This window comes from Amphiura filiformis, chromosome 19 (genome assembly GCF_039555335.1).
Source record: "Amphiura filiformis chromosome 19, Afil_fr2py, whole genome shotgun sequence".
Taxonomy (NCBI): Eukaryota; Metazoa; Echinodermata; class Ophiuroidea; order Amphilepidida; family Amphiuridae; genus Amphiura; species Amphiura filiformis.
In genome coordinates this window covers 57,410,150-57,467,749 of record NC_092646.1, presented here as the reverse complement: position 1 = coordinate 57,467,749, position 57,600 = coordinate 57,410,150, and the positions used below count along the sequence as shown (strand labels likewise).

General features: G+C 39.6%; 1 protein-coding gene across 1 annotated transcript; it reads right to left on the bottom strand.

The window, feature by feature from the left end:
- Window positions 1-10,114: 10,114 nt before the first annotated feature.
- LOC140141553 (rho guanine nucleotide exchange factor TIAM1-like) lies at window positions 10,115-42,084 on the bottom strand. Its single transcript, XM_072163461.1, has 12 exons — window positions 42,000-42,084; window positions 40,960-41,025; window positions 39,859-39,987; window positions 38,247-38,636; window positions 37,370-37,495; window positions 36,738-36,956; window positions 35,832-36,008; window positions 34,182-34,220; window positions 33,323-33,443; window positions 13,582-13,749; window positions 11,375-11,462; window positions 10,115-10,460 (listed from the first exon to the last, which is right to left on the bottom strand). Exons 4-12 carry the CDS (start codon window positions 38,568-38,570, stop codon window positions 10,196-10,198), a joined length of 1,527 nt encoding a protein of 508 aa, XP_072019562.1. The 5' UTR covers window positions 38,571-38,636; window positions 39,859-39,987; window positions 40,960-41,025; window positions 42,000-42,084; the 3' UTR covers window positions 10,115-10,195.
- Between the last annotated feature and the right edge of the window lie 15,516 nt (window positions 42,085-57,600).

Below are 57,600 nucleotides of genomic sequence, written 5' to 3'. Positions count from 1 at the left end.
GAAACTTGGGATCAGCTTTACTGCTTACAAACTGAGCTCAAAAAGAAACTTATAATTTTCACAAGATCATATCTTAAAATCCTGTCCATCAAAATGAACCAAATTTACATACAGGATTACTTCAATACTCTACTCTAAACATATGTCAGTAACCAAGCAATTGTACAAAGGGCACAACAGAATATGCACTGACATGGAACAGTTTCCTGGACCACATTCACAGCCCACTAATAGGCACCCAGCACAAGAAATTTGTTGATTAGTGTGGAACAAGACCTGTTTCTTGAAGAAAGTGCATGAAAAGCAGAAAGCAGCCCCGTTTCACAATATTCCTCTTACTCTTTGGAATTATCACCTGTGTAACGATCTAGATTGATGCATTCTCACTGAATTATAGTGCTGGGTGCCAATTATTGCGCTGTGATGTTGGTCCAAGAAGCTGTTCCATGTCAATGCATTTTGCTCTTGTGTCAGTTGGACAACTGCTGAGTGCTTGGTTACTGACTTGTGTTTAGAGTAGAGCATTGACGTAATCCCATGTGTAAGTTTGGTTCATTTTGATGGATATAGGATTTAGAGATATGACCTTGTGAAAAAAAAAGTATCTTTTTGAGCTCAGTTTAGTTTTGAAAGTATTGACTTTGATGATATCAACAATAATGATGAATAAACAAAAAACATAACTGTACCATTACTTATGTATAAAATCAAACAAATTTGTAAAATAATTAAATGCACATTCCTTGTCAAAACGGGTTGATGTAGGTTTTGACCACTTGTTTTAAAATAAAGAAAATAATAGATAATTAATAATTAATAATTAAAAGTCACCTCATCCCTTGTTTTCAACCATGAAACAGGAAACTAAGAATCAATTGTGAAGGGCCTAAACCCTTTTTTTTCAATTTCACGAACACGTTGTTTGAAAAACACCCCTTTTTTTGTGTTTTGCGAATCGCGTTTCTTCATCTGAAAACACCCCTTATTTCGCGAAATTTTCGACGAGCATGAATAGCCGCGGAGGCACAGAGTGCGGGAACCGGGGGGTAGTGTCACTCAGACCTGTGTAGAGCCAGGAAAACATTTTGAATTCAACTTCATCGACTTCATGCATGTTGAACTTGATTGGTATTCTGTCGGTCCGTGCCACGTCACTTCCGGTTGATGATGCGTCGAGTGAAAACAAGTCCCTGATTCGATTTTTGTTGATGATTTCCGTCATTGGTGTTATGTAAATTTCGATCACAAATAGTCAGTGGAATCACACAACCGTTTCTAAGTCTTCAGAGTGGAAGAAACTTACTTGATTTACCGTTTATATACTGACAAACTTAAAATTAAATTCCATGGTCGAGTGTCGTTTTTCTGAAAATGTGAAATTGAATGTCACTCCAACAACATCGCTATGTAGCCTCCTTCACAGCCGGTTTCTGTTGTTCATAACAAACCGTGAGCCACATGCAGTTTGGGCCCGAGACTAGAGATAGCCCAGATGTTGGACCGACAGAATTTGGTAATTTGGTATCGAAACAACTAAACTACTGACTTTATTATAGTGAGTCTGGATTAAAATAACAATAAAACATTACAAGCCCGGATTACAAGCAACTCACGCGTCTTCCTTGTTTGCAGGTTTAGCCGCAGAACTAGAAAATAATCTCGTGTGTGCCGCTGTCACATGAACTTGATTTGACTGCACCAACTTTCGGCCAACTGCTGAGCCGACCACCGTCGTTGTCCTTGTCGAATTCTGTGCCACGGAAGAACCTGATGACTGGCAAATTCGGATTAGACTCGGTAATCTTGAAGTCAGTGTCCTACCAACAGAAGTTGCCATGATGCCAAAGTTGTCTGGAGTATATCAACGAAGGCTTGTGATTCGTGAGAGAAGTTTTGATTAGTAAGCAATGTAGCAATGCTTCAATAACAATAACGTAAAAGTTTGATCAAAATCTTTATAAATCATTCACCCAGGCCGTTGCAACTTCTATACTAGCGCAATACAAAAAGATGGCGTCAGCGTCGGCTTCCCCTGTGTATTACCCTGTGCTGATAGCCTAAAGAAACTGCAGAAAAATGCTGCTGCCACCTACGATAGTACTGCGTAGTGTTGTGGAGACTTACGTTAACATGACGTCACGAATATGCTAATTACAGAAAAATGCTGCTGCCATCTACGTCCACATGTTGTAAGCGTGACGATCGCTGACCTCACATTGACGAACGGAGTTGCAAGTCCATCGCACTTCGTGCTCTATTATACGTCCATGATTCACCCAGCTGACCGGCTTGAGTTTATTAATAGACTGGGTTGCCGTTCTGTTTATAAAGGTAAACAATCCCTTGCACAATGAAAGCAAAATCCATTGACGGGGTAAGTTTGCACGTAGGCCTTCCATGTTGCTGGATTCCATCCAGTCCAGTGCATTTTGATCCCTGGAATTTGATCAATTATCATTTACGCCCAACCAGGTTATCTGGCTATCTGCATGCTACAGGTCATCGAATCAGAGACGAATCTCAGCTTTGAATAATTATCATTTTAAACTTTCACTGTTATGACACTGTGATGGACTTTCGTTTTTAGTTTTGGCCAAGTCAAATACTTTGGCCAGTGCCATAGGAACCGGGGGAGGGCTGGGGTGGTCTCAGCCCCCTGAATAATTTTGGCTGGAATACCTTTCAGCCCCCCCCCCAATTATCCTAGGTGAACTTCAAAAAATTGTGATTGGGAAAATGGGTGTTTGTGACTGGCCCACCAAAATTGTTCACGTTCCAGCCCCCCCATGTTGAAAATCTTCCTAAGCCGATGAGTGCATTGTAAAGAATGTGTCTCAGAGCGCACAGAAATTTTAATTAAATACCGTAGGAGCCTATTCCCATAATAAGATTGTGCATAGGTCTACATTTTGTTTGTTAACAGTTAAAAGAATACACATGTAGTGAGTGAAATGTCCTGAGGTTTTATTTAATTTTGGTGTAAAAATTATGACCCCTAGGCTATTTTTGGTGTAAATATTCTATAACGCCCCATATATTCATCCCCTCCAAATATAATGACAGTCCCTAAATAAATAGCGCAAATTGGGACATATCGCGCCGGGTATCGCGCATAGACCTATATCAGTATCCCGGATCAGTATGCGAAAAAGTTTGAAAGTTCCTATTTCCCGCACGACGAGCGCATCCAAATTGAGAGTTTTCGAACTAAACTAGGCAACACCGTCTCTGGAACAGCACGTCCTTTTAACTTTCGTAATAAATAAATTGACGTGTGGTCTTTGTTGAAAGGTGGACAAACTTTTGACATCCTCAACAGTAATCCCTTTAAAAGGGACGTGTCAGCACAAGGATGAATTACAACCCAGTGCATAATTAATCATATCTTTTATACAAATTATATTAATGTATATGAACTTAAGTTCCAAACATAACCGTATAATTTAAATTCAACCATATATCCCGACCAGCCCAGTGGATCAGTTGCCTGATGAAGTCTGGTGGTTCCAGACGCAGGCTATAAACGTCGCAATAGTTGCAAACTTCGTATATAGTATACAAATATATACTGCCATGAGAGGTTCTGGTTAAAACTATGGGCCCGAGGTGAGATCAATTACTATTTTCCTGAGGGCGCAGCCCCGAAGGAAAATAGTATTAATTGATCTCAACGCGGGACCATAGTTTTAACCAGAACTTCGAATAAAGGCAGTATATATTTGTTTTATATACTTCATTAATATGTTCTTTGTTCATTGATTGGTTGAAAGAAATTTATTTGACTTTATTGAAATGAAATTGTTAGTTTCCCGTCAATTTAATTCATCATTTTTTTAAAACTTTTTTATTATTCTCGAAACATTCACAATTCTTTTACATTATATTATATTCTTCTCCAAAATTTGGACCATTTTTGACCAAAAAAGCGTAAAAAGAGATTTATTTGCTCGCTACGCCCGCAAATTGTCATATTTTGGGACTTTTAATATACTTTTGCACATTTGGGGTGCGGCCACTTCCCCCTGCGTACGGGCCTGGTCAGGGTCTAACATCTGATCACCAGGAACATGATGAGGGAATTCTTAACTTTTCATTATTGACCACATATCCTACAACTGACAACAGGGCATGTCTGACATTTTGGGAGATAAATTGAATGAGTTGATTATTTCCATTTTCCGATAATTTACATTTTCATGAAAATAATGAAAGTTTTGGCCAAAATTAAAAAGTGATGCGGGCAAGTGACGAGAAACTTGGGATCAGCTTTACTGCTTACAAACTGAGCTCAAAAAGAAACTTATAATTTTTCACAAGATCATATCTTAAAATCCTGTCCATCAAAATGAACCAAATTTACATACAGGATTACTTCAATACTCTACTCTAAACATATGTCAGTAACCAAGCAATTGTACAAAGGGCACAACAGAATATGCACTGACATGGAACAGTTTCCTGGACCACATTCACAGCCCACTAATAGGCACCCAGCACAAGAAATTTGTTGATTAGTGTGGAACAAGACCTGTTTCTTGAAGAAAGTGCATGAAAAGCAGAAAGCAGCCCCGTTTCACAATATTCCTCTTACTCTTTGGAATTATCACCTGTGTAACGATCTAGATTGATGCATTCTCACTGAATTATAGTGCTGGGTGCCAATTATTGCGCTGTGATGTTGGTCCAAGAAGCTGTTCCATGTCAATGCATTTTGCTCTTGTGTCAGTTGGACAACTGCTGAGTGCTTGGTTACTGACTTGTGTTTAGAGTAGAGCATTGACGTAATCCCATGTGTAAGTTTGGTTCATTTTGATGGATATAGGATTTAGAGATATGACCTTGTGAAAAAAAAAAGTATCTTTTGAGCTCAGTTTAGTTTTGAAAGTATTGACTGCGTTAGCTTACCTTGGCGGGCGAATTTTAATTTTTTTTTCTCATTTTTTCTCATTTTAATTCTCGGTTAATAATGGATATTTTTGATATTTAACAGTCCTCGAAGTAAACTTTTTAAATCTAATGATATGTACTTAAAAGGGGACTCCGGCAATCATAACATTATGCCTTATATGTTAGAAAAATAATTATCAAGCACGAATCCTATTGTTTTATTTAAAACAAACTCATATTGACCATAAAAACGAATAAAAACAGTCGGCTCTCAACACGCGATATTCAAAATTCCCGCGCCGAAATTGTCTAAGTGCAATGACGTAATGGTTATTTGTGTTCAATTGTCGTCAGCCTTCATTGTATTACTGGGACGTCATTGCACTCGGCGCCCGGGAATTTTGAATATCGCGTGTTGAGAAACGGATGTTTTATTCGTTTTATGGTCACTATGAGTTTGTTTTAAATAAAACCATGTGATTCGTGCTTGATAATTATTTTTCTAACATATAAGGAATAATGTTTTGATTGCCGGAGACTTCCTTTAAAGAGTAGGCCTATGTATAGAGTGTATAGTTGAGATGAAAAGCCGACGATCAATTGAAAATTTTGACCTTTCGATCGTATTCCCAAACACACCCAAAAAATTTTTTGAGACAAAAATGTACTCTCTTAAATGTAAGAGCGAATTTCCACTCTTTCAAGGAGTTGAACGAGGACAACTCGTTTTAGAGTGGAAAACAGTGGCGTAGCCAGGATTTTGGAACCGAGGGGGCACACAACTTGTAAATGTACCGACGGAAATTATTTTTACCGACGGAAGTTTTGATTTGTTGACCCAAATTTGTTTTGCATGGTTTGAAAAAGTGAAGAGCAAAAAAAAAAAAAAAAAAAAAAGGTAATAGGCGCTACTAACATAAAAACACATAATTTTTATGTATAATTCACAATTTTTCATCATTTTTTTACATTTCTACCCTTATTTCTGTCACCCTGCTGGGTGAAAAATAGTCTATTGTTAACCCAATTTGGTTTTTTTCCACCAACGCCTTCCGTCTACCGAAGGCGTCTTACATGAACCGACGGCCATGACGAGCTGGGGGGCGGCCCCCCTGGCCCCCACTGGCTACGCCACTGGTGGAAAAACAATTTGAATTGAAAGGAAGTACATTAGGCAATATTAACTCTTTTGAGAGTATAGGCCTACAGACTATATTTTTTTAAATCCTTTTAAAGTGAATTTTTTTCCACTATTTCCACTTGGTGTACACTTAGAGAGCATATCTTATATGAAAGCCATCAACTTTAAACAAGAAAATGTTAGTCATACCAGCAACTTCATCTGAAATATTTTTATTCTGTTATCATTGTGAAGTCTTTTTTGTAAAGTATATAATTATTCATCATCAAGATCTTCTTGTTTTAATTTACGTACGATTAGAAAGTTTCCTCTTATCAAGTTCATATGAGTTGAGCTACATTGTAATGGGGGGGGGGGGTCTCCCTGGAGGAAGATGATATACAGGGATATGCCACTGTTTTGGGGTAACTTTTCAGCGACTTTGGTGTACGTGTATCGATGGGTGGATTTTCAGTGGAGATTATTGCGCCCATAATAGGCTCTTTTTGGCAAAAGTGCTATTATATAAACTCGCCAAATTTGGGTAAATTGTGAGTGTTTTTTATGTGAAATTGGTATACTGATGAGTTGCAAAAACAGCAAAAAGTAAAGTATATAGAAAATCATTATCCGAACGTATGTGTGGCACATCCCCGTACGTACAAAAAGTTTCGATCGAAGACCCCCATCCCCCGGATCTGAATGTTCCAGTTGAAATCCAAAAATACCCCTACGGAAGTCATGACATTAATCAAACACACAAGGCCAGGGTGTATAATGGATCTTCCATAGGGGGTATAGATTTCAACTAAAATAGCTCATCATACCGAGCGAAACTACCGATCTACCCAGCAGCAAACACAAAACGTTTTCATGACATTGTCATTTTGTGATTTTAATATTCACGGACTCCGTCTTTTGGCGATACTTCGGCCGCATTGGTATATGGATTGCCAAGAGACACAAGACGTACCATGCGCGTATTTTTTTTTTTTTGGGGGGGCTTTGGGGCGCTAGTCCCCCCGGGGGTAAAAAGCAGGGGCAGCCAAAATGAAGGGGCGGCGGAAGAAGAAGGGGCGGCCAAAACGAAGGGGCGGCAAAAAGAATTAGTAAATAAAAAGGGCGGAAAAATTTGATAAAGCATAAAAAATTGTGAAAAAATGGTATACTATACATCAAAATGTGCTGCTTTTAGGGCGCTAGCGCCTTGATTTATTTATTTATTATTTATTTTTTATTTTTTTTTTTTTTGCTCTTCACTTTTTCAAACGCCAGAGAAAAAATTGCGTCAACCTTTTCGGGCTGTTGAGGAAGGGGCGGCAAAATTCAATTTTCTTCAGCCCCCCGGGGTTGGGGCGGCCACGGTACGCCACTGCGTACAGCCAAGATAAAACACCTTTGGACGTCAAAGAATTAGGCGTATAATCTTAGGCGTGTTGTTTGGCTATCCATACTTAATTATAGTTCCGAATGAGCATGGGAACCCGATAAAAATCCAAGACTTCCTTTCCGGCGATTTTGTTTCTTTCATTTTGGTAAAAACTTGTATATTCTGTGATTATTATGGACACACATAGGCCTACTCTTCATCATACTGTCCCCTCCCCCTAAAATACTTGCAATAATTTTATTATCACCCTAACATGCCTAATGACACAGTTCTCTAACCTCAATTAAACAATCACAGTGCAAAATTTGACCTCAAGTTGCAGAGTGTGAGTTTTTGTACCCAAATTTTCAAAGGTCATTCAATGAATGTACAAATGTATTAGGGTTCAAGAACTGCGTCCCTGATAGATGAGCATGTTGTGGATCCTAGTGTATATTGTACGTCCTAATTGCAGTGCAGATGATCGGTACATTGAATTCAATGAAAGAATTTGGAACATGTTTTGTCGTTTGGAGATGGTTTTCTTCATTTCTAGTTAATTAGACCCACTTATCTATTTAAAAAGAAAACGTTTCTTTTTAAACTTTCTATCCGTTCTATCTAACATTAGTGAAGGCATTTGTGTTAGCTTGTTTTGACCAACTGAAATGTGCGTTAACTTTTTGAAATAGATTTCATCACGGGTTTCATCATTACTGGAGAAATGACACGCTTGTGTCAACACACAGTTCCGAGTTTAACCGAGTCTTTTTACCACCCGGTTTGTATACTATAGGTATTGACGTAGAAGTCCACAAAACCCGAAAACGTACGTTTGATCCTGATGGATGTGCGAACAGCGATTCGCAACCAGGGGTCTTTCGGTGAGATTTGACGCCAAAAAGGAAGCCATTGCATGGGTGAGAAGCACCGAAAAATAATGCGGGTCATTCAGTAAGATCGAGGCATTTGGGCCAATAATAGTGTTGCATATAAATATTGTCAAAAAAGGAGTTAAAATTGAGTGAAAAACAATATCTGGGAAAAAATTATGCAATCAGTGACAATTCTGGTCATTTCAGAGGGGTAATTCAGTGAACGCGTATCTAAAATCCGGTAGAACTATTTAAAGCGGGGTCATTGGGTGATAGCGAAACAAAAAATGGAGGTCATTGGGTGAGAGAGTCGGAAAATGGGGTCAAAGTATACAACGAAGGAATTGATAAAAGACGTGAAGTTATCATGGTTATGTAAGAGCCAAAAAACTCGATAGTTAGCATATTTACTTACTATCGAGCGCTTTTAAAACATGCAAACATGAAGAGCCACATCCGACTAAAAAGATAGAATTCAACCCCACAAACATGGCCAATTATTTGACCCTAAACCGTGGTTAAAATTAATGAATATATTATGGATTAAATCTCTTCATTGTTCATTGTCTAGAATAATTGCTAGTATTATGTGTAAAAGACTGGTGTCGAGTAGACCCTTCATTGTCGACAATCGTCAAATTTCAAGATCCAACGTCGGCAAGTTGTCGACATAGCAATACAAAGTCCAAGTTTAGAGACCATGTTGTGCGTCGTTCATTTACATCAAAATAATTACCGTCAACTACACGTAATCAAATCGGTAACTTACTGCAAAATGAAGTTATGCTCAATTATTACTTTTTAAAATTTTATTTCGTGTTAAATAATGCTGTTCTTTAGCTTATCTCTATAATTGTTAACATGGTTAATGACTAGCCCTTGTCGACAATTAGTCCATACTTGTCGTCAATCGGGAAAATTGCTTTGTCGACAATAGCCTTGTCGACAACAGCCTTACCGGGAGTGAGTGTTGAGTGTGTGAGTGAAGTGAAAGTTCAGTAAAACACAATTGCCCTCCTTAGACATAGCAAGAATATCATCTCGGGTCATAAATATAAAATTAAATGAGTGGTTTTACAGGAGGGAGGAGCTTTATTTCCAAATTCACCCCTGGGTAAACCGCTGTGAAGCCTTATAAGTGAAATTCATTCTAGTTTTAGCCCTGCATGCGCATGAGGGTTGGAAGAACCCAATTCTGGGTTATCCTTCATGTAAAAGAACATGGAATTAGTCCAGCACAGAAATCTTATATTGAATGAACGGCTATCCAGCTTCGAAGCTTCATTCCGTAAGCGTATAATTCCTCAATGAAGTCTTTACACTAGTCCAACCCATGAATATCTTGGATACCAAGGATGTTACACCCAGATTCCACGGGATACAACAAGTGGCGGCACCAGGAATTTTTTTTTGGGGGGATAGGGGAAGTGAATTTCGGGGGGGTTCGAAGCTTCATTCCGTAAGCGTATAATTCCTCAATGAAGTCTTTACACTAGTCCAACCCATGAATATCTTGGATACCAAGGATGTTACACCCAGATTCCACGGGATACAACAAGTGGCGGCACCAGGAATTTTTTTTTTGGGGGATAGGGGAAGTGAATTTCGGGGGGGTTCGAAGCTTCATTCCGTAAGCGTATAATTCCTCAATGAAGTCTTTACACTAGTCCAACCCATGAATATCTTGGATACCAAGGATGTTACACCCAGATTCCACGGGATACAACAAGTGGCGGCACCAGGATTTTTTTTTTGGGGGGGGGGATAGGGGAAGTGAATTTCGGGGGGGGGGGGCGGGTCGACAAATTTTGCGCAAAAGTTTTGAGGGTTTTGGCTCAAAAGCGGGCCGGGGGTAGGGGCAAGAAAAATATTAGGGAGGGGGCACATGCCACACCCCTGCCCCCCCCCCTGTAATGCCGCCACTGGGTACAACCCTAGATTGTTTTAGTTCTTGTAGACGCTGTTGGGTTTAACACCTTCACTCTTCTTCAGTTTATGTTTACTGTCTTCAGCCGATGACTGCCATCTTCTCAGAGTACGGACGGGTTTAGATTTGAGATCCTCCAGCCGTTTCCCTCCGTATTTGTACTCTGATATTTTGCGTACAACGTGCGCGGCTTTACCTGCGTCCTTTAAGATACGCTTACGGTGCTCGTTATGGATGGTTTGCTTGATGGTTTTCACGAAGTCATTCTTGAGTTCAGCGGTACTGTTTAAAAAATGAAAAATAAAGATACTTTTACCAGAGCTTTGTTACGTTTGTTAATTCATGTTTGTTTGTTCACTGCACCATGTTGGACCACCTTGAGTGGCGACACCAGAAGGGGTGTTCTTGGGGATGCAAAGTGGGGGTGGGGGGGGCAAACTTCGACCGATTTTGGTTTTGAGGGGGCTCAAATGGGGTGGGTGGGGATGCACGTGTCCCCTCCCGGCCGTAGCGCTACTCAAACAGTCAGAATTTCAGTTAGCCACGAAAAAAATTCCTATTTTGTGCTGATACAAGTTCAGTTTAATCTAAATCCCCGGTCTAAATCCTAAGAAGAAATGAGATATAAATGTAGTCGGGTTTACAACCAGACAATCGTGCAACGGTGCAGGCAAGTAAGAGGCTGTGCAATAATTACGAGTCCTGTTGGGAGGGCGAAATGTGGGGGGGGCAAGATCTTTTGGCGAGCCATAGGGGCAAGAAAATTTTGGCAATCTGAGAGGGGGCCTTTTAAATCAAACGCTCTAAAAAGGCTTAAGAAAACTGTACGGAAACGCTTAAATATGCTAATTTTACTGCTTGCTGTACTCGTAACACAGATTGGAACATGCAGAGATATATTGGCAGGCCGGGGGAGCAAGCGATTTTTGTCACACCATTTGGAAATTTTACCATAATTATTGCACATCCCCTAAGTTGGCAGGACCTGACGTGATTTCGCTAAGTTCTTAAGAAATGAAGATAGAACCACCATGTAGATTTGAAATCAAATTCATGTGTAAATTGCTCTTTTTATGTTCATGAAATCAACATTTTAAAGACAATTATTCGTTTTCATGTGTAACGTGTTCTTTTTATGTTTATGATATAGGCATATCAAATCAACATTTTAAGACAATTATTCGTTTTAATCTTACTTGCAATAGAACCTAAATATTCTCTTGTTATCTTGTAGATCTGCTGATTCCGTGTGTATTAGCTCCCAATGAAAGTAGTCTTCAGAATCTGAAAAGAGAGAAAAAAGTATACCTTATATCCGTATATAGGTAAAGGAGACGATCCTGTATAAACAGTGATCGGAGTGCCCATCTCTCTTTCATTGGCGATTGGGCCAGACTCCTCCATGTAATGTTGCTATAGGGGATCGCTACACTCCTCTACAGCGAGTCTGTTACCTTCCCAGCATTTAAGAATGCCGGTACTCATTTAAACACCTGGGTGGAGAGGAGTAATCGAGATAAAGTGCCTTACTCAAGGGCACAACACGATGGCGTCACCGGGGCTCGAACCCACAACCTTCCGATTATGAGTCAGTGCCCGTTCCGCTAGGCCTCCGTGCTCCCCGTATCCGTATCTTCCATCAACCATAAAAAAATAAATAAATTTAGGAATAGCCTATACCCAAGCAAACACAAAACGTTTTACATAAAACGTTTAAAGTCACATTCAGTGATTTCATCGCAAGTGTAAAAAAATTAAAATTGTTTATAAATTGCTTAAAAGTGAAGGACAAGTCATTCAAATTGTCATTTGATATTTTTGGAATGAAAAATTTGGCAAAAAAACGAAAACAGCAGTATTGACGAAGTTGTTGCCCCATTCAAATGCACGTAGCTAATTTAGATATACTGTCAGTATTTAAATTACAGATTCATGTTAAAATGTCTTATTTTGTCTTAACTACATGACTTAGGCTATGTTAGCACATCTATGACAATGACAAAGATACCAAAATCTGAATTTTGATGAATTTTACGATTTTCCGGATGAGCAAATCACTGAATGAGCCTTTAAATGTCGGATAATAAATGATATAAAACGTTTTTAGGCTTATAACATTTGTAAACATTTGTGAAAACTTGATGCAAAAACACTCTAGCACTCTAGTATAAGTGTTGACAAAAATGTTTGCCAAAAATATTGAAAATAACTTTGACAACGTTTTTAAATTGATGTTGTAATACTATTTCATATCAAACGTTTTAAAAACGCTGTCATGATCTTCATACTCTCTAAATATAAGAGAGTGCAAAACGCACTCCCAAAAAGAGTGATTCACTTATCAAACCACTCAAAAAGGGAGTTGAAATGTGTTTTTTAAACTTTAGAACCACTCAAAAAGAGTGAAAACCACTTTTAAGAGTGAATTTTAACTCTATCAAGGAGTTAAATGAAGGACAACTCTAAACGTGTTGTTCTTCATTTAACTCCTTGAACGAGTTGAAATTCACTCTTTTAGAGTGGTTTTCACTCTTTTTGAGTGATTGTGAAGTTTAAAAAACACATTTCACTCATTTTTGAGTGGTTTGATAAGTGAATCACTCTTTTGGGGAGTGAGTTTTTCACTCTTTTACATTTAGAGAGTAAAACCCAGCCAGCGCACATTAACATTGAAATTTAAAAAAACCACAGTGCATTTGGCTGAATACGAACCGACAACCCTCGTATTACTAGCGCGACGCGACGTTTTATCCAACTGAGCAACAGAGACACGTCGGAGAAAAGAAGATTGATATTTATAGATAAATACACGAAGTCACACGTGAAAAACATGTTTCACGGTTGCAACGTTGTAAAACATTTTTTATGTTTGCTGGGACACACGTACGAAGTTAATGTTAACCCAAAATAAAATTCAATTGTGCAAAATAATGTGACTAGAAAAAATCTAAATGCGCAATGTTTCCCCACGGGTATGATAGCCTTTAGTTTAGCCATTTAATTGAACAAAATAGTAGTGCAATTCTTAATATCAATACATTCATCTTATAGGAAATACGTCAAGGAAGCCAATAATCGCATTTATATTTCCATAGAGTGTTGCGGTTCTTGAGTTAAGGCCAATAATATATCAAAACGTTTTCCCCTTCTGAGAAAAATCATGCACATGGGACAGAAATTACACCCCATGACAAGCTTTGGGACCTCCTTCATAGAACCTATAGGCCCAGGGTCAAGAATTTCGGCGTTCCCGCAAATTTATTCTGCAAGAATCAAGATTGATTCTCGCACTGTGAAACGAAATTCTGACCTTGGAGGCCTATATAGGCTACCATTCATCTTGTGTGTCAGCTTTATTTGTCTCAATATTTGAGTGCAAACACAACTAGATTTAATAACTAACCTTCGTCTTCAGAGTTTTTGACTTCTAGATTTGCAATAGGAATCAGTTTCTTGAAGCATGTTCCGTCGCCATTTTTAGCAGGGGAAGCAGACACCAACTCAACAAAAGATCGCCGCTTTGTACGACGAGCTGCCTCTTTGCAGATCAGGACCACAGCCGTCTTGAATACTGTAAAATGAAATACCAGAAACATTAAAGGCACATTCAGTGATTTGCTCATTCGGACGGTCGTAACGTAAAAATCATCAAAATTCAGATTTTGGTATACATTTGTCATTGTCATGTGCTAACATAGCCTGTGATTGGTTCAGCCGAAAGCTGTGTATTTATGACAAAATAAGACATATTACACGAATCTGTAATTTAGATAGGCCTACTGACAGTATCTAAATTAGCTACATGTATTTGAATGGGCTTCAACTTGGTCAGTACTGCTGTTTTCTTCATTTTTTGTCATTTCAAAAATACCAAATGACAATTTGAATGACTTATCCTTCACTTTTAAGCAATTTATAAACAATTTTAATTTTTTACACTTGCGCTGGGATCACTGAATGGGTCTTTAACTGACGTGATCGCGTTATTGTGACCATTATACCCGCATGCGAAGCATGAACGGGTATATTGTTATCCTTTGGATATACCCGCATGCAATAGCATGCAGGGTATCTTCCCATCCTGTGGTTTCTTCTCCTCCTCCTCCTCCTCCTTTTCCTCCCATCAAACACACCATTCTGTCAAGGCTAGCGCTAAAACTACAAGGGCCCCAGGTCCCATATGTGGTACACTTATGGGCCCTACCCCGTAGAAGTGCCTTTTGCCCATCTTGGCCCCAGAGGTCAAAGGTCACGGGCCCCAGGGGCCCAAATGTGAAAATTCAAAGCACGCCGTTTCTCATCAAATGAAGCAGCCTCAGGGCCCTGAGTTGGTACACTGATAGCCCTAGGGGTACTCTATATTTACAAATATACAAGAGCCCCATATGTTATATATTATTGGCCCCAGGGACCCAAATGTTAAAATATGGTGCAACAGATTGACAAGTCTAGCTCTATAAGTATAAGATGACTAGGGATCATATGTGGCATATGTATGGGCCCTAAGTTGTAGATGTGCCTTTTGCCCATTTTGGCCCCATATGTACAAGGCTAGGGGCCCCAGGGGCCTAAATGTTAAAACAAAGGGCCGGCCGTTTCTCAGCAAATAAAGTAGCTACAGGGTTCAGATTTGGTACACAGATAGGTCTTTAGTATTATATTGTCATATGTATTTATAACCCCCATATGTCACATAATATGGGCCCCAGGGCCCCAAAACCTAAAACATAGGGCCATAGCCGTTACTCAGTAAATAAAGCAGCTACAGTGCCCAGCTTGAGTTTTCTGATAGTACTTAAGAATTATACTTCAACATATGTACATGAGCCCTATAAGTCAAATGTTATGGGCCCCAGGGCCCCAAATGTTAAAACAAAGGGCCGGCCGTTTCTCATCAAATAAAGCAGCTTCAGGGCTCAGAGTTTGTACACAGATTGCACCTGCAATTATATAGTTATATGTACATATGAGCCCCATATGTCACATAATATGGGCCCAGGGCCCCAAACGCTAAAACATAGGGCCGGCCGTTACTCAGTAAATAAAGCAGCTACACTGCCCAGCTTAAGTCTACTGATAGCACTTGAGAATTATACTTCAACGTAATTATGTACATGGACCTCATAAGTCAAATATTATGGGCCCCAGGGCCCCAAATGTTAAAACAAAGGGCGGGCCGTTTCTCATCAAAGAAAGCAGCTTCCGGACTCAGAATTTGTACACAGATAGCACCTGAGAATTATATTGTTACTAACACCCACACACCCATCCACCCCACACACGTAGGACTTAACAGACAGATCGTATTATATCATAATTGGAAATACCAGCGTGAAGCGTTAAGGCTGTTCCAGTTAAATTACATACCCATTGGCTGTTCCATTTAATTTACACTCCCTCTGAAATGTCCCCCAAAAGGCTGTTCCGTTTAATTTACATACTCCCTCTGAAATGGCTGTTCCATTTAATTTACATACTCCCTCTGGAATAGCTTTCTCCTAATCAAATTGCATATTGTGAATTTCAATCTATTAAATTGCATAAGCTATGCCTTAACCGCAAGGCCACGCTCTCCCCTCCCACACTGTGAATTAGAGAGACTGACAACAGCAACCTAAGTCCTCAGCAAATAAGCACTGTAAGTTTGTGTAAACCGATAACATGCGGGTATAGCCGTATTTGTGTACAAATATATAGCCTTCTAGTTATACCCGCATGCGAAGCATGGACGGGTATATTGTTATCCTGTGGTTTCTTATACCCGCATGCGAAGCATGGACGGGTATATTGCCATTCTGTGGTTTCTTCTCCTCCTCCTCCTCCTCCTCCTCCTTCTCCCATCAAACACATCATTCTGTCAAGGCTAGCGCTAAAACTACAAGAGCCCCAGGGCCCATATGTGGTACACTTATGGGCCCTACCCCGTGGAAGTGCCTTTTGCCCATCTTGGCCCCAGAGGTCAAAGGTCACAGGCCCCAGGGGCCCAAATGTAAAAATACAAAGCACGCCGTTTTCTCATCAAATGAAGCAGCCTCAGGGCCCTGAGTTGGTCCAGTGATAGCCCTAGAGGTACTCTATATTTACAAATATCCAAGAGCCCCATATGTTATATATTATGGGCCCCATGGGCCCAAATGTTAAAATATGGTGCAACAGATTGACAAGCCTAGCTCTAAAAGTACAAGATCACTGGGGCTCATATATGGCATATGTATGGGCCCTAAGTTGTAGATGTGCCTTTTGCCCATTTTAGTCCCAGCTTTACAAGGCCAGGGGCCCCAGGGGCCCAAATGTTAAAACAAAGGGCCGGCCGTTTCTCGGCAAATAAAGTAGCTACAGGGTTCAGATTTGGTACACAGATAGGTCTTTATTATTATATTGTCATATGTATATATAACCTCCATATGTCATATAATATGGGCCCCAGGGCCCCAAATGCTAAAACATATAGGGCCGGCCGTTACTCAGTGAATAAAGCAGCTACGATGCCCAGCTTGAGTTTACTGATAGCACTTGAAAATTATACTTCAACATATGTACATGAGCCCCATAAGTCAAATATTATGGGCCCCAGGGCCCCAAATGTTAAAACAAAGGGCCGGCCGTGTCTCATCAAATAAAGCAGCTTCAGGGCTCAGAGTTTGTACACAGATTGCACCTGAGAATTATATTGTTATATGTACATATGAGCCCCATGTGTCACATAATATGGGCCCCAGGGCCCCAAACGCTAAAATATAGGGCCGGCCATTACTCAGTAAATAAACCAGCTACAGTGCCCAGCTTGAGTCTACTGAGAGCACCTGAGAATATACTTCAATATATGTTCATGAGCCTCATAAATCAAATACTATGGGCCCCACCAGGGCCCCAAATGTTAAAACAAAGGGCCGGTTGTTTCTCATCAAATAAAGCAGCTTCAGGGCTCAGAGTTTGTACACAGATTGCACCTGAGAATTATATTGTTACTAACACCCACCCCATACACGTAGGACTAAACAGATCCACAGAGAATAGTGTAATTATAATATAGATGGCATCAACGTTAAGGCTGTTCCAGTTAAATTACATACCCATTGGCTGTTCCATTTAATTTACATACTCCCTCTGAAATGGCCACAAAATAGGCTGTTCCATTTAATTTACATACTCCCTCTGAAATGGTTGTTCCATTTAATTTACATACTCCCTCTGGAATAGCTTTCCCTTAAGAAGTATATTGTTACTAACACCCACACACCCATCCACCCCACACACGTAAAACTAAACAGACAGATCGTATTATATCATAATAGGAAATACCAGCGTGAAGCGTTAAGGCTGTTCCATTTAAATTACATACCCATTGGCTGTTCCATTTAATTTACATGCTCCCTCTGAAATGGCCCCAAAAGGCTGTTCCGTTTAATTTACATACTCCCTCTGAAATGGCTGTTCCATTTAATTAACATACTCCCTCTGGAATAGTTTCCCCTAATCATATTGCATAGCCTCACTGTGAGTAAGAGATACTGACAACAGCAACCTATGGAGAGTAAGAGAGACGACTCCCCTGAGAGGGGACTTTTGCAATTTCTTTATTTTAAGTGCTATGACAGTGCAACCTACTTTCAATTAAAGCTTGTGACTTGGACTTGGACTTTTTACACATTTTCTGCCCAATTGGGCGAATTTTTACAATTTCTTTATTTTAAGTCCTCAGCAAATAAGGACTGTAAGTTTGGGTACACCGATAACATGCGGGTATAGCCGTATTTGTGTACAAATAATATATAGCCTTCTAGTTCTCCTTCTTCTCCTTTTCCTCCTCATGCTTCACATTAACAGGGCTAGCTCCAAAACTACAAGGGCCCCAGGGCTCATACTTGGTACACTTAATGCCCCCACCCCAAAGATGTGCCTTTTAGGGTCAAGGTCATGTCAAGGTCATCTCAGTATATATTGTTGGATTGTCATCATATTTGGTGGATGTGATCACAATCGAATGCCGAAAAGGGTCAAGGTCATGTCAAGGTCATCCGAATATAGTTTGTTGGATTATCATCAAACTTGGTGGATGAGATCACCATCGAGTGCCAATTATTGTCAAGGTCATGTCAAGGTCATCAGAGCAAATATTGTTGGATTGTCATCAAACTTGGTTGATGAGATCACCATCGAGTGCCGAAAATGGTCAAGGTCATATCAAGGTCATACGAGTATAGATTATTGGATTACCACCAAACTTGGTGCATGGGACCATCATCGAATGCCAAAATGGTCAAGGTCATGTCAAGGTCATCAGAGTAAAGATTACTAGATTGTAACCAAACTTGGTGAATGAGATCACCATCGAGCGCCAATATTGGTCAAGGTCATATCAAGGTCATCCGAGTATAGATTGTTGGATTGTCACCAAGTTTGGTGCATGGGATCACCATCGAATGCCAAAAATGGATAAGGTCATGTCAAGGTCATCAGAGTAAAGATTGTTGGATTGTTGGATTGTAACTAAACTTGGTGGATGATATCACCATCGAGTGCCAATAATGGTCAAGGTCATATCAAGGTCATTGGTGGTTAGGGTGGGAATCACAGGCATATATATTCGTGTTTGCTCAAACACAACAGTGCCATCTAGTTCTTCTCCTTCTCATTCTCACACTTCATAATGACAGGGCTATCTCCAAAACTACAAGGGCCCTGGGGCTCATACTTGGCACACTTAATGGCCCCACCCCAAAGATGTGCCTTTTAGGGGTCAAGGTCATGCCAAGGTCATCTTAAGTATATATTGTTGGATTGTCATCATATTTGGTGGATGTGATCACAATCGAGTGCCGAAAAGGGTCAAGGTCATGTCAAGGTCATCGGAGTATAGTTTGTTGGATTACCATCAAACTTGGTGGATGAGATCACCATCGAGTGCCAATTATGGTCAAGGTCATGTCAAGGTCATCAGAGCAAATATTGTTGGATTGTCATCAAACTTGGTTCATGAGATCACCATCGAGTGCCGAAAATGGTCAAGGTCATATCAAGGTCATCCGAGTATAGATTATTGGATTGCCACCAAACTTGGTACATGGGATCACCATCGAATGCCAAAAATGGTCAAGGTCATATCAAGGTCATCAGAGTAAAGATTGTTGGATTGCCATCAAACTTGGTGCATGGGATCATAATGTAATGCCAAAATGGTCAAGGTCATGTCAAGGTCATCAGAGTAAAGATTGTTGGATTGTAACCAAACTTGGTGGATGATATCACCATCGAGTGCCAAAAATGGTCAAGGTCATTGGGGTTAGGGTGGGAATCACAGGCATATATATTCGTGTTTGCTCAAACACAACAGTGCCATCTAGTTCTCCTTCTTCTTCTCCTTCTCCTTCTCACACTTCATAATGACAGGGCTATCTCCAAAACTACAAGGGCCCTGGGGCTCATACTTGGCACACTTAATGGCCCCACCCCAAAGATGTGCCTTTTAGGGGTCAAGGTCATGTCAAGGTCATCTTAAGTATATATTGTTGGATTGTCATCATATTTGGTGGATGTGATCACAATCGAATGCCGAAAAGGGTCAAGGTCATGTCAAGGTCATCGGAGTATAGTTTGTTGGATTACCATCAAACTTTGTGGATGAGATCACCATCGAGTGCCAATTATGGTCAAGGTCATGTCAAGGTCATCAGAGCAAATATTGTTGGATTGCCACCAAACTTGGTACATGGGATCACCATCGAATGCCAAAAATGGTCAAGGTCATATCAAGGTCATCCGAGTATAGTTTCTTGGATTATCATCAAACTTGGTGGATGAGATCTCCATCGAGTGCCAATTATGGTCAAGGTCATGTCAAGGTCATCAGAGCAAAAATTGTTGGATTGTCATCAAACTTGGTGGATGATATCACCATCGAGTGCCAAAAATGGTCAAGGTCATTGGGGTTAGGGTGGGAATCACAGGCATATATATTCGTGTTTGCTCAAACACAACAGTGCCATCTAGTTATACCCGCATGCGAAGCATGGACGGGTATATTGCCATCCTGTGGTTTCCTTTCCTTCTCCTCCTCCTTCTCCTTCCATCAAACACATCATTCTGTCAAGGCTAGCGCTAAAACTACAAGGGCCACAGGACCCATATGTGGTACACTTATGGGCCCTACCCCGTAGAAGTGCCTTTTGCCCATCTTGGCCCCAGAGTCAAAGGTCACGGGCCCCAGGGGCCTAAATGTTGAAAATACAAAGCACGCCATTTCTCATCAAATGAAGCAGCCTCAGGGCCCTGAGTTGGTACACTGATAGCCCTAGGGGTACTCTATATTTACAAATATACAAGAGCCCCATATGTTATATATTATGGGCCCCAGGGGCCCAAATGTTAAAATATGGTGCAACAGATTGACAAGCCTAGCTCTAAAAGTACAAGATCACTAGGGCTCATATGTGGAATATGTATGGGCCCTAAGTTGTAGATGTGCCTTTTGCCCATTTTGGCCCCAGATGTACAAGGCTGGGGCCCCAGGGGCCCCAATTTTAAAACAAAGGGCCGGCCGTTTCTCAACAAATAAAGTAGCTACAGGGTTCAGATTTGGTACACAGATAGGTCTTTAGTATTATATTGTCATATGTATATATAATCCCCATATGTCACATAATATGGGCCCCAGGGCCCCAAACGCTAAAACATAGGGCCGGTCGTTACTCAGTAAATAAAGCAGCTACAATGCCCAGCTTGAGTCTACTAGTAGCACTTGAGAATCATACTTCAACATATGTACATGAGCCCCATAAGTCATATATATTGGGCCCAGGGCCCCAAATGTTAAAACAAAGGGCCGACCGTTTCTCATTATATAAAGCAGCTTTATGGCTCAGAGTTGGTACACAGTTTGCACCTGAGAACTACATTGTTATATGTACATATGAGCCCCATATATCACATAATATTGGCCCCAGGGCCCCAAACGCTAAAACATAGGGCCGGCCGTTACTCAGCAAATAAAGTAGCTACAGTGGCCAGCTTGAGTCTACTGATAGCACTAGGAAATTATACTTCAACAGAATAATGTACATGGGCCTCATAAGTCAAATATTATGGGCCCCAGGGCCCCAAATGTTAAAACAAAGGGCGGGCCGTTTCTCATCAAATAAGGCAGCTTCCGGGCTCAGAATTTGTACAGAGATAGCACCTGAGAATTATATTGCTACTAACACCCACACACCCATCCACCCCACACACGGAGGACTAAACAGACAGATCGTATGATATCATATAATTGGAAATACCAGCGTGATTCGTTAAGGCTGTTCCAGTTAAATTACACACCCATTGGCTGTTCCATTTAATTTACATACTCCCTCTGAAATGGCCCAAAAAAAGGCTGTTCCGTTTAATTTACATACTCCCTCTGTAATGTCTGTTCCATTTAATTTACATACTCCCTCTGGAATAGTTTCCCCTGAATCATATTGCATAGCCTCACTGTGAGTAAGAGAGACTGACAACAGCACCCTATGGAGAATAAGAGAGACGACTCCCCTGGGACTGGGAACTTTTTACAATATATTTATTTTAAGTGCTACGACAGTGCAACCTACATTCAATTAAAGCTTGTGACTTGGACTTTATTTTAAGGCCTCAGCAAATAAGGACTGTAAGTTTGGGTACACCGATAACATGCGGGTATAGCCGTATTTGTGTACAAATATATAGCCTTCTAGTTTGGTTTCTTCTCCTTATACCCGCATGCGAAGCATGGACGGGTATATTGTTATCCTGTGGTTTCTTCTCCTTATACCCGCATGCAATAGCATGCAGGGTATCTTCCCATCCTGTGGTTTCTTCTCCATCTCCTTCTCCTTCTCCTTCTCCTATCAAACACATCATTCTGTCAAGGCTAGCGCTAAAACTGCAAGGGCCCCAGGACCCATATGTGGTACACTTATGGGCCCTACCCCGTAGAAGTGCCTTTTGCCCATCCCGGCCCCAGAGGTCAAAGGTCACGGGCCCCAGGGGCCCAAATGTAAAAACACAAACCATGCCGTTTCTCATCAGATGGAGCAACCTCAGGGCCGTGAGTTGGCACACTGATAGCCCCAGGGGTACTCTATTAATACAAGTATACATGAGCCCCATATGTTATATTATGGGCCCCAGGGGCCCAAATGTTAAAAAAAGGGGCGGCAGATTGACAAGCCTAGCACGAAAGCTACAAGGGCACTAGGGCTCATATGTTGCACATGTATAAGCCCTAAATTGTAGATGTGCCTTTTGCCCATTTTGGCCCCAGATGTACAAGGCTAGAGGCCCCAGGGGCCCAAAGGTTAAAACAAAGGGCCGGCCGTTTCTCAGCAAATAAAGTAGCTACAGGGCTCAGATTTGGTACACAGATAGGTCATCAGGATTATATTGTCATATGTATATATGAACCCCATATGTCACATAATATGGGCCCCTGGGCCCCAAACGCTAAAACATAGGGCCGGCCGTTACTCTGTAAATAAAGCAGCTGTAGGGCTCACAGTTAGTACACATATTGCATCTTACAATCACATTGTTATAATGTACATGTGAGCCCCATATATTACATTATATGGGCCCCAGGGCCCCAAACGCTAAAACATAGGGCCGGCCGTTACTCAGTAAATAAAGCAGCTACAGTGCCCAGCTTGAGTCTACTGATAGCACTAGAGAATTAAACTTCAACATATGTCCATGGACCTCATAAGTCAAATATTATGGGCCCCAGGGCCCCAAATGTTAAAACAAAGGGCCGGCCGTTTCTCATCAAATAAAGCAGCTTCCGGGCTCAGAATTTGTACACAGTAGCACCTGAGAATTATATTGTTACTAACACCCCAATACCCTCCTCACACACGTAGGACTAAACAGACATATCCGTATTATAATTATTAATATAATAATTGGAAATACCAGCGTGAAGCCTTAAGGCTGTTCCAGTTAAATTACTTACCCATTGGCTGTTCCATTTAATTTACATACTCCCTCTGAAATGGTCCCAAAATAGGCTGTTCCGTTTAATTTACATACTCCCTCTGAAATGGCTGTTCCATTTCATTTACATACTCCCTCTGGAATAGTTTTCCCTAATCATATTGTATAGCCTCACTGTGAATAAGAGAGACTGACAACGGCAATCTATGGAGAGACAACTCCCCTGGGAGGGACTTTTTACAAGTTCTTTATTTGCACGAGAGTGCAGCAAATAAGGACTGTAAGTTTGGGTACACCGATAACATGCGGGTATAGCCGTATTTGTGTACAAATATATAGCCTTCTAGTTATACCCGCATGCAATAGCATGCAGGGTATATTGCCATTCTATGGTTTCTTCTCCTTCTCCTCCTCTTCCTTCTCCATCAAACACAACATTCTGTCAAGGCTAGCGCTAAAACTACAAAGTCCACAGGGCCCATATGTGGTACACTTATGGGCCCTACCCCGTAGATTTATCCTTTGCCCATCACTGATAGCCCCAGGGGTACTCTATATATACAAGTATACATGAGCCCCATATGTCATATATTATGGGCCCCAGGGCCCCAAATGTTGAAATAAGGGGCAACAGATTGACAGAGCTAGCGCTAAAACTACACAGGGCCCATATGTGGTACACTTATGGGCCCTACCCCGTAGATTTATCCTTTGCACATCTTGGCCCCAGAGGTCAAAGGTCACGGGCCCCAGAGGCCCAAATGTAAAAATACAAAGCATGCTGTTTCTCATTAAATGAAGCAACCTCAGGGTCCTGAGTTGGTATACTGATAGATCCAGGTGAACTCTAGATATACAAGTATACATGAGCCCCACATGTCATATATTATTATGGGCCCCAGGGCCCCAAATGTTAAAATAAGGGCAACAGATTGACAAGGCTAGCTAAAAAACTACAAGGGCACTAGGGCTCATATGTGGCACATGTATGGGCCCTAAGTTGTAAATGTGCCTTTTGCCCATTTTGGCCCCAGATGGTTTAGGCTAGGGGCCCCAGAGGCCCAAATGTTAAAACAAAGGGCCCGTCGTTTCTCAGCAAATAAAGTAGCTACAGGGTTTAGATTTGGTACACTAATAGGTCTTCAGCATTATATTATTATATGTATACATGAACCCCACGTGTCACATAATATGGGCCCCAGGGCCTCAAACGCTAAAACATAGGGCCGGCCGTTACTCAGTAAATAAAGCAGCTACAATGTCAGCTTGAGTCTGCTGATAGCACTTGAGAATTATATTTCAACATATGCACATGAGCCCCATAAGTCAAATATTATGGGCCCCAGGGCCCCAAATGTTAAAGCAAAGGGCCGGCCGTTTTTCATCAAATAAAGCAGCTCTAAAGCTCAGAGTTTGTACATAGATTGCACCTGAGAAATATAGTTATATGTACATACGAGACCCATATGTCACAAAATATGGGCCCCAGGGCCCCAAACGCTAACACATAGGGCCGGCCGTTACTCAGTAAATAAAGCAGCTACAGTACCCAGCTTAAGTCTACTGATAGCACTTGAGAATTATACTTCAACATGTGTACATGAGCCTCATAAGTCAAATATTATGGGCCCAGGGCCCCAAATGTTAAAAAGGGTCGTCCGTTTATCATCAAATAAAGCAGCTTCAGGGCTCAGAGTTTGTACACAGATTACACCTGAGAATTATATTGTTAATAACACCCACCCCACCCCATTCACAGAGACAATAGCGTAATTATAATAATATAGATGACAGAAACGTTAAGGCTGTTCCAGTTAAATTACATACCCATTGGCTGTTCTATTTAATTTACATACTCCCTCTGAACTGGCCACAAAATAGGCTGTTCCATTTAATTTACATACTCCCTCTGAAATGGCTGCTCCATTTAATTTACATACTACTTCTGGAATAGCTTTCCCTTAATCAAATTGCATTATTATAGATGATGATAATTGGAAATACCACGTGTGACGCGTTAAGGCTGTTCCATTCAAATAACATACCTTTGGCTGTTCCATTTAATTTACATACTCCCTCTGAAATGATTCCAAAATAGCTGTTCCATTTAATTTACATACTCCCTCTGGAATAGCTTTCCCCTAATCAATTGCATATTGTGAATTTCAATCTATCAAATTGCATAGCTTCACTGTGAATTAGAGAGACTGACAACAGCAACCTAAGTCCTCAGCAAATAAGGACTGTAAGTTTGTGTAAACCGATAACATGCGGGTATAGCCGTATTTGTGTACAAATATATAGCCTTCTAGTTCTTCTTCTTCTTCTTCTCCTCCTTCTCACGCTTCATATTAACAGGGCTATCTCCAAAACTACAAGGGCCCCATGGCTCATATTTGGCACACTTAATGGCCCTACCCCATAGATGTGCCTTTTGCCCATTTTGGCCCCACAGGTCAAAGGTCACGGGCCCCAGGGGCCCAAATGTAAAAATACAAACCACGCCGTTTCTCATCAAATAAAGCAGCCTCAGGGCCCTGAGTTGGTGCACTGATAGCCCCAGGAGTACTCTATATTTACATGTATACATGAGCCCCATATGTCATATATTATGGGCCCCAGGGCCCCAAATGTTAAAAAAAAAGGGCAACAGTTTGACAAGGTTAGCTGTGAAACTACAAGGGCACTAGGGCTCATATGTGGCACACATATGGGCCCGAACTTGTAGATATGCATTTTACCAATTATGGCCCCAGATTTTTAAGGCTAGGGGCCCAGAGGCCCAAATGTTAAAACAAAGGGCCGGCCGTTTCTCAGCAAATAAAGTAGCTACAGGGCTCAGATTTGGTACACAGATAGGTTTTCAGTATAGGGTGATGGAACAGCCATTAAAGGACACTCCGTTTTGGGATTAAAGGGGTATTCAGATTTTTGATTTTTTTTTTTTTTGATTTTTTTTTGTATGTAACATGTTTGTTGCATTATTTAAGGAGGAGCGCCTCAAGCGTTTACACAGCAAATGCAATTAAAGGGCTATTATTTGATTTTTAATTAATTAATTTTAATTTTTTTTGTTCGTATACTGATAGCCCTTTTAGAATATGGGGTGTCAGTGGGTGTTAGGGTGATGGAACAGCCATTAAAGGGACACTCCGTTTTGGGATTAAAGGGGTATTCAGATTTTGTTATTTTTTTTTTTTGATTTTTTTGTATGGAACATGTTTGTTGCATTATTTAAGGAGGAGCGCCCTCAAGCGTTTACACAGCAAATGCAATTAAAGGGCTATTATTTGATTTTTAATTAATTAATTTTAATTTTTTTTGTTGGTATACTGATAGCCCTTTTAGAATATGGGGTGTCAGTGGGTGTTTAGGGTGATGGAACAGCCATTAAAGGACACTCCGTTTTGGGATTAAAGGGTATTCAGATTTTTTGATTTTTTTTTTTTTTTTTTGGTATGGAACATGTTTGTTGCATTATTTAAGGAGGAGCGCCCTCAAGCGTTTACACAGCAAATGCAATTAAAGGGCTATTATTTGATTTTTAATTAATTTATTTATTTCAATTTTTTTCGTTGGTATACTGATAGCCCTTTTAGAATATGGGGTGTCATGATGGATTAAGAGTGTCATGGTGGGTTAAGGGGGTTAGGGTGGGAAACACAGGCATAGATATTCGTGTTTGGTCAAACACAACTGTGCCATCTAGTTCTCCTTCTCCTCCTTCTCACCCTTCATATTAACAGGGCTATCTCCAAAACTACAAGGACCCCAGGGCTCATATTTGGCACACTTGATGGCCCTACCCCATAGATGTGCCTTTTACCCATTTTGGCCCCATAGGTCAAAGGTCAGGGGCCCCAGGGGCCCAAATGTAAAAATACAAAGAACGCAGTTTCTCATCAAATAAAGCAGCCTCGGGGCCCTGAGTTGGTGCACTGATAGGCCTAGGGGTACTCTATATTTATAGGTATACATGAGCCCCATATGTCATATAATATGGGCCCCAGGGCCCCAAATGTTATAACAAGGGGCAACCGATTTACAAGGTTAGCTGTTTAACTACAAGGGCACTAGGGCTCATGTGTGGCACACGTATGGGCCCAAACTTGTAGATATGCATTGTGCCCATTTTGGCCACAGATGCTAAGGCTAGGGGCCCAGAGGCCCAAATGTTAAAACAAAGGGCCGGCCGTTTCTCAGCAAATAAAGTAGCTACAGGGCTCAGATTTGGTACACAGATAGGTTTTCAGTATAGGGTGATGGAACAGCCATTAAAGGGACACTCCGTTTTGGGATTAAAGGGGTATTCAGATTTTTTGATTTTTTTTTTTTTGATTTTTTTTGTATGGAACATGTTTGTTGCATTATTTAAAGAGGAGCGCCCTCAAGCGTTTACACAGCAAATGCAATTAAAGGGCTATTATTTGATTTTTAATTAATTAATTAATTTTAATTTTTTTTTTTTTTTATACTGATAGCCCTTTTAGAATATGGGGTGTCAGTGGGTGTTAGGGTGATGGAACAGCCATTAAAGGGACACTCCGTTTTGGGATTAAAGGGGTATTTTTTTTATTGTTTTTTTTTTTTTTTTTTTTTTTTGTATGGAACATGTTTGTTGCATTATTTAAGGAGGAGCGCCCTCAAGCGTTTACACAGCAAATGCAATTAAAGGGGTATTATTTGATCTTTAATTAATTTATTTATTTCAATTTTTTTTTCGTTTTTAGAATATGGGGTGTCATGATGGATTAAGAGTGTCATGGTGGGTTAAGGGGGTTAGGGTGGGAAACACAGGCATAGATATTCGTGTTTGGTCAAACACAACTGTGCCATCTAGTTCTCCTTCTCCTCCATCAAACACATCATTCTGTCAAGGCTAGCGCTAAAACTACAAAGGCCCTGGGGCCCATATGTGGTACACTTATGGGCCCTACCCCGTAGAAGTGCCTTTTGCCCATCTTGGCCCCAGAGGTCAAAGGTCACGGGCCCCAGGGGCCCAAATGTGAAAATACAAAGCACGCCGTTTCTCATCAAATGAAGCAGCCTCAGGGCCCTGAGTTGGTACACTGATAGCCCTTGGGGCACTCTATATTTACAAATATACAAGAGCCCCATATGTTATATATTATGGGCCCCAGGGGCCCAAATGTTAAAATATGGTGCAACAGATTGACAAGCCTAGCTCTATAAGTATAAGATGACTAGGGCTCATATGTGGCATATGTATGGGCACTAAGTTGTAGATGTGCCTTTTGCCCATTTTGGCCCCATATGTATAAGGCTAGGGGCCCCAGGGGCCTAAATGTTAAAACAAAGGGCCGGCCGTTTCTCAGCAAATAAAGTAGCTACAGGGTTCAGATTTGGTACATAGATAGGTCTTTAGTATTATATTGTCATATGTATATATAACCTCCATATGTCTCATAATATGGGCCCCAGGGCCCCAAAAGCTAAAACATAGGGCCGGCCGTTACTCAGTAAATAAAGCAGCTACAATGCCCAGCTTGAGTTTTCTGATAGTACTTGAGAATTATACTTCAACATATGTACATGAGCCCCATAAGTCAAATATTATGGGCCCCAGGGCCCCAAATGTTAAAACAAAGGGCCGGCCGTTTCTTATCAAATAAAGCAGCTTCAGGGTTCAGAGTTTGTACACAGATTGCACCTGAGAATTATGTAGTTATATGTACATATGAGCCCCATATGTCACATAATATGGGTCCAGGGCCCAAAACGCTAAAACAGGGCCGGCAGTAAATAAAGCAGCTACATTATTGGAAATACCAGCGGGAAGCGTTAAGGCTGTTCCAGTTAAATTACATACCCATTGGCTGTTCCATTTAATTTACATACTCCCTCTGAAATGTCCCCCCAAAAGGCTGTTCCGTTTAAATTACATACTCCCTCTGAAATGGCTGTTCCATTTAATTTACATACTCCCTCTGGAATAGTTTCCCCTGAATCGTATTGCATAGCCTCACTGTGAGTAATAGAGACTGACAACAGCAACCTATGGAGAGTAAGAGAGACGACTCCCCTGGGAGGGGACTTTTACAATTTCTTTATTTTAAGTGCTACGACAGTGCAACCTACATTCAATTAAAGCTTGTGACTTGGACTTTCACTTTTTACACGTTTTCTGCCCGATTGGGCGACTTTTTACAATTTCTTTATTTTACGTCCTCAGCAAATAAGGACTTTAAGTTTGGGTAGACCGATAACATGCGGGTATAGCCGTATTTGTGTACAAATATATAGCCTTCTAGTTCTCCTTCTTCTTCTCCTTCTCCATCAAACACATCATTCTGTCAAGGCTAGCGCTAAAACTACAAAGGCCCTGGGGCCCATATGTGGTACACTTATGGGCCCTACCCCGCAGAAGTGCCTTTTGCCCATCTTGGCCCCAGAGGTCAAAGGTCACGGGCCCCAGGGGCCCAAATGTGAAAATACAAAGCACGCCGTTTCTCATCAAATGAAGCAGCCGCCGGGCCCTGAGTTGGTACACTGATAGCCCTAGGGGCACTCTATATTTACAAATATACAAGAGCCCCATATGTTATATATTATGGGCCCCAGGGGCCCAAATGTTACAATATGGTGCAACAGATTGACAAGCCTAGCTCTAAAAGTACAAGATCACTAGGGCTCATACATGGCATATGTAATGGCCCTAAGCTGTAGATGTGCCTTTTGCCCGTTTTGGCCCCAGATGTACAAGGCTAGGGGCCCCAGGGGCCAAAATGTTAAAACAAAGGGCCGGCCGTTTCTCAGCAAATAAAGTAGCTACAGGGTTCAGATTTGGTACACAGATAGGTCTTTAGTATTATATTGTCATATGTATATATAATCCCTATATGTCACATAATATGGGCCCCAGGGCCCCAAACGCTAAAACATAGGGCCAGTCGTTACTCAGTAAATAAAGCAGCTACAATGCCCAGCTTGAGTCTACTGATAGCACTTGAGAATCATACTTCACCATATGTACATGAGCCCCATAAGTCATATATATTGGGCCCCAGGGCCCCAAATGTTAAAACAAAGGGCCAGCCGTTTCTCATTATATAAAGCAGCTTTATGGCTCAGAGTTGGTACACAGTTTGCACCTGAGAACTACATTGTTATATGTACATATGAGCCCCATATATCACATAATATTGGCCCCAGGGCCCCAAACGCTAAAACATAGGGCCGGCCGTTACTCAGTTAATAAAGTAGCTACAGTGGCCAGCTTGAGTCTACTGATAGCACTAGGAAATTATACTTCAACATAATTATGTACATGGGCCTCATAAGTCAAATATTATGGGCCCCAGGGCCCCAAATGTTAAAACAAAGGGCGGGCCGTTTCTCATCAAATAAGGCAGCTTCCGGGCTCAGAATTTGTACACAGATAGCACCTGAGAATTATATTGTTACTAACACCCACACACCCATCCACCCCACACACGGAGGACTAAACAGACAGATCGTATGATATCATAATTGGAAATACCAGCGTGATGCGTTAAGGCTGTTCCAGTTAAATTACATACCCATTGGCTGTTCCATTTAATTTACATACTCCCTCTGAAATGGCCCCAAAAAAGGCTGTTCCGTTTAATTTACATACTCCCTCTGAAATGGCTGTTCCATTTAATTTACATACTCCCTCTGGAATAGTTTCCCCTGAATCATATTGCATAGCCTCACTGTGAGTAAGAGAGACTGACAACAGCACCCTATGGAGAATAAGAGAGACGACTCCCCTGGGACTGGGAACTTTTTACAATATATTTATTTTAAGTGCTACGACAGTGCAACCTACATTCAATTAAAGCTTGTGACTTGGACTTTCACTTTTTACACAATACAATTTCTTTATTTTAAGGCCTCAGCAAATAAGGACTGTAAGTTTGGGTACACCGATAACGTGCGGGTATAGCCGTATTTGTGTACAAATATATAGCCTTCTAGTTTCTTCTCCTTCTTCTCCTTCTCCATCAAACACATCATTCTGTCAAGGCTAGCGCAAAAACTACAAAGGCCCTGGGGCCCATATGTGGTACACTTATGGGCCCTACCCCGTAGAAGTGCCTTTTGCCCATCTTGGCCCCAGGGGTCAAAGGTCACGGGCCTCAGGGGCCCAAATGTGAAAATACAAAGCACGCCGTTTCTCATCAAATGAAGCAGCCTCAGGGCCCTCAGTTGGTACACTGATAGCCCTAGGGGCACTCTATATTTACAAATATACAAGAGCCCCATATGATATATATTATGGGCCCCAGGGGCCCAAATGTTACAATATGGTGCAACAGATTGACAAGCCTAGCTCTAAAAGTACAAGATCACTAGGGCTCATACATGGCATATGTATGGGCCCTAAGTTGTAGATGTGCCTTTTGCCCGTTTTGGCCCCAGATTTACAAGGCTAGGGGCCCCAGGGGCCAAAATGTTAAAACAAAGGGCCGGCCGTTTCTCAGCAAATAAAGTAGCTACAGGGTTCAGATTTGGTACACAGGTAGGTCTTTAGTATTATATTGTCAAATGTATGTATAAACCCCATACGTCACATAATATGGGCCCCAAGGCCCCAAACGCTAAAACATATGGCCGGCCGTTACTCAGTAAATAAAGCAGCTACAATGCCCAGCTTGAGTTTACTGATAGCACTTGAGAATTATACTTCAACATTATGTACATGAGCCTCATAAGTAAAAAAATATGGGCCCCAGGGCCCCACATGTTAAAAACAAAGGGCCGGCCGTTTCTCATCAATTAAAGCAGCTTTAGGGCTCAGAGTTTGTACACAGATTGCACCTGAGAATTACATTGTTATATGTACATATGAGCCACATATACCACATAATATGGGCCCCAGGGCCCCAAATGCTAAAACATAGGGCCAGCCATTACTCAGTAAATAAAGCAGCTACATGGTTCAGATTTGGTACACAGATAGGTCTTTAGTATTATATTGTCATATGTATATATAATCCCCATATGTCACATAATATGGGCCCCAGGGCCCCAAACGCTAAAACATAGGGCCGGCCGTTACTCAGTAAATAAAGCAGCTACAATGCCCAGCTTGAGTCTACTGATAGCACTTGAGAATCATACTTTAACATATGTACATGAGCCCCATAAGTCATATATATTGGGCCCCAGGGCCCCAAATGTTAAAACAAAGGGCCGGCCGTTTCTCATCAAAGAAAGCAGCTTCCGTGCTCAGAATATGTACACAGATAGCACCTGAGAAGTATATTGTTACTAACACCCACACACCCACCCACCCCACACACGTAGGACTAAACAGACAGATCGTATTATCATAATTGGAAATACCAGCGTGAAGCGTTAAGGCTGTTCAGTTAAATTACATACCCATTGGCTGTTCCATTTAATTTACATACTCCCTCTGAAATGGCCCCCAAAAGGCTGTTCCGTATAATTTACATACTCCCTCTGAAATGGCTGTTCCATTTAATTTACATACTCCCTCTGGAATAGTTTCCCCTGAATCATATTGCATAGCCTCACTGTGAGTAAGAGAGACTATTACCAATTGGCTGTTCCATTTAATTTACATACTCCTCTGAAATGTCCCCAAAAAGGCTGTTCCGTTTAATTTACATACTCCCTCTGAAATGGCTGTTCCATCTAATTTACATACTCCCTCTGGAAAAGGGGACTTTTACAATTTCTTTATTTTAAGTGCTACGATAGTGCAACCTACATTCAATTAAAGCTTGTGACTTGGACTTTCACTTTTTACACATTTTCTGCCCAATTGGGCGACTTTTTACAATTTCTTTATTTTAAGTCCTCAGCAAATAAGGACTGTAAGTTTGGGTAGACCGATAACATGCGGGTATAGCCGTATTTGTGTACAAATATATAGCCTTCTAGTTTTCTATTAACCGTTCTCTGCATGATTTTAAGCTATTTTACCAAACGTAGCCAGGGTATTCGTGTCTGTAGGACCCACAGTCCCACACCGTCATACAAATGGAGCGAGTAAACGACATCTGGATGGGGTTAGAGAAATGTAACGTTATCTTGATACGGTATAAATAGGCCTTGGGCCTAACGTTACGCAGGCAGAAGGTAACGTCGTGGTGCAGACAACGTTACATTGGCGTGCAACGTTGTTTTGATGTAGCAACTTGCATGTCACGGTTAAGAATAACAAGGATCGAACTGCAGTCACTCACCTAAAACAGCCATTTCGGGATTTGAACTGCCAGGACGCTTATCTTTGCCGAGGATGTCAGTAGGGTTGGACCAAAACGCCTTTTGATTCATCACTAAATCATCCATGTCTAGTTCTGTCGCCTATAGAAGATGCAAAGTTAAAACAAAAGAATAATAAGAATAATTTTTATGACGATGTCGATGGTGATCTCCACTTTTTGTGGCAATTTTGTGCAAAATTTGTTGATTTTCTCCCCTGAATTTTTACTTTGCCCCCATGGCCCCGTTACATATACATTTTTAGTATCGAACTGAAAGTTCCAAGATAAATCTTTCTGTATCATGGAAAGCTATTAATCAGAAACGTCGTATTGGAAGACAGTTAGTGTGGGAATCAACCCGGCGGCGAGGAGCAGAGATACTATAATAATGAGATAAGACACTTTCTACAAACTGCCTATACCATGCTATACCGCAGTTGAAGACAGGCAATTCGCAAGCGTCGTCGCCGGCCAAGTCTTACTACGAACGTGTAATGAGAAGATACCATAGAGTCCTACATAGAGGTCTGGGGAAGAGACGGTCCGAATTGACCTACCTTGACCTATAATTAATTAGAGAATCACATTTTGTACCGCTCACAAAACAAAGAGTATAAGTCCGCCCACCGCTGTCAATCATTCTAATGAACAAATAAACAAGCTCTGGCAATGACGTAATCCTAATTATAAATGAGAAAATCACATTGTACATGTACTGTCTGCTGTACTAGATGTCTTCCAACAAGTGCCGGAGTGTCGCGGTCCTGCGAGGAGACTAAGACATGAGCGTGATGGGATACAGGAAAATGGCATAGGATATATTACTTATAAAACTAACCCCTTTGGCTCCTTTCTTGCTCTTCGTTGGATGATTATCCTGAAAAAACAAACAAAAACAAAAACAAATGAACAAAAAACACATGAGAATCATAAAAAACACAAAACCCTTTCCCCGTCCCATACTGTTAGCATCCAAACGCGCATTAATCTTATCGATATAAATCATCGACGTAACATAAACCTACCCCTTACTTCAGTAGATGTCCTCAGATTGGTAGGCATGTTAGTCAAATTTTAGTCGCATACATCGCTAGCAAACATATTTAAGTTGAATTTGAATTTGGTTGCATTTTAAAATATGCTTTACATTATATATTTCTGACTGGGTGACGAAGTTGGGTTATTATGTCTGTATACCGTAAAAACCCGTCTACAAGCATATACTTAAGAAACGCCCTCAATAAAATTAGTTGCTTTTGTATTAATGGAGTTTGAGCAACTAGGCCTATATACTGGCACTACATGTTGGTGGCTATACATTCCATCTATAGTATACTGTAACACCAATCAATTGATTTGACATAATAACGACAGTTTCGTATAGCAGGATCAAATAGCTCAATTGATAGAGCGTCAGACTTTGGCACTAAAGAGAGCACGGTCTAGGGACATGACCCGTTTTTTTATTCTCGTTTTTATTAAACGTTTTGACATGTTCTTTTTTTCTATCTTCAAGACGGCGTCAGCATGAATTTCGCTATCATCACAGTCGCTTCTATATGCTTGTAGACGGGTTTTTAAGGTATCGCGAGTCGTCTCTCCAGAAATAAGAGAGTAGCTTACCCCTTACTTCACGCAGGGACCGTGCTTCAGTAGAGGTCCTCGGATTAGTAGGCATGTTAGCCAAATTTTAGTCGCATAGATCGCTAGCAAATATATTTAAGTTGAATTTTAATCTAGTTACATTTTAAGATATGCTTTATATTATATATTTCTGACTGGGTGACGAAGTTGGGTTATATGTCCGTATATCGCGAACACTGGCATGTAGTGCGACCGCTGTCGTATCTCAAGAAACTGAGTATTATCTAACATCACCGCATTTATATATATTATAAGTATATGCGTGTGAGACATATATCATGTATATTATATTCGCATATATCGCTAACAAATAGATACGAGTTGCTTTTGAAACTAGTTGCATTTAAAAAATTTATATTGAATATACTTTTCTGGTTGGGTGACGAAGTTGGCTAAGTTGTGCCCGTATATCCCGAACACGGGCAGCCGGAAGCCGCATTGATTGAGTAGCCTTGGTTAAGGCTTACCATGGCAAAGGGGCCTAACTAACAAATTGATTTTTTCAAGATAATTGATTAAAACCGTACTCAGCCTATATTGACTTGTACATGGTAACCCATCCTAATTGGGATATTTAGTAGTGTTTGTGGGTTAGAATAGAAGTGGTTTATGTTTTTAATAGGTAGATATAGTATCCATTGACCCTCCTGTGATGAAAACTCCATTTCTCAAAAAACTGTTAGTTAGACCCTTTTGCCATGGGAGGGCAGCACGAGTGTGAGAAATAATATAGTCGCATAGATCGCTAGGAAATAGATCTAACTTGACTTTCTATCCATTCTTACGCTTGCATTTGATGAATTTTGTACTGGGTGACGAAGTTGGGTAATGTAAGTTAACTTACCGCGAGTAGTGACTCGAATATATTTCCATATTCTTCATGAACCTTCATCATGTCATTGATACGATTAGCAACTCTCTGCATCTCCTTCAACGATCCACCAAGATGATAGTATGTCTCGCTCTCGGGATCAAACCTCCCCTGCATCTCACGGAGGAGCAACGGATACTTTAAAATCCTCTGAAAAAAACCAAACAAATAAAAACAAGTTATTGTTTGAATAGATTTTTGAATCTTTTTTTTTCTTCAATTTATTTCACAGAATAATAAACAAAATAAACTACTTTTTGGTGTTTTTGTCAACTATTTAATGCCTGTGCAATGTTTTTGCGTCTAACCGATTGATCTTTTGTAATGACGGTGCAGGTGTTGGTCTCAACGAGGGTGTCCAAAAAATGTGTGTCGGGGTGTGTGTCTGTGCGACTTGTGTGACTTTTCTTGTGTGTCTTTTTGACCCGACGGACGCCTGACGGACCTCTTGTGTGTCTTTGTTTTTCATCTTGTGTGTCTTTTTTGTTGTTCAGACTGGTTGTTGCTTGTGTGCCTTTTTCAATACCTTTAAAATGACCTCTACACCCCTCTATACCCCCCTGTATATAAGAGCTTACTTCTGTGCCTAGCCACACAAGAAAAAATCGACACATAAGCTAGTTTTGTACTTAAAAAAATGACACACAAGCATAGCCTCGTGAGAACCGATAGACACAGAGACAGACATACTCACGCAGGTATACTTGAGTATGTGTGGGTGTCTGTATGTCTGTCTGTCTGTCTGTCTGTCTGTCTATCAGCGAACTGGTCAACTGGATACATACAGTTTGGACTCCAAGAACTACTCTATTTGTCTGTTGTTTTTTTGTCTGGAACTCTGAGCTGCGTGTCAACGCATATCCCCGCGCATTAACGTACCTGCATCGGCTTAATTATATATGATGATATACCCAGCATAGGACTATACCCATCCCGGGCTGGTCTGGATTGTAGGAACTCCTGTAGTTGTTTGCTAGCCTTGCCAGTGGGAGGTTTGAGGACTTTCTGTGCTTTGGAATGGATTGCACAGAATTTACTGTAGAGATTGAATGTCTCTTGGTGGAATAAAAAGGCGCTACCGATTGAGAACACTATCCTCTGCAAAAAAGAAAAGACAAATCATGAGATAATATTTCTAAAATGTTCATTATGCAAAATTATAGAGTTAGTTTAACGCTAGCCTCCTCCATCGTTGGTTTGATTCCGTTCACTCCACACAAAGGTGTGTGTGACTCCCCACGAAGGATTGCGTGACTCCACACAAAAGTTTGCGTGAAAGGTGTGTGTGACTCCACAAAAAGGTTTGTGTAACTACACAAAAATGTTTGTGTGCCTCCACACAAAGGTTTGCGTGTCTCCAGACAAAGGTTTGCGTGACGCCACAAAGGTTTGTGTGACGCGGACGGGCCTGGACGGGCCTGGTTAAAATTGAAAATCCACATGAAGATCCACGTTTGCAGTTCTTTACAAGCACCCACACCACACATGCTCAACATTCGATACCAACTTACCCTGAAATCGTTGGGATTCTCGAGCGAATCATATTCAGTAACTAACTGTTGAGCCTCCTCGATACTCTTCTGAAATACTGTTTGAAATTCGCTGATCTCTTCAATGCAGTGTATGAGAGCGTCCAACTATAGGCAGGATTAGTGAGAGAAATTCATATCATCATTATTGTATAAATCGTCATCCTCCTCATCCTCATCATCATCACCATCATCGTCATAGGCATCTTAATCATCATCATCACCATCTTCATCATCATCATCAACATCATATTCGTCATCATCTTCAACATCATCATCATCATCATCGTCGTCGTCGTCGTGATCGGCATCTTAATCATCATTATAACCATCACCATCTTCACCTTCATCGTCAACATTATCATCATCTTCATCTTATTTATCTTCATCATCATCATCATCATCTTCATCATCATTATCGTCGTCGTCTTTGTCATCGTGATTGGCATCTTGATCATCACTATAACCATCATCATCATCATCATCATCAACGTCATCGTCATCATCATCATCATCGTCACCATCACCATCATCATCATCATCATCATCATCATCATCATCATCATCATCATCATCATCGTCACCACCATCATCATCATCATCGTCATCATCATCATTCACCACACTCTCGCTATAAAGAATCTCAAAACATGCTCATCTGTCAGGACAAAGTTCTTTAACCCCAATATCCATGTACACTCAGAGAATGACCTTTGATTGTATTGCGTATTAACCTCATACCCCACAAGTAGAGGTCAGCCATTGAGCTATGATTAGGAAATAGAGGCTTGAATAATGATAGAGCAAAATGAACGCTGGTGATATCACTGAGATCGTTTTACATCCTAATTTCTTTTACCTCTTCATCGGGAATTAAAGCAGCTCTTTTCAGAGGCCTCAAATACGTAGTCATCAATACCACGAGGTCCTTTCCATATGTCCTCTCTGTCTCGATCAACTCGTCAATAACGTGCCTCAATTTATCCGCTGATTTCTTCGTCTTAAGCGCTACTTTCGCAGCATCATCCTCCTCTACGTCGTTCTCCTCATCCGATGTACTACCCGTACTATCATCGGGACTTGTGACTGAGAGAGCGGGAGTGATTTTTCGTAACTTCTGGACTAGGATTGGGCGAGTTGTTATTTTGTAATTGGGCGTATAGTACTGCAGCGGGCTCAGCATATTTTGGTGGACAGGGTGACGGACTTCGTGAACGGGGAATGTCGATATTTGATGCCTTCTTAAATCCTGAAAGAAAGTGTTACATTGATGTTAGTTACTGCAGGAAAGTTGAGAAAGAGTGGATCTCACGATTAGATCCACTGTCAACATGTCCTCTTTTAAGAGCCAGCTCTCTGAGTGGTTTATGAACAAAACTAGAGTAGAATTTTGATCGTTACAACACATGCTCTTGGGTTACATGTTGCCAGTGTTCTGATTGTAGGCTTGTGTAGGATTGTTTTTCTTTTCTCTTTTTTCCACAATTTTTTGGGAGGAGTAGGGGTGTCCTCATTGTTTTGATCTTTGGTGGGACTGTCCTAGAGGTGCTTTGCACCTGTTAGTCCTTGCCTTACACTGGTGCAAAATGTTATCTATTTCCTTTTTTTGTATGTACATGTACTTTTGAATATTCATATTATGCAATATATTTTGATGTTATATAGATTATAATTATTGTATATACCAGTGATATAGTGTAATAAATAAAAACAAAGTTATCCCATGTTGCGGTAACTACTTGGCTTCGTTATGAAACTCTCCTGTCCTTCTCAATCTGATAGTGAACTCGGCAAACACAAAAATGTTCTTCAAACGTTATAAACGTGTTCTAAACACGTTTTGGTTTTATTCAAAACGTTTTAATAACATTTTAATGTCGGCTTATTCGCCAGCGAAGTGTTACGTGTAATCCGATTATCACTATGTCAACTGGATCACGCTTTTGAGTTCTGCACCACGATCGAAATGATCGCAACACAAAGTCTCTGGCATGTACTACAATTCCAAAATTCCATTTTTAAAACGTTTTATATTAAGAAACCCACTACTACAACAACATTTTTAAATAACTGTCAAAAAGTTATTTAACATTTGTTGGTAAACATCTTTGCCAAATATTTTGTCAAATTTTAAATAGCATTATACCCTTTACATTCAGTGGCGTAGCCAGGGGGCAAAGGGGCACCTGTTCCCCTTGTGAAAAGTATTTCCCCCGTTTAGGCCCCCCCTGGCATGATGGCCGACCCCGATATTAAGATTTTTATTTTTTAGGCCTTTTTTGTACTTTTCAGCCCATTTTTTACCATTATCGTAAATGTTTGCCCCCCCCTTAAAATATGTCTTCCCCTCCCCCTTTGCCCACCCTCTGGAAAAGTGCTGGCTACGCCATTATTTATATTAAACCCGACAATAAAACGTTTTCTGCAAAGCAAGTATGAACATGATTAGGTTAAGTCCTCTCAAAACTTACTTGGTACGCGTTTTGGCGTCATTTTACCATCTTCAGGCGTGGTTTGGATGTGTGGTGACGGACTGCGGCTACGAGACTTCATTGATCCTGGTACATCACCTAAATAAACTGTATCATATTTGGTCAACTCTGTGACAAGAATGCAGACAAGATTATGTTAACCCCATGAGAACTACCTGCCGATTGGTCAAAATGAGTATTGTGTCCAATTTTGAACCAATCAAGGAGGGTATTAATGAGATCATCTGCAAAATGCAAGTTTGACCATAAATTGTTTAAAGCCTAGTCATATAATTGGCAATTGAAATGAGCATTTCATGTTATCAACCAATCAGAAATGCTGTTAGATGAATAGTGCCCAGGGGGTACATTAATTTGGATCCCGGGATTTGGATAGAAGCTGATAGACACTGAACGCTACGAAAATCAATGGTTTTTTTTAAAATCTTTCAATAATTGGTGTTTATTAGGGACGATACAAATGTTATTCACTTCGCGGATTTGATCTGCGCCTGTTATCCACCATACAAAGTTTAAGATTAGTAATTATCTTAAACTGTTGCTATTTAGTCGTTCACAGCATCTTGCGAATGGTAGTGAGCTTTGGCAAATATTTGCATTGATCATTTCATAGCGAGCGTGTAGAAGAATTCAAATATCACAGATATACTTTTGTAGGTCATGATGTTCTTGAGTCATGTTGTAAAGAAGGCTGAAACAACATCACCTTTGTAAAACATACATAACTCAACAACAATAAGTCAAGCAAGTTTTCAAAGTATATGATTTGTAGACCTAATTTCTGCAAAACATCGAGGTTTTATATTTCAATATAATTGATTTAGACAATGGAAATTGATCTTTTTGGCTGATTCGACAACAATACTTAGTGAACCCTTAACCGGGGCAAATACTACATCTAGAATGGCCGAAGAGGCATAGGTTTGGCCAAATTTACACACTTGCAACAGGTTGGTAAATTTCAAGTAGAGGGGGGGGGGGGCTTCATTTATCCCAGTCGGTACGCCACTGATCAACATCTAAACATTTTGAAAATAGTCAAAATGTCGAGGAAACTAAAGTTTAGGCTTAATTCCTTACCTGAAGTAGGATACACTTGAAGTCTTTCTTGTGACATCGTGCTGTCCGATATCCGTCTCCGTGAGACTGCAAAATGATCAAAGGTCATATAAGGCCTACATATTAAACATTATAAGTATGATAAGATTGCATTCTATATCTTTGGAGATAAAATGTTAAGGGTCCTGCACCGGCCCACAGGTACCGGTATCTGTTGGTATAGCGTATATGGACCGGGACATTGGCGGGCCCGCAGTGGTTTCCCGGGAGTGGTTTTCACGGGCTTTTGGCGCACGGGCCCCGTCTTATTTCGAGCACTTCATCTAGTCTTATGGTTTGGAGTGTATTAGGCCCTACTATTAGTTGCTGTTATGTTTACAACTATAAGTTACCTATAAGCTATCCGAGATAGTTTATGATGTTCATCACGTCTATATCTATATCTATAGTTTGTTTGATGATCAATGAGGTGCCTGTCTTTAACTTTTATAGCTCATTTGGCAATGGTCAAGTGTTAATATAAATGTCAATTAATTTGTGATTTACCCTCCCGGGGACACTCAACTTTAGAATTGACGGGTAGGCCTATACCGTATGTGCCCACCGGCGTCGGGAAGTATCGATATCCGGGGGAGGGAGGGTTCTTCGAAAAATGTTGTACGGGGATGTGCCACGCAGACAGATATACGGAACTGACTTTCTCTATACCAACTTTTTGCTGTTTTTGCCACTCGATCATACACCTTTTAGGGGCACTTTTGCCCAAATAATTATGTCCAATTGGGTACATTGGTCTCTACCATCCATCGATATACCAAGATCGCTGAAAAGGTAACTCGAAACCGTGGCACATTCCCGTATACCTTTAACAAAATATAGAATGGTTACAACAACAAAAAAAGTGGGCCATGTGTATAGCATTTTCTAAAAAGGGGATCATTTGGTATTATACCTTAAATACCTTATGCCTTCGAAACACTTACTCCCTCTGTGGAAGACTTTAGCTAAATCTTCCACAGGGGTAGTGTGGATTTTAAATGGAATAGCCCGCGCACACTTACCTGCAGGACTCCTTGACTTCTTCCTCAAAGCCCGCGAAGCCATTGCTGAAATAGGAATAATAATAGAATCCAACCAAAGTGAGACAGATTCCAGAATTAATACATTTGGGGGGGGTATTTTATCCTGTTTTGTCAAAAAGACACGGCTCAATCGTAATCCTTTAGTCGGACCTGATTGACAATAAAAGTCAAATTTTGCTTTGGCCAATTTTTTGATGAGACCCAAAACAGTGCATTTTTAGGATAGTGTGCTGTGAATCACTCCTGACGACTTAACAATCAATTATTAAAATAAAGGCGAAAGAGTGGTACACTATGATTCCGAATGCGTAGAGTTGTGTGTGCCAAGTAGGCCTATGTGACTTTATTAGGGATAGTTATTGTCAGAATTAACCTCATAATATTTGGCCATTTTAGCCATGATGCAGTCATGTCTACAGTAGAATTCATCTCGACCTTTGCAGGACTTAAACCCCATTAAAAGCTATTAAACCAAGATAACACTCATTGAAACAGCTCAACTGATTAAATCGGATCTTCTCTGGTTGTGCACATGTGTCTGTTTTATATGTGCGGTACCGCTATGAGGTGCTATAATACAGCTTCAGTTGGGTAACTGATTATAAAGGAAACGCAAGGAAACAATGGTATGTGGACCTTTGTTCACGAAATGAGACAATGGCCTGCTTTTTGTTAACCAGCATTCTTGAAAATGAGCAACATAATGATTGTTGACTTAACACGGTTTGGAAATAATTTCTTCATATTTTTGGTGTTATCTGTCGTTTACATATCCTTCCTGAAACACAAAAGTGCGACTATTTCCAAACACCTAAATTAGCTAAAAATTTAGGACATGTTACAAAACTATATTTTCTAGAATTTCATAGAATAGTTTAAATGTAGCTTGTACCGTTTTTTTGTTTTTTTTTTTCAGAACGGAGCGGTCCGTTACCAATATAGCTCAATATTTTCGGTCAAATCTCCATTCAATTAACACGGTGAGTTGGCTAGCTATAGGCCCTAGACATCTATGCCACTGTAATTGGACGCTTTTGATAATAGGCGCATAAATTATTGGTCTCTACACCCATGCACCCATCGACCCGGGTCCATTGATGACACCAAAATCGCTGAAAAGGTACCCCGGCCCGATCTTATACTTTCAACCAGGGACACCCGGGGGGGTGGTTATGTCCCCTAAAGAATTATTAACGCCGTCAATTTGATTTTTTTAAAATTATTCCGTATTATTGTGCCGCAATGGGTAACATTGAAAAGGCACGTAATAATGAGTAATTTTACGGGGCACAGTGTCATCGTCCCGATATCTTCATGGCAGAAATCGCCATGGTAGGTTGAATCCACAGTCACGCATGGCCATTTTGTTCCGACCTTTAAGACACATAATGAGCCGAGGGACATCCCGACTAAGGCTACTGTCAATACCTCGGTAATTGCCTTCTCTAGTGTGTATGTGAGCTTGTATAGGCCATGTGAGGGGGTGCTCACACTACGCTGTGTGTGACCTCCGTGTGGGGGTGAACATGTATACGCCATGTGAGTGAGTGCTCACATCAGAAAATCAGAATATTTTTGTCAGTTTATGAGTTCAAGACGCACGCTTCTTTCTCAAGACGCAAGCTAACGACTATCATATCCGTTGAACATATATGTTCAATTGCAAGGAACCAGATCTGGTTTCTTTATACGAAATCATTTACGGGAGATATTCATCATTTTCTACCCCGGTATCCAAAGATTTATCGTCTGGATATCAATCGTGCATAGCACATTACGTGTATCGATCCCGGGTACGGGTATTCATTTCAGTGTCTCTGGCTGTATAATGTAATTATTAACCGGGCGATGTCGGTGTGCGGGTGGGGGGAGGGGGCACTCGACTTCAGAAGTGACGGGGATGTGCGGACAGCAGTTCGAAACTATTAAGGGGTATTTCGGTGAGAGCCTAGATACCGCAAAAGGGGGTTTTTCAGTGAAAAGGTTCCAGTCCGTGAGACTGAGGAAATTCTGACCAAAAAAAAAGGGGGGGTCATTCAGTGAGAATGGGAAAAAATTTGGGTCAAGATATAAAAGTTGATGCAAAATTTTCAAAAAATTTCAAAAATTTGGAAAATTTTGCAAAAAAATTTCAAAAAATTTCAAAAAATTGAATTTTTTTTCATGCCAAACGACGATATGAAATATTTTTAGAGTAGGTTGGGAACACAGTTTAATCTTCGTATGGTTTATAAAGTAATTTGAAAGCCTGTCACCAAACAATACCGGTAGAATTTTCAGTTCAATGGGTAAACATGGTATGAATTACCGAAAAGTCGTGACATAAAATTAGGCCCCTAAATTAAAGCCAAGAATTTTCCGCGTTGCGGAAATTCCGCGAAAATCGCGGAATTCGGAGGTAAAGCGGAAAACGTATTTCTGAGAAAAAAAAAATTAAAAAATAAGCAAAAATTACATAGAAAAAGAAAAAAATACAATTGAAAAGAAATAAATAAAATGGGTCTTCAAAATTCATCAAAATGAAGTAAAATCCGTCATAGATTTACCGTACAACGCCATTTAAAGACCCAACCCGCAATTTAAAGGTGATTATTTTATTATGTCAGAAATGTGCTAAAATTACAAAGCGGAGAAAAGCGGAATTTAGCATTTGTAAAGCAGAAAATTCTTGGCTTTACCCTAAATGTCAAATTCTCGACATTATTTAGGTGTCAAGGTGTGATATAATAAAGATAGTCCATGGGGCGATGTACTACCGCATGCAGTGTCCCAAGTTTGCAATTATTCTTTGGGCACTATATAGAGCCTACAAACTGTTTTAGACCTTCCGTGTTCTAAAAATGATAAAATAAAATGATATTGTAAAAATTTATTTGATCATCTATTTGGATCTATTTCATGGGGGGTCGAGTCCCCTCTCATGTAATCACAATAACGAAGTCATTCAGATCTATGGATAGGGAAATCCTATAGATTACACACTGATCATTGCATTGTATAACTTGCATTGCATCATAATTATGAAAACACCTTGTTGCTTTACAGTTGGTGTGAAAGAAAAAAGCCTTACAAAGTTAATCAATATAATCAGATAAGGTCCAAAAAACATGTTTGTTTCCTGCAGCAGGTCAATAAAGTCAAATGCGAAATGCGTTTTTTTTATCCATATCTACCTTCAAATGAAAAAAAAAATATTGTTGCTGCAAATTGAATGGGAATTTACACTGGGTCTCTCCGACACGCACAAAAACAATCACATTTCTTCATATTAAAGAATATTTGTGATCCCCTTTCAACCTGCAAATAACAAAAGGTATTTAAAAAAATGTGTGATATTTTCTCCAGTAGTTTTTCATTACGCTCGTTTGCTGTGTAATGTGTAAATGTTTACTCCAGTAGTGCTTTATATTATTTTTTTTGCGATTTGTCCGTTTTTTTCTTTGCATTAGTGAAAAAAATAGCCTACAAAGTCATGTGTTGCATTGGCTTGTAGGTCCGCGTTTTATTTTTTTCCCCTTAATATTTTGCGATTTCTGTCTGTTTCTTGACATTATAGCGGATTTCCTCATCATATTTTCACTAGCCCTACCATGCAGTCTTGTAGTACCTACCCGGAAGAAAGCCCTACAATATGAGCGCAACTTGGAAATTCCAACCTCCAAGTGGACCCCTATTGATTATGTAGGCATATAACAAAATCTTCAGTCAAACAAAGAAAACTTAACATATCGTATTTGAATAACATAATACTACAAGGCCATACAGACATTTAAATATTAAAGCCGGTTTAGCAAATAAATATTATACATTCTTCGGGCATGATGCCCGGCCCATCATAAAATAGCGAAAAAAATTGCAAAAATCATGTAAAACATTTTTTCAACTTTATATAAAGTGCAAAGCTACATTCGCCATTGTTGTATTTTTTAAATTGTTGCTTTCTACCAAATACATGCCTTTAAAAAGGCATGTATTTGGTAGAAAGCAACAATAAGCTAATACTATAGTAGTTACAATTCCAATTGTCTTAAAAGGGCATTTCGTGATCCGCCCGGTTTTCTCCAAAAAAAGTTGAGATTTTTATACATAGCCTGCATAATGTTTATGTTCAAAAAATTTCTTGCAGATTAATTTGTTTTGCAAAAATATCATGGAATACCGTTCTGGTGTACCAGAATAAAATTACAACACATTGTCTATGGAGCAGTGTAATCATGGTAATACACATATTCATCATACATAACTCGCAAACGCAAAATAGGAATTAACTGAAATTTTGGGAATAATCTTTTTTCGTAAATTATGTATTGAAAAATGTCATAAAAGAGGATGAGGATCACGAAATAGTCCTTTAAGATTGCCTTTCTCTGTGTCAATATATAAATTTACATTAATGTAAGTCCACAAGGAACTCGTATTTTCCATAGTGACCACGGATGTACTATTTCATAAAAAAACCCTTAATATTGATCGGAAAATCTTTATACATGACAATTAACATGATAACAAGAACTCAACAAGAGGAAAACATCTACACATTCCAACACATGTGAATCATGGGCTGATGAACAATAAAAATACCTGTTTGCTCCTGGTGTTTTGCTACGGTGGTGTAATATGCACTATAGCAAATTTCCCTGTGTTTCAGCAGCGACAATGAACAGCTACAAAAGTCTTCCAACAAATTAAACTGCTTAGCTGCTTTTCGTGTGCTGTTTGTTATCCAAAACAAAAAATATAACGGTAATTATTCCTGAAAGATATATCCAGATATGATAATCCTCATGTCTTTTTGGCGATTGTAGCCTATATATGTTGTATCACACCCAGTGGTATCCCAGCACAGGGCGATACATAATTTCTAGAATATGTGTCGATGCAGTGTTATTACGAGTATCTTTGGTATTAATCCACACTAAGAATTCATTGATCTGTGAACAATTATGCTAAAAGACACACTCTTTGAAGGCCTATTTCTTTTATCCATGCTAAATTGTCGAGGACAAGTGTGCAGCTTCAGTGGTTAAAAGCCGGATTTATTCTGTTAACTCGATTTTATCTGAAAGGAAAACATCGCTGCCAAAAGAATAACATTTTGTTTAATTGCACACCAGATCGAAATTAGTCATTGAATAAAAATTAAGGTTAGCAATTATTCTAAACTGTTGCAATTTGGTACCGGTAGTTCACAGCATCTTGCGAATGGTAATGAGCTTTGGCAAAATTTGCATCGATCATTTCATAGCGAGTGTGTAGAAGGTATTCAAATATCACAGATATACTTTTGTAGGTGCTGCGGTTCTTGAGTTATGTTTGTAAAGAGGGCTGAAACAACAACACTTTTGTAAAACGTACGTATCTCGTTAACAACAATAATTCAAGCAAGTTTTCAATATTATATTGATTAAGACAATGAAATAAAAATCGATATTTTTGCTGCTTCGACCAACAATACCGCGTCTACCCTTAAGTCTGCAGTGATTGGCTAAATCTGAAGATTTAAAAAATTGAATTTATCAAAAATCACAAATTTTCACATTTGTAAAGTGAATGAGTGTGCTATGTGATAAGACCGAAAACAACTCAGGGTAAATGTTAACCCCCCCAACCCCCCAAAAAACCCCAAACAAACAAAACCATTTTGGTCAATGTTAATTGTTTGGGGAGTTTGTCAGCAAGTATGGACACTGTTAGCCACATACATTCGAATGGAGTGTCATATTGTTTATCCTTCGTCTTTTCAAACATTTTTATTTGAAAAAAAGAAAGAAATAAGGGCTCTGGTAACAACGTTTGTACAGTATTTTTGTGGGACATGAGAACACGTGACATCAGACATATCAAATTGTATTCTGAATACAAGGAATGTCCTTCTGATATCAAATAATTTTGATTTTTTTTTTTAACTTGGCGATATAAAATTTTATGGCAAATTATTATTATTTTTATATTTTTCACATTTAACAGTCATCGAAGTAAAATTCATAAATCAAATAATATGTTCTTAAAGTGTGTAGATGGGAGGAAAAGCCGACGATCAATTGAAAATGTTGACATTTCGTATTCAATACGAAAGATCAAAATTTTCAAATGGTCGTCGGCTTTTCCTCCCAGCTACATACACTTTAAGTAAATATCATTAGATTTATAAATTTTATTTTGAGGACTGTTAAATGTCAAAAATATCAATTTTTAATAATTTGCCAAAAAAGTTCGTATTACATCCATATTTAAAAAAAAAATCTTTATTTGATATCAGACAGACGTTCTTGGTATTCAGAATGTAATTCAAGATGTCTTATATGCTCTCATGTCCCACAAAAAATACTGTGTTAACGTTGTTACATGCAAAGAGCTTTTAAATAGAAATAGAGTCGCAATAGATTATATAATCTTTTGTTCGTTTGATGCCGATTAGAAGTTGCGACAGGCTATTCATAAAAGTGGTACCATTGTTTCGAATAAAGGGGTTCCGCCATTAAATTGGTCTCTGAGCCGGCATCATACCAACGCTCTACACAACAGGCGAGTATCAATAAGGGACCGTTCATTATTTCCACCGGAGGGGGGCCGGAGAATACATGGGGGGGTCAGATGGTTTTGTCAGGCAAAAGGGGGGTCAGATGGTTTTTAGTTATTGAAAGGGGGGGGTCAGATGGTTTTGCATCTCAAAAATCCTGGAGCTTCGGGGCTTCGCCCCTGGACCCCATCTGGAACATTGCCCTGGACCCCTGACCATTAGATTTGCGCTTTGCATGTCGGCTTAAAGGCCCATTCAATGATTTGCTCATCCGGACGATCGTAAAAATCATCAAAATTCAGATTTTGGTACCTTTGTAATTGGCATAGATGTGCTAACATAGCCTGCTAGTGGTTCGGTCGAAAGCCGTGTATTTTAAACAAAATAAAGCATTTACATGAATCTGGACTTTTGATACTGACAGTACAAAAAGTCCGACTCGAGATCGAAAGAAGCTCACTCTCCACCATACCAACACGCGTTGCGTATTGTTTCTACTACTTATTACATCAGTAGCTACTATTTTAAACAAAATACACAATTTTAACTGTTTTTCATATTTGAATTGACCGTTAGTTTGCCTCGGTGACGTTTAATTGCTTATTTTGTTTTCTACTACAAAAATTAAGCGTCTGTTTTAAATAAATTTAGACTCTACTTCCCCCGTGTTAGAAACACTGGACTAGGAAGTTTTCCAGTCGATTGGTGGCGCACTGTACGAAAATCTCGATTTTCTCGAGTCGATCTGAGTTGAAGTAGAAAACCTTTCTAAAACTTCTGTTTTTGACTAATTTGTCGATGTATTCAGGGGAAAAGTGGTTTAATGAAATTCTGTAGACTTATTCTTTATTTCTAAGCAACTCTGACAAATTTCCATTTTTTTTAATGTTCCTGTGAAATCACTGAAAGGGCCTTTAAGTCGGGCCTCACCTGTTTTTCACCTGCCACGGTGTGAATTGACAGAAATTTGCACCAAAAGTAAGTAATTTATTATAACATTTTGACAAAATGGGTCATTGGGTAAAACATTCCAAAAAATGGAGACAAATTCTAGATTTTCCTTCTAATTTGCCAAATGTACAATACAAATTTGCTGAAATAAGAGAATTTTGAACCATATTTCATAAATATACATGTACACTGCCATTTTCGTAATAGAGAATTAAGAATAATCAAGTTGCTGCACAGTAATGCTGTGGTCAGACTCTTCTTTGTTCTTTTACAATGAAAAGAGACAACTACACCACCCCAAACTGCTCCCCCAATACACATCCACTATCAAACCCCACCCCACACAGGTGTCATATTCCATACCCTAGTTAAACTACAAAGACTCGCCCAAACCACCATGACAATAAACTTGGGCAATGTATTCAAATACATTATAGAAAAATAACATCATCATCATCATCATCATAATATGATCATAATAATAATAGAAATTCACCCTTTCAGAAATTATATTATGGTTGTGTGATGGTCAAATGTTCCGGACAAATGTGCAGTGACTGCCACTGAGTAGTGAACACACACAAACCACAGCCACCCTAGCCCTATGGATGGGGTGTACAATTGTACATGTCTGTGTGCATGTTTTCTCTCTTTCAAGAGTTTAATGAATTAGAAAGTTCCATGAAAGAAATTTTAGATATTTTTATATAGTCAAAATATTAATTAAAATATGTATAGTTATCAATTATTTCATTAACGATAACAGTAATGATTCTGGGAAGTGACAGATAAATCTAAATAATTTTGTGGATTTGTTGGATATTATGACAACAAATTTTGAATCAAATTTGAGATCTATTTTGACATTTTTAGATAATCATTTCACATTTTACATGGATCTAATTGGACCTTCTGTGTCCAAGTTTGAGCCGAACCAAAGTACATCACCATAGGCGTAGATCCCCCCCCCAACATTTTTCCACAGGGGATGCTCCATACAATCATCCCCCCAATGTTGACGCCTGAATGTAGGTTTCTGACCACATATTTGCCCATTTTAGTCCCAAAAGTGCAAATTTCCACACGCTTCACACACATTTATTCCACTTTTGCACCATATTTTATCAGTTTAGCTTCAAAATATCAACATTTTTAGCGCATTTGTACCATCAACTAATTATGTCGCCAAAAGGTGCTGGATTCACTATACTTCAAGAATTTTTTCCAACCCCATCCCCCCCATGTCAAAAAGAAATCTACACCACTGTACATATCACTGATTTATGGTAAGATGTCACAAACTACTTTTTATTCCTTTTAATAAACTGATGAAGAAGATTTTGCAACTCATTCATTTTACACCAAAGGGGGCTGTGTACTGCACCCAGTATCAACATGTATGAGAAGTTGATGCATATTTACACTTTGAGAGATTGAAAATTAATAAATCAGCTTGATAGTTTATTAAACTCATTTGATTTTTTATATTCTGTATGATTGAATTAAATTACAACTTAAAAAATGAAATAAATTCGTTTTACAGCCATTTTACATAAAACTAATGAATTATAATAATTTTGACCCTAAGTTTCCAAACCTGCCACTTGAAAGATCTTGGTGCAAAAAAACTGTAGTCCTATGGATAATATCACTGTGGTTTGTTCAGGGACCTGTGGTATTGAAGTACATGTACATGTACTAGCTAGAGCACAGGGTGGCAGTTGAACCAAAACCTGTGTAGGCCCTACATGCATGTGAAATAAATAATATAATTTTAGAAAAATAAATAAATCAAGTTAAAATACCCTGTGGGGTTCTACCTAGTTGATGAGGATGTGCCACGATTTTGGGGTCCTTTTCAGCGATTTTGGTATATTGATGGGTGGCTATTCAGTAAAGACCAATATTTGGGGAAAAGTGCCCAATTACTGCAATTAGGGTAAATTTTAGGTGCTTTTTGTGAAAAATTGGTATACTGATAGCCGGGTGGCAAAAACAGTAAAGGCATAGTATTTCAGCCTGATATGTGGCAGTGATGATGGCCTAGTTGATGAGGATGTGCCACGATTTTGGGGTCCTTTTCAGCGATTTTGGTATATTGATGGGTGGCTATTCAGTAAAGACCAATATTTGGAGAAAAGTGCCCAATTGCTGCAATTAGGGTAAATTTTAGGTGCTTTTTGTGAAAAATTGGTATACTGATAGCCGGGTGGCAAAAACAGTAAAGGCATAGTATTTCAGCCTGATATGTGGCAGTGACGTGATGCGTTGAGGCAGCTGATCCATGCGCGCATCTATTGCGCATCATTGCGCGTGTGCATACGTCAGCGCTTTAAGTGTCCACCGGGGTGTCCACTAGCTACTTGAAGCTGTGCCTATAAATGAAATGCACACTGACATCACTGCTACATGGTGATGAAAAATGGTATAGATGCGAGAAAGTCTGCATTCAAAGGTCTGTGTGGCACATCCCTGTAACCAAAATTACAAAGACCCCATGACTCCTCCGCAGCAATACTTTCTATTTTGGTTGGGGGGGGTCATATGATTTTCATGTAGCTCGGAGGGGGGGTCATATGGTTTTTATTATCGGAGAAGGGGGGGGGGGCATATAGTTTTCGGCAGTGACTTTCTGTCTGCTCCCGGCCCCCCCTCCGGTAGAAATAATGAACGGTCCCTAAGTGACCACACTACAGTCATGTGTAAGGGCAGTCATGTGTAAAGTAAAGTGGTACCATTGTATTCACGTATCCCAAATGTGTGCTTGTGTGGGTCTGAAATCTATAAGGAGGCTTTATCTGTCAATGCAATCATCTTTACCACCCACCTGACGTTAGGCGTTTCATTTAAGGGCGTACTACACCCATATATTGGTTTGATTGGTCTAAAAACATATTTTTTCATTTATAGCGAGGCGATATATGCACGGATCATGTGAAATAAAAAATTTAAAAAAAAAATAAATGAAAAAGGTGTTTTTAAACCATTGTATAGTAAGTCATTTTAGCCCTATATATTTTTTGTTTACCGTATCCTGGTAACTCAGATGCGTGTTTCATAACAAACCATAATTTATTCTTTTCAACATGTTCAAGTAGGGTACATGAATAGAATACATTAAATCCTTTGTTATACTCTCTATAGAAAATCTAGTGGTGCTTGCAAAATATATAACACTGAATAAATTAAATAAACACTTACACAATAGATGCATAGTCATTAGTCAATTTGATATTGATGTTGTTATTGATGTGTTGTTAGGAGAAGAAAAGGCTATTAGGTCACCGTATGTCAGGTTATAGGTCAATTGGTTCAGGTCAAATTTAAGCATCAATTTTGAATACACATGTGAGAGTCTGTGATACAAAATGTATCATAATGAGGAATAATTTTGATATTCTGTCTTTACTGGATATATATCGAGAAGTGCAAGGTGGATATACTAATATACCTTGGGATGTAAATGGTGAGTACAATTTAGAATGCCTGGATTTCACAAATAAATATAAAATAGTTACCAAAATCACAAAAGCTAAGCTTACGGAAAACTACCCAATATGGTGGTATAGGTGACAAGAAATACAATTTTTTCAACATTGCTGTAGTATGGTTGTGGTAACCTGTTACCTATGGCTTAATTAAGTTTCAGTGAAATAATGTCGCAAGTTAAAAATACAAAATATAGCTCAACATTGAAAATAGAAGCATTTTAACCAGTTCCTTTTTTGATAGTTGTGGAGCACCAAGTTCATGAAGTCATAAAAGAAATCAGGAACCACTTATTCCCATTTTACATATCAACTTTATTTTCCTAACGTGTTAGCAACACATATCCAAAATTTTAACGAAATCCGTTGATATTAAGCTTTCCAAAATGAAGTGAATTTAAATCATCAGTGATGTACCACCTTTTGGCTTCTACTTTTAAAAGCATGTAAGCTACGTTGATACCGATGCCACCAATAAAACGAGAAGATTTGCCCTTCATTTTGCATACCACTTTGTCCAATTTTTTTTTTGTAATTTCTTCACAAAATGCAAAAAATGCAAAAAAAATCAATGGGTGTAGTACCCCTTAAATAAATTGAATGCTCTTGCTGGTCGATTACACATTAGAATATATGAAGGCTGCCATGTCCAGTCCATATATCTATATTACACTATAATGGTAATCGCTATACGTATACATGTAAGTATAAGTATAGGCCTATAATTTATAAAGGTTGTTTTTAAGAAATTTCCATTTAATTTTATTTTAAGAAAGCGATTGGTATAAAAATAGTGGCGTACCCAAAGAGGGGAGGGGGTTGGGGAGGGGCAGATTCACCTCTGTGAGAAGTCTTGGGAGGGGAGGAGGGAGGCAGAGGGGAGGAGGGGATATGGAAAATGAGAGAGGGCTGGAGGAAGGAGAAATAAAAAGATATAATAAAGACAAGTAGATAAATAGAAATATAAGGAAAATGATGGGAATGAGAGAGGAGGGTGAGAGGGGACAATGAGAGCGAGGGAGTGATAAAGTGTAGGCCTAGGAAAGAATAAGTACAGAGAAGGGAAAAGAAAGTAAATATGAATACATTTAATAATAATAATTAGGCCTGTATAATAACTAAACACATAACAGCACTGGGCAGCCATTCGATGATGTCAATGCCTTTATTCGTTACGTAATTAAAACGCCCAGTCAGATGTATTTCTCACACCTACCAAACACAAGTCACCCAATTTCGCAAACTGGACGTTGAATGTACACTCTCATGAATATTGATTGGCAACATTTTCCAATATGTCAGCGCTCTAATCGGAAACAATAGAACAATAGACCCTGCAGAGCGTTGGTTACATGTACCAGAGCCCTTAAGGGTATACGAGGTATTGTTGGTCGAAGCAGCCAAAAACAAAATCGATTTTCATTATCTGAATCAATATATTATTGAAAAATAACACTTTGGTGTTTTGCAAAAGTTCATTCTACAAATCATATACTTTGGAAACTTGCTTAATTTATTGTTGTTAATGAGTTATGTACGATTTACAAAAATATTGTTGTTTCAGCCGCATTCTTCATTAACTTGTGGAATACATCAAAAGAGATGAATTCCACAAGTTAATGAAGAATGCGGCTGGAAATTTGATTAATTATGGGTTTATTAGTAAGAAAATCAAAATTGCAAATGAGAAACATATAATGACTTAGGCACTTTGGTTATGAGTGTGACGATATCGAAGAAACAAGTGACATGTTGTTGGATATCTTATCATAGGATTCGGTGCTTAAATAACATTTTAATGACAGATTTTATAAAAAAAGAATCAAAATTATACATAATAATAGATAAATAATAGAAAACAAATAGAAATATTATCGAGTACATAATGAAAGACAGATATAAAAAGACCAGTACGCGTCTGAAATTCTGACAAATATACAGAAAATGCCGCACTGCGCAGGTCGGCAACCAATTACGGCGCGCCTTTGCTCTGACGTCAGACGCGATTTAGTCTTTTTATCTCTGTCTTCCATTATATTAAAGGAGGATGGTCCATTTTCATCACATGCTATTTCAACCTTGCCCAAATGACCTTTGACCCCATTCCTCACCCGTGAAGTTTTGTACCAGTATTTCAATCCCTTTGGATACAAGCAGTGGCAGCACCAAAACATTTTGTGCAAATTGCCGCAAAATGTGAATTTTTTAATATTTTTTACTGGGGAATCTGGTGGGCAAGAGTTCTGACGAGGGGCATGCCCCCATGCCCCACCCCTGTGATGCATGCCGCAACAGGACACGAGAGCAAAAAAACCAAAAAAAACCCCGCGTTTTTCAAGATCCAATAAAATATTATGTGATTAAAATAAGTATAATTTTTCAGGTGACTAACTTTGGAATTAAAAGTGCTCAAACCCATTACAGGTGAGCGTAGAAACAAATTCAAAGTATAGACCTCTGGAAAAGGCAACCGTTACTACTAGCACAGCATACCCTCACTTACGATCATTGGGTATACCGATCATCAGACGGATAATTTGTCATTTCGTTCGTTCGTTCGTTTGGTTCGCTCTCGTAGGAGCAGGGTCATTGCTAAAAGCTTGTCCCTCTGGTTGCAAAAATCTGTTCAAAAGAACAGGAACTGGGTAACTTTTGGTCGCTGTATAAGCCGACCCACTCTGGTTGGTCAATCTGAAGTGACTTCTTAAAGACTTGTGTTTCAGCGTAGCCCCTGTGGCAGCCATGTAAGGCGCGTATCGGTTTTATACTAGCTCGCACTAGTCCGAGTCGTCGGTTCCCTTATAGTAAACTGCCAAGTCTTGTGAATAGTAAATTATTCCCCCAGTCCGTTAACCGGTCAAGCCAGTACAACGAACCATAATGGGATAATGTTACTATTCGGTATAACTTTGGTTCGACCTTATGCTGCTGGAAAGCTCGGGATAGCTTGGGTGCTTCGACACAACAGGTAGGCTCATGTGCAGTGACACGGCGGTATGCACATTCAAACGTCTAGCTGTCGCCGCCCTCGTCACTATCCTTAACCTTCTTAGCGCAATAGGTCTTGCCTCTATTGTACCTTCACGTGCTCGTACCGTAGTCACTTCCCGACCGCCACTCACGACGAGTCGGTGACTGATGGTCTGATAATTTGTCATGGTTTCAACTCAACACAAATGCATATACATGTATATACATTCTGTGGTGTCAAAACCAGGACAAACCTAGCCATTCCAACACAGTCTCTACTCCATCCTCCATAGACCATCCTCCTTTAAGAATGTTTAGACCATCCTCCTTTAAGAATGTTCAGACCATCCTCCTTTAAGAATGTTCAGACCATCCTCCTTTAAGTTTGTTTCATCTGAAATATTTTTATCTATTATTGTTAAGTCTCAAAAGCAGTATAATATATATTTTTATCATCATCAAGATATTCTGTTTTAGTTTTAATTTATGTACGATTAGAAAGTTTCCTTTCATCAAGTTCATATAGCTATATTGGGCCGTTGAACCCCATTTGAAATTCACACCTCCCTATGTGAGCTTATGTGGAAGATTAAGGTCATGTCTTCTATAGAGGGTGTATGGAGTTCAACTGGAATAGCCCATTTCATGATTTTCCAGTTGAATTCCATACACCCCCTATCATGCCTTTGGAAGACATGACCTTAATCTCCACACAGGGAGTGTAGATTTCAAATGACCCATAGGCCTATTTCAGGTAACCCCATTTGAAATTCACAATCAGTGCTGTGTGAGAGATTAAGGTCATGGCTTCTATAGAGGGTGTATGGATTTCAACTGGAATAGTCCATTTCATGATTTTCCAGTTGAAATACATACACCCCCAGAGGCTCCGGAGGATTTTGAATATGGGGGGGGGCAGGGGCAATTTTTTTTGGCATGCTCCTGAATTTTACCCTAAAATTATGAATTTTACCTCAGATTATTGGGGGGAGGGGTCTAGGGCACTTGGGCCCCCTCACCAAAATTACTATCATACCTTTGGAAGACATGACTTTCATCTCCGTACAGGTAGTGTAGATTTCAAATGACCCATAGGCCTATTTCAGGTAACTCTACTTGGAATTCACACTTCCTATGTGGAAGATTAAGGTCATGTCTTCTATAGGGGGTGTATGGATTTCAACTGGAATAGTCCATTTCAAGGTTTCCAGTTGAAATCCATACACCCCCTATGGAAGACATAACCTTAATCTTCCACACAGGGAGTGTTGATTTCAAATGGAATATCAATATTTCAGGTAAACCCATTTGAAATTCACACTCCCTTTGTCAAAGATTAAGGCCATGTCTCCCAAAAGGGTGTAGGGTTTCAACTGGAATATAAAGTTATTCAGGCATGATAGAATGCCCATTCCCAATAAATAGGCTTACACTAATTTCATTCATAAAATGCAGGCTCTTATCTTAGCCAAGAATTTTTACATGCAAAAAGAGGACTTAACTCCTTGCAAATTTACATTTTCTGGCAAATTTAAGCCGTGTACGATGAAAAAGTGATCTCTTTGTTAATATTTCTTTATATTTCAGGATTCTTGGGTAGGACCTACATTGTTAACATTGTTCTAATGTTCAAATGGACCTTTTGTCAAGT

Excerpts from the sequence above, each read along its gene's own strand:
- LOC140141553 (XM_072163461.1), bottom strand. The coding sequence starts at position 38,570 with ATGCTGAGCCCGCTGCAGTACTATACGCCCAATTACAAAATAACAACT. Across the intron at positions 33,444-34,181 it reads GCAAGAAAGGAGCCAAAGGG|GCGACAGAACTAGACATGGA; the intron begins GTTAGTTTTATA and ends CATCTTCTATAG. Across the intron at positions 11,463-13,581 it reads CAAAAACTCTGAAGACGAAG|ATTCTGAAGACTACTTTCAT; the intron begins GTTAGTTATTAA and ends CTCTCTTTTCAG.